The sequence below is a fragment of the Rattus rattus genome, chromosome 1, assembly GCF_011064425.1.
Source record: "Rattus rattus isolate New Zealand chromosome 1, Rrattus_CSIRO_v1, whole genome shotgun sequence".
Taxonomy (NCBI): Eukaryota; Metazoa; Chordata; class Mammalia; order Rodentia; family Muridae; genus Rattus; species Rattus rattus.
Genome location: NC_046154.1, coordinates 157,955,917 through 158,016,156, shown reverse-complemented (window position 1 = coordinate 158,016,156; position 60,240 = coordinate 157,955,917). Strand labels below are relative to the sequence as shown.

General features: G+C 37.4%; 1 protein-coding gene across 1 annotated transcript; it reads right to left on the bottom strand.

Moving 5' to 3' along the window:
- Positions 1–12,467: 12,467 nt before the first annotated feature.
- On the bottom strand, positions 12,468–49,795 carry LOC116889883 (vomeronasal type-2 receptor 116-like). Its single transcript, XM_032890707.1, has 7 exons — positions 49,589–49,795; positions 26,547–26,567; positions 24,754–25,032; positions 23,598–24,404; positions 22,735–22,962; positions 21,236–21,359; positions 12,468–13,396 (listed from the first exon to the last, which is right to left on the bottom strand). Exons 1-7 carry the CDS (start codon positions 49,793–49,795, stop codon positions 12,468–12,470), a joined length of 2,595 nt encoding a protein of 864 aa, XP_032746598.1.
- Positions 49,796–60,240: the final 10,445 nt, after the last annotated feature.

The window sequence follows — 60,240 nt, the reverse complement described above, 5'->3', positions numbered from 1 at the left end:
TTNNANAAAACTTGAAAATCTACAGGAAATGGTCAATTTCCTAGACAGATACCAGGTACCGAAGTTAAATCAGGAACAGATAAACCAGTTAAACAACCCCATACCTCCTAAGGAAATAGAAGCAGTCATTAAAGGTCTCCCAACCAAAAAGAGCCCAGGTCCAGACGGGTTTAGTGCAGAATTCTATCAGACCTTCATAGAAGACCTCGTACCAATATTATTCAAACTATTCCACAAAATTGAAACAGATGGAGCACTACCGAACTCTTTCTATGAAGCCACAATTACTCTTATACCTAAACCACACAAAGACCCAACAAAGAAAGAGAACTTCAGACCAATTTCCCTTATGAACATCGACGCAAAAATACTCAACAAAATTCTGGCAAACCGAATCCAAGAGCACATCAAAACAATCATCCACCATGATCAAGTAGGCTTCATCCCAGGCATGCAGGAATGGTTTAATATACGGAAAACCATCAACGGATCCATTATATAAAACAAACTGAAAGAACAAAACCATGATCATGGGAGAAAGCATTTGACAAAAATTCAACACCCTTCACATGATAAAAAGTCCTGAAAGAATAGGAATCCAAGGCCCATACCTAAACATATAAAAGCCATATATACAGCAAACCAGTACAACATTAAAACTAAAATGGAGAGAAACTTGAAGCAATCCCACTAAAATCAAGGACTAGACAAGGCTGCCCACTCTCTCCCTACTTATTCAATATAGTTCTTGAAGTTCTAGCCAGAGCAATCAGACAACAAAAGGAGGTCAAGGGTATACAGATCGGAAAAGAAGAAGTCAAAATATCACTATTTGCAGATGATATGATAGTATATTTAAGTGATCCCAAAAGTTCCACCAGAGAACTACTAAAGCTGATAAACAACTTCAGCAAAGTGGTTGGGTATAAAATTAACTCAAGAATCAGTAGCCTCTACACAAAAGAGAAACAAGCCAGAAAGAAATTAGGAAACGACACCCTTCATAATAGACCCAAAAATAATATAAAGTACCTCGTGTGACTTAACTAAGCAAGTAAAAGATTTAACAACAACAACTTCAAGACTCTGAAGAAAGAAATTGAAGGAGACCTCAGAAGATGGAAAGATCTCCCATGCTCATGGATTGTCAGGATTAATATAGTAAAAATGGCCATTTTACCAAAAGCAATCTACAGATTCAATGCAATCCCCATCAAAATACTAATCCAATTTTCAAAGAGTTAGACAGAACAATTTGCAAATTCATCTGAATAATAAAAACCCAGGATAGCTAAAACTATCCTCAACAATAAAAGGACTTCAGGGGAATCGCTATCCCTGAACCCAAGCAGTATTACAGAGCAATAGTGATAAAAACTGCATGGTATTGGTACAGAGACAGACAGATAGACCAATGGAATAGAATTGAAGACCCAGAAATGAACCCACACACCTATGGTCACTTGATTTTTGACAAAGGAGCCCAAACCATCCAATGGAAAAAAGATAGCATTTTCAGCAAATGGTGCTGGTTCAACTGGAGGTCAACATGTAGAAGAATGCAGATCGATCCATGCTTATTACCCTCTACAAAGCTTAAGGCCAAGTGGATCAAGGACCTCCACATCAAACCAGACACACTCAAACTAATAGAAGAAAAACTAGGGAAGCATCTGGAACAAATGGGCACTGGAAAAAATTTCCTGAACAAAACACCAATGGCTTATGCTCTAAGATCAAGAATCGACAAATGGGATCTCATAAAACTACAAAGCTTCTGTAAGGCAAAGGACACTGTGGTCAGGACAAAACGGCAACCAACAGATTGGGAAAAGATCTTTTACCAATCCTACAACAGATAGAGGCCTTTATATCCAAAAAATATACAAAGAACTCAAAAAGTTAGACCTGTTAGGGAGACAAATAACCCTATTAAAAAAATGGGGTTCAGAGCAAACAAAAGAATTCACAGCTGAGGAATGCCGAATGGTTGAGAAACACCTAAAGAAAATGTTCAACATCTTTTAGTCATAAGGGAAAATGCAATCAAAACAACCCCTGAGATTTCACCTCACACCAGTGAGAATGGCTAAGATAAAAAATCAGGTGACAGCAAATGCTATGAGGATGCGGAGAAAGAGGAACACCTCCATTGTTGGTGGGGTTGACTGGTACAACCATTCTGGAAATCAGTCTGGAGGTTTTCAGAAAATTGACATTGAACTGCCTGAGGATCCAGCTATACCTCTCTTGGGCATATACCTAAAGATGCCCCAACATATAAAAAAAGACACGGCTCCACTATGTTCATCGTGAGCCTTATTTATAATAGCCAGAAGCTGGAAAGAACCCAGATGCCCTTCAACAGAGGAATGGATACAGAAAATGTGGTACATCTACACAATGGAATATTACTCAGCTTATCAAAAACAACGACTTTATGAAATTCAGAGGCAAATGGTTGGACCTGGAAAATATCATCCTGAGTGAGCTAACCCAATCACAGAAAAGACATACATGGTATGCATCACTGATAAGTGGCTATTAGCCCAAAATGCTTGAATTACTCCTAGCGTTTGCCTAGAACAAATGAAACTCAAGACGATGATCAAAATGAAGGCTTTACCTTTCTTTAAAGGGGAACAAGAATACCCTATAGGGAAGAGAGAGGCAAAGATTAAAACAGAGACTGAAGGAACAACCTATTCAGAGCCTGCCCCACATGTGGCCCATATATAGAGCCACCCAATTAGACAAGATGATGAAGCAAAGAAGTGCAGACCGACGTGCCGGATGTAGATCGATCCTGAGAGACACAGCCAGAATACAGCAAATACAGAGGCGAATGCCAGCAGCAAACCACTGAACTGAGAACGGGACCCCTGCTGAAGGAATCAGAATGAACTGAAGAGCTTGAAGGGGCTTGAGACCCATATGTACAACAATGCCAAGCAACCAGAGCTTCCAGGACTAAGCCACTACCTAAAGACTATACATGGACTGACCTGACTCTGACCTCAGAGGTAGTAAAATGAATATCCTAGTAAGAACACTAGTTGAAGGGGGAAGCCCTGGGTCCTTAAGACTGAACCCCCCATGAACTAGACTGTCGGGGGAGGGCGGCAATGGGGGGAGGTGAGGGGAAACACCCATAAGGAAGGGGGGGGGGGAAGGATGTTTGCCCGGAAACCGGAAAGGGAATAACACTGAAATGTACACAAGAAATACCGTTAATAAAAAAAAAAAAAACAATGAGCGAACACTACGAAAAGAAAATACAAAATATCCAAAAAGTTTCTGAAACAAGGAAAAAAAATCCCCAGGATCAGATGGTTTTAGTGCAGAATTCCATCTATCAGACCTTCAAATAAGACCTAATGCCAATACCTCTCAATCTCATAAAATAGAAACAGAAGAAACTCTACCCAATACATTCAAAGAAGCCACAGTTATACTGATAGCGAAATCACACAACTAAAAAAAAAAAAGTGAAATTCAAACCCATTTTCCTTATGACTATTGACGAAACAGTACTCAATATAATTCTAGTAAAATGAGTCAGAGAATACATCAATATAATCATTTACCATGATTAAGTAGGCTTCATACTTAGGGAGGGAACGCTGGCCCAATATATGTAAATGCTACAATATAATGCACTATATAAATAAACTAAAAAAAAAACAGTTAATCATCTCATTAAGTGCTGCAAAGACTTTGAAAAATATAACACCCCTTCATTCTAAAAGTTTTGAAGAGTGCAGTAATTCAAGTCCCATAAAAAATATAATATTAGCAATATATAGCAATCCAATAACCAACATCAAAAAAATGGAGAAAAACTTTAAGCAATCCCACTAAAATCAGGGACAAGACAAAGCTGCCCACTCTCCACCTTTTATTCAGTATAGTACTAAAATTCTAGCCAGAGCAATTAAAAGAAAGCAGATCAAAATAATACAAATTGGAATGGTGGAAGTCAAGACATTACTATTTGTGGATTATATGATAGTACACATAAGTGACTCACAGCCCCCGGCCACAAAACTCCCTGAGAAAGTTGCTACAGATGAAAACCAACTTCCACCATGTGGCTAGATACAAAATTAACTCAAACAAATCAATAGCCTTTGTCTACTCAAAGAATAAACAGACTGAGAAATACATTAGGAAAATGACACCTTTTCTTTATAATAGTCACAAATACTATGAAATATCTTGATGTGACACTAACCAAATAAGTGAAAGATCTGTAAGATGAGAACTTCAAGTCTCTGAAGAAGCAAATTGAAGGTCTCAAAAAATGGAAAGGTTTACCAGGCTCATGGATTAGCCTGATTAATATGGTAAAAATGTCCATTTTGCCAAAAGCAATGTACAGATTCAATGCAATTCCTATCAAAAATCCAACTCAATTCATCAGAGAGTTAGAAAGAGCAATTTGCAAATTTATTTAGAAGAACAAAAAAAAAAACAGGATAGTGAAAACTATACTCAACAATAAAAGAATTTCTGGGGGAATCACCAGGCATGACCTCAAGCAGAATAACAGCAATAGTGATAAAAAAAACAATATGGTGTTGGTACAGAGACAGGAAAGAAGATCAGTGGAATAAAATTGAAGACCCAGAAATGAATCATACACCTATAGTCATTTGACATATGACAAAGGAGCCAAAACCATCCAATGGAAAAAAATAGAATTTTCAACAAATTGTGCTAGTTCAATTGGAGGTCAGCATGTAGAAGATTGCAAATCCATGTATTCTTATCACTCTGTACAAAGCTTAAGTCCAAGATGGACCTCCACATCAAACCAGGTACACTTAAACAGATAGAAGGAAAAGTAGAGAAGAGTGTCAAACACATAGACACTGGGGAACTTTTCCTGAAAATGATATCAATGGCTTGTGCTCTAAGATCAAGGATTATCAAATGGGACCTCATAAAACTGCAAAGCTTCTGTAAGTCAAAGGACATGGTCATGAGGACAAAAGGGCAACCAATAGATTGGGAATAAAATCTTGCCAATCCTACATATGATAAAGGGCTAATATTCAAAATATACAAAGAACTCAAGATGTTAGACTACAGAGAACCAAATACCCTCATTAAAAATTAGGGTACAGAGCTAAACAAAGAATTATCAACTGAGGATTAATCAATGGCTGAGAAACACCTAAATAAATGTTCAACATCCTTAGTCATCAGGGAAATGCCCACTTATACATGGAAGTTGAAAAGTGCTCTATTCAATGACAATTTGGTCAAGGAAGAAATAAAGAAAGAAATTAAAGACTACTTAGAATTTAATGAGAATGAAGATACTTGTCCAAAATTATGTGACACAATGAAAGCAGAACTAAGAGAAAAACCTATACCTCTGAGTGCCTGCAAAAAGAAACAGGAGCAAGTATACATCAGCAGCTTGACAACGCACCTAAAAGCTCTAGAGCAGTGTTTCTTTCTCCACATCTTTGCCAGCCATCTGCTGTCACCAGAGCGCTTGATCTTAGCCATTCTGATTGTTGTGAGGGGGAATCACAGTGTTGTTTTGATTTGCATTTCCATGGTAACTAAGGATGTTGAAAATTCTTGAGTTGCTTCTCAGTCATTCAGTATCCCTCAGTTGGGAATTCTTAATTTAGCTTTGTGCATATTATTAAATAACATTATTTAATTATCAGTAATCTAACTTCACAAGTTCTTTGTATACTATGGATATTAGCCCTCTATCAGAAGTAGGACTGGTAAAGATCGTTTCTCAATCAGTTGGTTGAAATTTTGTTCTATTGACAGTTTCCTTTGCCTTACAATAGCTCTGAAATTTTATGAGGTCCCATTTGTCAATTCTCCATCTTACAACATAAGCAATTGATGTTCTGTTCAGAAAAGTTTCCCCTGTTGCTATGTGATCAAGGCTCTTCCTCACTTTCTCTTCTTTTGGTTACACTGTATCTGGTTTTATCTGGAGGTCTTTGACCCACTTGGACTTGAGATTGGTACAAGGATATAAGCATGGGTCAATAAGCATTCTTCTACATGCTCTCCTCCAGTTGAACGAACAGCATTTATTGAAAGTGCTGTAATTTTTCCATTGGTAGTTTTAGCTCCTATGTCAAAAATCAAGTAACTATAGGCATGTTGGTTCATTTCTGGGTCTTGAATTCTATTCCTCTGATCTACATGCCTGTCTCTATAAAATACCATGCAGTTTTTATCATGACTGCTTTGAAATGCAGCTTGAGGTTATGGATGGTGATCTCCCAAGAAGTTCTCTTACTGATGACAATACTTTTCACTCTCCTGGAATATTTGTTATTCCGGATGAATTTGCAAAGTGTTTTATTTCTAACTCTGTGAAAGTTTAGCTGGAATGTGATGGGGATTGAATTGAATCTGTAGAATACTTTTGGCAACATGGCCATTTCTACTACATTAATCCTGCCAAACCATGAGCATGGCAGATCTATCTAACTTCTGACATCTTGTTAGATTTCTTTCTTCAGAGACTGGAAGTTCGTGACATACAAATTTTTCACTACACCATGGTATTTTACATTATCTATGACTATTATGAAGAGTATCATTTCCCTAATTTCTTTCTCAGCCTGTTTATTCTTAAAATAGAGGAAGACTACTGATTTGTTTGAGTTCATTTTATATATGGCCACTTTGCTGTGGTTAATTATCAGGTTTAGGAACATGCAAAACAAAACAACCCTGAAATTCTACTTTACATCAGTCAGAATTGGCTAAGATCAAAATTTCAGGTAACAGCAGATGCTGTGAAGGATATGGAGAAAAAGGAACACCCCTTCACTGTTGGTGGGATTGCAAGCTGATACAACTGCCCTGGAAATCAATCTGGTGGTTCCTCAGAAAATTGGACATAGTACTATCTGAGGACCCAGCTACACCACTCCTTGGCATACGACCAAATGATGTTCAAACATATAACAAGGACACATTCTACCAGTCATATTTATAATAACCAGAAGCTAGAAAGAACCAAGATGCCCTCAGAAAATGTGGTGTATTTACACAATGGAGTTCTCCACAGCTATCAAATCAATGACATCATGAAATTCATAGGCAAAGGGATTGAACTAGAAAATATCAACTTGAGTGAGGTAACCCAATCACAAAAAAAAAAGCCAAAGCAAAAAAGTTCTATGCAGTAACTGAACAGTGTATATTTGTCCAAAAGCTCCAGTTACCCAAGACAAAATCCACAGACCACAAGCAGTTCAAGAAGGATGATCAAAGTATGGATGCTTCAGTCATTAAAAGGGGGAACAAAATACTCATAAGAGTAAATGTAGAGACATGATTGGAGGAGAGACTGAAAGAACGACTATTTAAAGCCTACCCCATAGTGTGGTGGGGTTCAGTATATATACAGCCATCAAAATTAGATAAGATTGCTGATGCCAAGAAGTACATGCTGACAGCAAATTGAAATAGCAATCTCCTGAGAGGCTCAGCCAGTTCATGAAAAGTACATTAGTGAATGCTAGCAGCAAATTATTAAACAACAATACCAACCAACCAGAGCTTCCAGGGACTAAACCACTACCCAAAAATTGCACATGGACATACCCATGGCTCAAGCTGCATATGTAGCAGAAGATCGCCTTGTTGGACACCAATGGGAGGTGCAGCTCTTGGTTTTCCCATGGCTAGACCTTCCAGTGTAGGGAAAAGTAAGGGTAAAGAGGCAGGAAGGAGTGTTTGGGGAGGGGAAACACCCTTATAGAATAAGGGAGAAGCAAATATAATAGGGGCTTATGGATGAGATACAGGGAAAGGGAATAACACTTTAAATGTAAATTAAAAATATCCAAATAGGGGAGAACAAAACACAGTTACAAAGAGTGGAGTAGGGGCAGAATTAAAGGTCATCCAGAGACTGTTCCACATGGGGATGTGAACCATCCATTATGCAGCCAACAAACCCCCTCATTATTGTTGATGCCAATAAGTGCTTGCTGACAGTAGCCTGATATGGATATCTCCTAAGAGGCACTGTAAGACCACTACTGATAAAGATGAGGATGCTTGAAGCTATCAATTGGATTGGACATGCAGACCCTAATGGAGAGAAAAGAATGAAGGTGGTGAAAGGATTTTCAACACCATAGGAAGAACAACAATATCACTTAGCCAGAGTCTACCAGAGTTTCTAGTGATGTCAGTCTGACTGGGGCGGTACTATGCTAATGGAAGTTCATGCCGCGCCAATCTCTGGAGGACAAGTAGCTGGGATGACAGTGGGGTGACTCGTGCCCCACCAATCCCTGAAAGAATATTAGCATACTGTTGTGTATATAAGGCGAGCGGTAACATTTGAAGCTGTAACACTTGGAGCTGTAACACTCTTGGAGCTGTAACATTTAGGGCTGGCTGCTGCCGCCGCCGCCTCCCTGTATCAAGAATGAAGGTGTCCTGCAGTAAAGGCTGTTGAGAATAATCCACCCGTGTTGCGTCTTCCTTGCTGGCTGAGGTGGGCGTGACAAGTGGTGGCCCATACGGGGAACCGAGGACATCCTCGTAGATCTCAGAACTCTTCAGCTTCAGGACAAGCGATGTCGGAAAGTTCCCGGATAAGGGAGGTAAGATAAATAAAGTTCTCTGGAGGTAAGCAGAGACAATAAAAGCCTTGGTATAGAGGCGGAAAGGTTTGGGAACTACGGCAATGTTGTTTCCAATTGAGCTTTTGTGGGTAGGGCTTGTAATTTTGTTTCTTTTTTTCCTTGTGTGGGATAGAGAAGCCACAGACAGCAAGCTTAAGCCCGGACCAAAACCTCTCTGGCGAATGGTCCGTGCCTGCTTAGAGGATAAGCGATGTGAGGAAGTCGTTAGAACAGGTCAGAGAATCCTTGCAGAGCAACAAGAAAGTATGCCAGAGGGAGAAAAGGTCTCGAAAGAAAAAAAGAAAAGAAAAGGAGATAAAAGGAACAGAGAGAAGGCAGAGATAAAAAACTGGGTCAGTGCAGCTTTTGTTGTGGCTCAAGTTGAGGCTATTGCTAAGTATGTGATTAGGCTCACAGAGTCATACTGATCAGATTTGATAGAGGTAGACCGCCTGAAAATTTATTCAGGAGAATCAAACAAAAAGATAAACTTGAGTGTGCCTACTTGGATTCCTGGTCTCAAGGAGATTTAGCAAGTGACAAGGTGCTTCTCTTAAAAAAGCAGTTTCAATCGGCCCTTGGAGCCTTGCACCTGTAGCTAAGATATGTGTAGCCACTTCAATTTTGTTTTCTGATTGGTTTTAAATTATGAATATTCTCTACATGCCTTGGTTATGGACTATTGGCTTTTAAGTTATTGGATATGGTTAAAAAATGTAACATGGTAACAGAAAGTTGACATAAAACTGGAAAATTTGGATGGAGTCATTCTAGACAACATGTGGCGTGAGCCAATCTAGGGAAACAGGTCTAAATTGGGATGCCTTTGTTACAATTTTTTACTGAACATCCAGTGATTTTTCCAAAGGTCACTGTCTCAGAGCCTTTGTCTGGAGCGTTAAATATTTATACAGATGGCTCCAAAACAGGTGTAGGTGCCTATATGGTTGATTCTCAAGAATCAGTATTAATTCAATATAGTCCAGGCACCCCCCCCCCAAATTACAGAATGTAAAATTGTATTGGAAGTTTTCAAAAGATTTCATGATTCTTTTAATTTAATTTCTGACTCTGCTTATGTAGTTAATGCTGTGCGCTCACTTGAAATTGCAGGGCCAATTCGGTCGACTAGTACCATATGTTAAATTCTTTTAGAATTACAAAAATTGATTTGGGCCAGAAAAAATAAATATTTTATACAACATATTCGAGCCTATACTAATTTGCCTGGTCCCATGACCAGTAATAACGCCCTGGTGGATGCTAATACTCATAGAGAGTTTATTTTTCATGCCGCTGCGGTTGATCTCGCTAGAGAATTTCATCAAAAGTTTCATGTACCTGCCTTTACTCTTCAACAAAAATTTAAAATCTCTAGAGCTGCAGCTCGTGATGTGGTGTTACGTTGCCAAAATTGTGTTCAATTTCACCACCCTCCTCATGTGGGGATTAACCCTCATGGTCTGATCCCGCTAAAACTTTGGCAGATGGATGTCACACACATATCTCAATTTGGAAATTTGAAATATGCTCATGTTTCTGTTGATACCTGTTCCGGTATTATACACGCTACTCTGATGACTGGTGAAAAGGCTCGTAATGCCACTAGCCACTGCTTAGAGGCATGGGCAGCCTGGGGAAAGCCTGATAGTCTCAAGACAGACAACAGGCCTGCCTACACTGCTAAGTCTTTCCAGGCATTTTGCCAGACAATGCAGGTCAAACATACTACAGGATTGCCATACAATCCCCAAGGTCAAGGAATTATGGAAAGGGTACATCGTACCTTAAAAGAGCTTTTAAAAAAACAAAAAGAGGGAATTGCCAGCGGCCGAACACCAAAAGAACAACTTTCTTTAGCTCTTTTTACTCTAAATTTCTTAATTTTGGATGTGCATGGCTGCTCTTCTGCGGATCGCCATGCTGCTACTACACCTATAACTAATGCAGAAGTAAAGTGGAAGGATATCTTAACTGATGAATGGCGTGGCCCAGATCCCGTGATTTCGAGATCTAGGGGAGCTGTTTGTGTTTTTCCGCAGAATCAAGAAAATCCAATTTGGGTACCTGAGCGCTTGACTCAAAAATTACCTTCTGCTTTTCCTGAAGATGAGACTACAAACCCTACTATTACTACTGGGAATGGTAATGCTGATGCAGATTGCTGTCCTCAACAGCACTAGGCTGGACCCCATCACAATTGAAGACTTTACCTCATGGGTTACCAATGCTTTCACCTTTTTTAAGGAGTGGGCGGGCATGTTTGCCTGGGGAGCTATTGTCCTCCTGGGATGCGGAGTATGTCTCTGGCTTATTGGCCGTTTAAAAAGGGAACATGCCAGACACAAACCGGTTGTTTACCAGGCTATGACCGCTATTGACGATGGTGCTTCTCCCAATATACGGCTGGCCTCTTTGAAAGATTAAGAGTTCGCCCTAGATCATTTTGTCACAGTCATGTGGGGTCATTGTATCCAGGGACGGGCAACTTTCCTCGAACTCGGACCAACCTAAGACACGGGGCCCAGTGGCAATAGGGTGACCCAGCGACGGGTAAGGCCAAGTCATCGTAAGGAACGACCTAAGACAGGAGCAATGACAAGGTTGACGTGACACCCAGATCTAGACCAGTCATTTTATTAAACAAAAAAGGGGGAGATGTAGGGAGCTGTGAGGCGAAGTAAAGATGGCGCCGACAGCCAGCCCCGTCCGAATGTGAATAACTTACCGCGCATGCACAGGCTTGTCCCCTGTCAGGGCAGCTGTATGATAATGAGGTGAATCTGGCGCCCTCCTGTGGTGAACAACAGTACTGCGCATGCGTGGGGTTTTGCACCTGATGTCAGTCTGGCTGGGGTGGTACTATGCTAATGGAAGTTCATGCCGCGCCAATCTCTGGAGGACAAGTAGCTGGGATGACAGTGGGGTGACTCGTGCCCCACCAATCCCTGAAAGAATATTAGCATACTGTTGTGTATATAAGGCGAGCGGCTTTGCCGCTCTGCGCGGTAACATTTGAAGCTGTAACACTTGGAGCTATAACACTCTTGGAGCTGTAACACTTAGGGCTGGCTGCTGCCGCCGCCGCCTCCCTGTATCAAGAATGAAGGTGTCCTGCAGTAAAGGCTGTTGAGAATAATCCACCCGTGTTGCGTCTTCCTTGCCGGCCGAGGTGGGCGTGACATCCTAGGGCCTAAACAACCAACCAATGAGTACACAAGGAGGGACCATGGAGCTCCAGATACATATGTAGTAGAGATTGTCATTGTCCATAAAAAATAGAAGTTAAAAAGCCTTCAGACCTGTGAAACTTCTTTATCCGATATACGGGAATGCTATGGTGTTGTGGTGGGAGTGTAAAGGTGGGATTGGGTGCATCTTCATAAATTCAGGGTGAGGGGAGGGCAAGTATGGGAGAGTAGGGAAATGGGTTAAGATATGAAATGTAAATATATAAAATAACCAAGAAAAATTAAATTTAAAAAATTACGAAAGAATCATGACTCCAAAATGTCATAGATCTCAGCAGAAAAAAATTTATTAAGTGAATAAAACAGTGAAAGTTCATGCAATCATATCCCAAATTATAGTGATTTCAAAAGATTTGTTACACATGTTTATTTATTTTGTGTCCTTGACAAACAATAGTTGAATTCAGAAAGTTGGTTTCTTCACTGTGTGATGCCAGAAGGTCAGGCTCTGAATATAAGATTTGCTAAGACAAACATAACCCAAAAATTCATATTGGGAACACCATATTTTAGTCTTATATTTGACAATTAGAGTGGTAGACAATTAGTAGTATTCAATTTAGTTGGATAATCATGTGACCTATAATTTAAATAAAGTTTTACTTCTATGAAGATTTTTATTCCTAATTGTATGAATTGTGTTTTTCTCTGATCTGAACAAAATAACATAGCATTTTGGAGCAAAGATTAGGCTTAGAATGCTTGCACTGGAAGCTAAGATAGAGAAAATTTCTATAACTACCACAGCCTTCCCTGTGGTGCTGTGATAGACAGGGAGAAAGGTGACCCAGACACAGCAGAACACCAGCATACTGAAAGCCAGGAACTTAGCCTCATTAAATATGTCAGGCAGATTCCTGGACAAAAAAGCCATGAAGTAGCTAGTAATAGCCATGCCACCCAAGTAGGCCAGTGTTCCATGGAAGGCAAGAGTTGAACCCGTGTTGCATAGAATGATGATATATCCATGTTCAGAGTGAGCATCCATTTCAACAAATGGAGGAGCTGTACACAGCCATATACTAGTGAATAGTATTTGTATCAGGTTACAAACTGGAATGATCAGATTTGGGGCCCGTGATATCAGCAACCACCTTGTTTTTCTTCCTGGAGCAGTAATCTGAAAGGCCATGACAACAGTGATGCTTTTGGCCAACACACATGATAAAGCCACTGTGAAGAAAAGTCTAACTAAATTCTCCTGCAGGATACAAGTGGTTGTGTTTGGAAGTCCAATGAAGAGCAAAGGACAGAGGAAACAGTGTATGAGAGTTATGAGCAGGATGTAACTGAGAGATCTATTATTGGCCTTCACAATGGGAGTATCTCTGTACTTTACAAAGACCCCAATAATAAGAGCTGTGAGAGCAGAGAATCCCAGAGACATGATCGCGAGTCCCATCCCCAAAGGATCTTTATAGGACAGAAAGGTTATAGTTTTCTTGAGGCACTGTCTCTTTTCTGCATTTGTATAATGAGTTTCTGGACACTTCATGCACTGTTCCATATCTGGTGATAATAGAATTTAGTCATGAATCCATGGTAAATATTTGCCTTTACCCTGATATATTTTACAGTTACAAGTCATTGGATTGTTATTACAATTATGTTCACTTGTTATTTTAGTTATAAACAACTGAGTATTATAAGGTAAGTAATCCCAAAAGATAAGGGGTATGTCCCCTTTCTAAAACCACATTAGGAAAAGCAAATTATGGAGGAAAGGCTAGTTTTCATCTTACACCTTATAAATATATCACTGAGGAAACCAGGCAGGAAATTAAGAGAGGCAAGTACTACAGGTGAGTCAATAAGGTGAGGTTTTCTATAGCCTCCCAGTAGTGCAATTTCAAACTACGTTATTATGTATCTCAGGACAACCTCCAAGATTGTACCACATATAATGGAATAGACCAGGCCACAGGAATCACTAACCACAAATATGATCAACAGGCTTATAAACAGGCTAGACCTTGAAGCCATTTTTAAACTGTGGTTTCTTTTTGTCACATAAATTGTATCAAATTAAAAATCAAAACATTCAGGACACCACCTTCCAAAAGACCACATTTTTTTGTTGGGTCTTCAATTATTCCATGTTTTTTTCTCTTTTTAGCAAAGTGATTTGTGTATAATTTTGCAATACGATTGACACATTCTTTTCATTCATGAGAATACAAAATTCCCCAGCAATAATTAGTTTAGTCCTTACACCAGTTCCCAAAAAAACTTTTCTTAATTTTAAAAGAAATGTAAGAATTCGATTTGAAGGAATACACTGTTGACTGAATTTTCCTCTAAAATAATGGTGGTTTCAGATGTATGACACATTCATTTTTATTTATGAATTTCTTTTCATTAGAAATTTTCTCATTCTCATGTTGATCTTGATTGGATACCATTAATTGTTTTTTGAAGTTCTTAAATCTTTCCCCAACTCTTTCATTGTTTTTGCAGGAAGATGTCACATATACTAGTATGAGTATGTGGATGTCAGAGTAAAGCTAGCAGGACTTATTTCTCTCATCTACTTCAGTGTTCTGTGATCAAATTCAGGCCAGTGTTCTGGGATGTAAATTTCTTTACATATTAAGTCCACCTCACAGCTATTAAATTACTAAAGCATTAGAAGTCTACAAGATTAAAGTAGTTTTATGAAAACTCCTACTTAATAGTTAATTTAGGTTTTCTTTGTTCTTCTAGTACAAATTTGAAAGACTCTATCTTTGTGAATCAATGTCCATGGTAAGAAAAATATATGTTCTTGGTATTGTTTAATTTCACATATCATGCTGGGTATTATTTTCAATATTTTTGTAAAGGTTTCATTTTTAAAAGTATTTTCTTTTGTTTTATTCAAAAAACATGTAGAGAGTCTGTACATTTACTTTCCTTTTTCTTTTTCTTGGAACTGGGGACTGAACCCAGGGCCTTGTGCTTGCATTTACTTCTTTTTATGAACAAATTTGCTTTTATTTGTCTTGTTTATCCTGTATTACACTCTCTCCTCACAATAGGTAACATTTTCTCAGTATGTCTTATAATGGAAATGTCATATTCTTATTGTATTCTGCTACTTTTTAATTTTATTTTTGTTGTTGTGTGTCATTTTAGTTTCTTATGAGTGTATTTTATAGAGAATGCCAATTCATTCATTAGTGGTATTTGAACTGTAAGACAATCATTTACTTTGTGTAAGAGTAAATATTTGTCTTGAAATACAGGTTTAACATATTCTACTATGTCTTCAGAAATTTATGTTTTTAGTGTTACACGTAATTATATCTGTCTTTTAAAAGAAAATAAAACATGAGATTGGTATAGGTCTTTATAATTATTCTATTCCTTCACTCCAAAATGAACACATCTCTGTAGAGTCTAAATATTACAATATACTGATGAAAGTATTTTGAAGTAATATTTGATATGCTCATTCTATATCCACTTCAAACTCATAAATGTAATTATTAAGTCTTCAGTCTGCAGAGATCAATTATAACAAAGTTAACAGTTTTGTAGGCTTTATGTTCAGTCTCAATATGTCCCACAGAGGAAACATACGTCTACTTTGTTTATTGTGAAATAATGCAAATTAACAAAAAAATAAAATTATCACATCCCTTTCAGAAATGAGATACTTTTAATGATAGGAATAAATAAAATAAAATAAAATAAAATAAAAATTATTTTATTCAAAATTCTGAATGAACAAGCAAATAGCCTTTTTTATATCAATGATAATATTAGGAAATCCTCACTATTTACCTTTTCTTATTCAACATGGTGGGACACAAGACTAATTCTACATCTGAAGACAATAGGATTTTTCTTTTGTTTTTTGAACTAACTGTGACAGGTTCTGAATTTTGCCCAACTTTGCCTGGAACTAAGTATACTGCAATTTAATTAACTGTGATGTTAACCCAGGTGTGTGCAGCTGAGTTTGGCATATTTACTCCAACAATATGGGATGTACCCATCTAATGGTACAACTAAAGGTGGTCATGTGATGGGTTCTCATTTCAAAAGCTATCAGACAACCTTCCCCACATTTATATTTTCTTTCTAATAGTTTAAATGAGGAAGTCCATGCATTTGGCATTTGAAAATTGATAAGTTAATGGTCAATATTACATATTATGAATTTTGACATCATCAATAATGCCATAGTTATATTATTTCAGATCTTATCTAATGATATTTTCACGTGCATTAATAGATGTATAAATATTAAATTATAAAGGATTATTCATGAAAGAATATGTCTAGATTTTAAAAATGCTATACGAAATATGGATTCTATTTTCAGATGCTTCCCATGAGACTCTGAATATCTTGGTCTGGCAAAATGTTCACAATACTTTAAATCTACTGTATAACCCATTGTTTCACAAAAACTCATTGTTCTGAAGATTTGGCAGTACAATCTTGTAACAGACTTAATTTAGAATCTTAATAATTCTGTATAACAAAGATAATACAGAGAAAAATATTCTACTTGGAAAAGGAAATGTACCTTCTTGACACTACATATAAAGTAAGATTATTAGAGATCTATCATAGTAAACTTAAAATATGAATTTTACCAAGTTATAAGAGTGATTGATCCAGAACCATACACAGAAAAAATGACATGACCATGACAGAAAAAATCCTGTCAACATGCCTGCCACATAAGGACCATTAAGGTTTATCCCTTTCCCAATACCTACTACAACAGGAACATATAGAGCAAACCAACCAAATGGATAAATGTCCTCAAAAAACACACACAGACACACACAGACACACACAGACACACACACACACACACACACACACACACACACACACACACACACTCACAAAATCCAGGACAATAAAAAACATATAAAGCACAACTACCCCACAATGACAAGCCCTGCATATCATAACACAATTAAGCACAAAAAAAAATGATCCCAAACCCAATCTTATAATGTTGATTAGAAGTCTTTAAAGAGAAAAAGAAAAAAATCCCGTTGAAAAATAAAGAAAATAAATCAAAGAGGTAAAGGTCTTTAAGAAGAAACAAATAAATTCTTTACAGATACACAGGGAAATACAATAAAAAGAAGAACGAAATAAATAATAGTGTGCAAGATCTAAAAGGGGAAATTGAAGCAATAAAGAAGGTATAAATCCTATAGATTGAAAACCTAGAGAAGAGACCTGAAACAACAAATTCAAGAGACATAAGCAACAGAATACAGGAGATAGAACAGAAAATCTTAGACGTAGAAGATAAACATTTTATAAAGAGTTATATATTACTCAACGAAAAAATTAAATCAAAATAAAGGAACCCCAATGGAAGAGTTATAGAAAAGACTGAAGGAGCTGAAGAGGTCTACAATCCCATAGGAAGAGCAATATCAACCAACCAGACCCCATCAGAGCTCCTAGAACCTGAACCACAAATCAATGAGTACACATGCAAGGACCTATGACTCCAGCCACATATGTAGCAGAAGCATTATCTACTATCATGGAGGAAAAGCCTTTGGTCCTATGAAAGTAAATTTCCCCAATATAGGATAATGCCAGGGCATTGAGGTTAGAGTGGGTGAGTGGGTGTGATAGCATCTTCATAGAAGCAGAAGAGGGGCTATCAGACAGGGGAGAAAGGGGATAACAATTGAAATGTAAAGACAAAAATATTCAATGTTTTAAAAAAATACGGGAAATCTGAAGTACCATAAAAAGACATAACTCAAGAATTATAGAAATAGATGAACTTAAATAGTCCCAGCTCAAAGACCAGAAAAATATTGCTCAATAAAATCATAGACAGTCTTTTCCAATCAAAAGACAAAGAGCCTACAAAAATACCTTGTAACCTCTAAAACCCACAGCTGCTAAGCTAGACTATTTTACATTGCAAAACTCACAATCGCCATAGATGGAAAACACAAGATATTTGAAGACAAATCCAAATTCTAGCTGTATCTCTCCACAAATATAGCCTGACAGAAATACTACAAGAACAACTCCAACCCAAGGGATAACTACACCCAGAAAACAAAGCAAAGAAGTACAAATAATGCACACACACACACACACACACACACACACACACACACACACACACACCACATACACAAGCATGACCAACATCAAAATAAGAGGAATTAATAATCACTACTTAGTAATACCTCTCAATATTACTGGACTCAATTCTCGTCTAAAGAGGCACATCATAAAAGAATGGCTCCAACTCACCTCAGTAAATGACATAGAAATTACCTAGAGAAAAGGGTTAGAAAAAAGTTTTGCAAGCCAGAAGACAAGAGAGACAAACATGTGTAGCCAATATAATACATAATAAAATAGATTTTCCACTGAAGGTAATCAAAATAGGCAGTGTATACTTCATAGTGAAAAGAAGAAAAATCTTCCACTCTAAATATTTCTGACAAAAACAAAATGGCATCCACATCTACAATAGCAACATTGTTAAAGCTTCAGTTGCAATTAACCATACACATTAATAGCGAAAATTTTCAATACCCTCTCTTCGATAGATAGGTCTTCTAGAAAAAAGTTATACAGAAAATAACAGAAGTAGCATATTATGAGTCAACTGGATGTAAAAGACCCTACAGGATATTTTACTCAATACAAAAGCATATATTTTCTTTTAGGTACATCATGGATCCTTTTCCAAAATCGAACATATATTCTGTCACAAAAGAAGCTTCAACACCTACAAAAAAATTGAAATAACACTTTGTAACTTATCACACCAATGTGGATAAAGTTTGGAGTTTAACAACAGAGGAAACACCAGGATATGCACTCATGGAAATTGTACAACTCTCTACAAAATGATTTCTGGGTCAGAGACAGAAATTAAGACTTTCTAGAAATCAATTAAAATGGTGGTACAATATACCGAAATTTAGGGGAAACAGGAAAAGCAGTGCTAAAAAGAGAGTTCCTAGCACTAAGTTTCTTCATAAAGAAATTGTAAAGTTCTCATAAAATCAGTTTAAAAGTATCCTAGATATTTCTAGGACAAAAAGGTATCACATACACCAAAGAAGAATGGAAGTCAGAAAATAAATAAAATAAGGGAAAATTAGTGAGGAACAAACAAAACAAAGAATTAACACAAGAGAGAGCTGGTTCTTATAGAAAATAAGCAAGATAGCTAAAATATTAGCCAAAATAACCAAAAGACAGAGAGACATTATCCAAATAAACAATATCAGAAAGGAAAATGAGGACAGAACAATAGACAATGAGGAAATTAAAAAAATCCATGAATTGGAAAAATTTAAACAAAAATGCATGATTTTCTACTCAGATACCACTTACCAAAGATAAATTCAGATCAGGTAAATTATTTAAAAGTACCATAAACCAAAAATAGAACCAGTTAGCAAAAGTCTCAACCTAAAAGCTCCAGGGTCAAATGGTTTGACTGTGGACTTCTACCAGATATTAAAAGAAGAGCTAATACCAATACTCCTCAAAATTTCCATAAAACAGAAACACAGGGAACACTGAGAAACTCATTATATGAAGCTGCATACAACCTGATACCTAAACCACACAAATGCTTAACAAAGAAAAAAGAAGTTCAGAGTGATTTCTCTCTTAATCATCAATGCAAAAATCACTCTAAAATATAAGTTAACCAATTACATTAACACATAAAATATCTATACTACCCATCATGATCCAGTAGGTTTCATTCTAGAAATGACGGGATGGTTCAATGTTTGAAAATGTACCACATAAAGAAAGCTAGATAAACAACCTGAAAATAAAAACACATGCTCATCTCTTTAGATGCTGAAAAAGCCTTTGATAAATACCAATACTCTTTTAATTTAAAAGAAATAGAGAGAACAGGAATACAATGCACATATCTAAACATAGTCAAAAGAATGTACAGCAAGCCAATAGACAACATCAAATTAAATGAGGAAAAATTTCTACCAATTCCACTAAAATTATGGACATGACAAAGCTGTCCAACTATGTATTAAATATAGTATATAGAGCTCTAGCAAGAGCATTAAGACAATGAGAGGAGTTCAAGTTGATACAAATTTTTAATACAGAAGTTAACATACTGCTATTTGCAGAGTATTCACAACCTCAAATATTCTATCAGAGAAGTCCTAGAGCTGATAAATACATTCAGTCATGTGGCTACATACAAATGTAACGCAAGGAAGTCAGTAACACTCCTCTATTTTAATGATAAATGGGCCATGAAAGAAATTAGAAAAAAAATCACCCCTTAAAATAACCAGCGGTAATTTAAGTTATCTTGTTGTAACTTTAACAAAGCATGGGAAAGATCTGCATGACAAAGAAAAAGAAAAAAGAAATAGAAAAATTTAATTCTGAGAGTTTCTACCCAGTACCAGACTCAGACAGATGCTGATACCCACATTGAAACAGTAGAATCAGTTTGGGGACACTTATGGAAAAATAGCAGGAAGGATTGTGGGACAAAATATATAGAAATTTTACAAAAAATAGAAATAAGTGACTGGGGCCCTTGGATCTCACAAAGACAGAAGCACAAAGCAAAGAGCATACAGGGGATGGACCTAGGCTTCTCAACCCATATTTAGCAAATGTGCAGCCAGCCCTACTTGTGAGTCTATCAGATGTTCAGTTTGGTATAAATATGTATGTATATGCACTTATACATATACATATGTATATATGTATATGCATATATATGTGTGTGTGTATTTATGTGTGTGTATGTGTGTGTGTGTATGTATGTATGTATGTATGTATGTATATGAGATCTCCAAAAACTTGTTGTGTGACATATGTTCTAATTCATTTTGTCTTCCATTTCTGGCTTCAGTAGGAAATGATGTGACAGACCCACAGAAACTTAATGTGTCAGTGTGGTACCTAGAGGAGTAACAGGTGCTGCTTAGAGGAGAAGGACACAGGAATGGTAATAAGGAGTGTGAGAGGGAATGAACAGTGGAGGGTTATTAAGCAAGATGTAAAATGAAGACATAGAATAAATAAATATAGTAACTGAAAATATAGTTTCAAGTATATGAAGAATTAATGCTCAGAATATTGTCAGTTAAATTCTTTGTTGTTGTGCAACATTCTTCTGTGCTGTGAGGAACTGATTTCTTGAGGCAACAATACATACAATGGTCAAAAATGTAAATCATTCATATGTAGTGTTTTAACAGATAATTCACTGGAACAATAAAATTGATAAACTGAAGTAGAGGAATAGCCATTTGGTTCTCTTTCCTAATTTCCTCTTATAGATTAACTTTCTCAGAACACTGTGGAAAGTAAGGAAAATCTTTTGAGTGCCTTGCCATTTACCTGTCTCATTGGAAATCTCATTCTCATGGCAAGGAATGCAAACAAAGCAGCAGTTAATCTTGCCCTTCGGGATGACTTTCCTAAATCCAGGAATGCAGCTCTCATGGCAGACAGACTGTGGGGTCTGAAAAATATTTGATATGAGGTACAAAATATATGCATATTGATCAGTGCAAAAGTTAAGGATTTTTTATAATACAGATCAATTATTAATTAAATTGCATATTTAAAAGTATAGATTTTTGCTGTGTTCCTCCACATTTTCATGTATTATGACATACAAGTACTTCTGTTTTATGTTAGGACTTAAGACTATAAACTCTGTAAGAACTGTTAAGATTTTTGAAGATCTAGTCAAGAAATAGCTAAGGAGGGCATGTTGTGACTCCAGTCTAACTCTGACCCTGAAATTCCTGGCTACACAAATGTGGAGATTCATCTTCCATGTGTCTGTCTGTCAGCATTGTATGAATTAATGCCACCATAAAAACAAATGATGGGGCATTTCTGAGAAGTGTTTATTACATTCCATTAGCTAAGTTTGAAAACCTTTTCAAAATAAGTGCTATCATTTTTGGAATATGAATTGAAATGAAAATCATATTCTGTCAGCAGCAGCCCTTACACACTTATTCTTGATTTTTGAGGAAATCTTCCTGATTTTCTAAAATCAATGATCCCTGTCATAATGGCCTTCATCCTTAATCCTTGATGGTAAACACAAAATCCTTTTCTCACATTAATTTCGTTGCCTACATTTTTATAACAGACAGGTAAGAAAAATGGACTGGCTATGAATTTGCTGATTTGTTTCTCAAGTGCCTAAGTAAAGCCCAACTGTGCATATCAGTTGTGTTAGAGTTTTTATTGTTGTAATAAAACAACACAGCAACAGCAACTTATGAATAGAAATTCTCATTTCATCTTCCACTTCTATGTCACCAATTATCAACAATAAAATTAAGTACAGTTGTAAAGTCAGAAAACTGAGAAAATATTTGAAATGAAGACTATAGAGGATTTCACCAGAGTGGCTTGCTAATTACTAATGTCATTTTCACCTTTCTTTCTCTGAAAACTAAGGACCCTTTGTCACTTCTGTCATTTTAATGTATGTAAATTAAATGAAAATCCTTCTATGTAAATGTTGTATCAATAAAACTCCTGACTGGTTTGGCTTCAGGCCAGGTTTGTAAATATTTTCTCCACTGACATTCCTCTTCCTAGATAAGTCTAATTTATGTCATGTTAATAGTTGTTTGGTACAATGACTTCTTACACAATGAATTCAAATCCTGGCTTTAAATGGCAAAATAATTAGATTATTTGGAAATATTGAGAATCAGATCCACAAGAATGACTGAGCAATCAGTAAAATTCTTTATGTTTATACTTATGGGGGTATTGATGGGGTCTACATAAACAACCGAGGGCCGTGAAGTCCAGAATCATACATAATTTACATGCATTAGAATCTTTTAAATAAGAAATATACCCACTTCTGTAAATACTATGGGCCATTGAATCATTTGTTCATATACTGACATTCGTTGGCCTTGGGAAGATCTTGGAGAAAATTTACCCACATTTACAAATAGTGAAAGACCTGTTGGGAAATTCCAAAGGTTGATAATATCATACTCTGGGTCTGTCTTCTTTTTCCAGTCAAGGACCACATGGTCACCAATAGAATTTATCACTTGAATATTCTTCAGAAGAGGGTGAAGCTAAAAGATATGTGAAATACTATAAAAATATTTACATTTTAGATGTGTAATAAAACTACAAATATGAAGTTTTTTCCTTCTATAATGTATGATGTTAGTACTATTTAAATTATTTTTCTATAAGGTTGAACAAAGGAGATCTTAGTTGAAAATAAGTATAATTTGGTTTCTTAAATATCAGTTTTAGAGAACAATCTAATCTAAGAAGTACTAAATGATCAAGGAATATAGTGAATAAATCTCAACTTCTTTCAATATACCCATCTCCTATTTTCTGAATTTATTTCACAGACTTCATGTAGAATGTGAGTTTATCTGGTTTGATGGGAACTCAGAAATAGTTTAAAGAACATATCTAGTGTTGTATGGGAATATTTAACAGGTTTTGTGAGAATGGGCAGGAAAAGCTGGAATTTCCTACTAAGATATTGCCAAGATCCATATCCCAGTTGGTTTTATTCTCTTAAATGAAAACCTCCACATAGACATGGCAGTACATTCACATCTAAGTACCAAAGCATATATTACCTTTAATAGACTATTAAAAGAAAAATTAGAATCTATGCTTACTAGTTTGGACTTTTAAAAGCATCAGTTAAGTCACCAATGTTACAATACAGTGAAGGGTGTATTACCTGCCAGGGGAAATACGTATTCCTATCTTTGTTTGCCTGTGGTTCAATTTGAAACTTGTGGAGAATCATCTCGTGGAGGCTGTGGGCAATGGCATACACAGCATTATACACATTGTAACTCTCTTCAGACATGACCATATCAAAATTTTTCTTTGGCAACAATTCCAAAGAGGCATTGGGCATACAGTCTTTAAGTATTTTACATTCAGTATGTGAAAATGAACAGTTGAAATTTGAACTCCACAGGAAATGAAGAAAACTATCTTCTGGGTACTTGATAGGTGTAGCCTCTTTAATAAACTTTGTGAAACCAGGAATCTCCCCATGATGGGGTGAAAAAGTGAGAATTCCGTGGGATAAACTTAATATGTTGTATTCTGTATATTTTGAGCCTAGCAATTTTGAGGTTGTGACCCAAACTTTTCCCAGTATGAACTTTCTATAGATATTTTCTGTTTCAAAAAATATAAATTTAATGTCTCCATAAATTATGACCACTTTTGCTGATGACTTCGCATTATTGAAATAAAAACTATTTGACAAACGATATATTGTTTCCCCTATAACTGATATTGCCCATACATAAGCTAGGCAGATGTTATTCTTGTCGAACTCCTTTGTCAAGTGTGATATAAATTGAGTGCCACTGTGGTCATCTCTGGTGACCAGTCCAACCCAGGTCCAGTTGAAATAAAGCATCAAAGAGACAATACCACATAATAGAGATTCTTCTTTTGGGGCCACCTTGTACAGAGAAGGAAACTGCCTTCTGTCATTCAGAATATGATCAAAAGGCCCCAGAGAAAGCTGAAAGAAATATGATATAATACATTAGCAAAGGAATTTTCATTTTTAGAAAAGAAAAAGAGCTTATGTCATAAACAAAAGATTGAAGTGATAGATATGAAATTGCTCAACGCTTCTTAAGACAAACCTCAGTGTTCCAGTGTTTTTAGAAAATTAAGAAAGAGACTCAAGGTTTTACACTACCATCTGTACAGTACCATATTTAAAAAAAAAGATGGAAGTGTATTTTTCTGACTCTGTGGTTGTTCTTTTACACTAAGCAATCCAAATCTCTCCTTTTTATTTTGTACATAGCCACAATCTGAAAAAGGAGACCTGGCAGCCCATCTCTCACATAACTTTCACTCACCTGCGGAAATTTGTAAAGACTCAGCAGTCTCTCAATATTTTCAGATGTTCGCCATGATATTCCTGTAAGTGCTGCAACTGATTTGCTCTGTTGTCTACAGCTGTAATTAGGAATGGAGGTGCTCAAGCCCGTGAGCCAGTGGAATATATTCCTCAGAATATTCCTTTCATAATATGGCAGAGTATAAATCTCAAGTCCCAGAGAGGTGTTTGGTAAAATGTTGGAGTTCGAGTTGATCTCATTGATGACATATAACATGGCCAAAACAAGTTGGTACTTCTGTACATTGCTTCTGCATACAAGTATTATAGCATTTCTATGGGGAACTCAGAATAGTTTAATCTAAAAATATTAGTGCAATACCTTATACAGTTTGAACGTTTAAGTTTTGATAGAGCACACACTTTTATGTCTGCAAATTGATTGTTTCCATTCAAATGGTATGCTATGCTATAACATTTGAAGTTGATGAGATACATAAGTTGCATACTGATTAATTACAGGCCCAGTACACATAACTTTATCTGATATCAAGATGTGGGGATGTAAATTTAATTTTTCCCTTGAATGATGTGGGAATCTTTCACTAAGCATTCTATTCTTCTGAGTTTTCACCCTCAAAAAATATGAAAAAACAATTGTTTCTTCATTAACCCCCAGGTTCCTGAGATCGATTATTATGAAAGTGCCCACTTAATAATTTCAATCTATCTAATTTATGTATGTAACTGTATACTGTGTGTGTTAGGGTATCTATTTCTCGTGTATTTATATATACATGTCTTGGTGTTTGGAATACATCCCAATGATTGTACATGAAATGCAGATGATTACTTCTCTGACCAACTTTGTTTTTTAGCCTCTTCATATTACATGTCTCTGTTATTACCCTTATATGTGCCAAAGGAGCTACTCTGAATTTTTCTGTCTCATCATCCCATGTCCTTTTAAGAATGCATCCAATGTAATAGTATGCTGTTATTATTAGTTTGATATTGGCTCTGTGAATATGAACTCATGTTTCTCACCTATAATGTAACAATTTTATATGATATGGCATCCCCTCACTTTTATAACAATGACATCTAGTGAAGAATATACATCATACTTGGGAAGGTAAGTCTATATACATATGTGGAGGTTAAAAAATAATACTTTCAACATACATTGCTCAAAACTTATGTGTCATTATTCCTAGTTTTTCACATTGGTTCTTGGTTCAATATCCAAATTTTAATTCCTATGAAAATACTTTAATAGATTCATAAAATACCATATTTTTTTCATCTTTTCTAAAACATCTGTTGGCAAATAGATTAATTCACTTAAGTTTATCTGAGAATTAAAAAAGGCCCCAGCATTTCACACTCCAGTATGGTCAAACTGGATCCTCCTCTTTAATCTCCTACAATTTTCAAAGTACGTATAGAGCTTTAAACCAGACATAAATGATTTCTAAAACTATTTGTTTATATCCTAAATAAGTGTAGCTCTTTTAGCTCACAAAAAATTGTATTTCAAGAAATAATTAAATAATCATGGAAGTGGGCAAAGCAGAAGGGGACAACAATGGGCATTCCCAGAAGAACTGAGAAATCTACAGCATATCTCCTGCAATTAACCTTGGGGTATGTTGTTGAAGTTCAGTCAAAAACATAGTAAGAGTCAGGTGACTAAGAGAATATGTCTTATAAGTAAGAGAGAAGATACACACAATACCCCAACAATATAGTTTCAAATAGAACAAACAAACTAGAACAACACCTGTAGACCTGTGTTAACAGGGTTAGAACTCTGAGAGACTCACCCATATACTTTGGACAATAGTCAACGAATTACTGCTGAAAGCATGAGAAATGGTCATTTGGAAAAATGAGCATCAAATTATTTTTCCAATTCCAATTACTCAGTCCCAAACCATATGTAGATATGCCATATTAAATGGGCTCAAAAGGGTATAGGTATATTAGTGTGTTATGAATAAGTATATCAGTAGTAACAATAGAAAATTGTTTCAGAGGGATAAATTGGGTTGTATGAGATAATGTGGAGACTGATAATGGAGATTTTGGAACAGGAAGGTTATAGACAAATGACATAATTATATGATAAGAATATAACATCGTACCAAATATAAATTATTACAAAATTGTAGATTATGTAGGATATTAATTCAGAGCCATATCATGTTTTAAATAACAAATAACATTTTAGCTGATCATGTAAGGTGAAGGACAATGTGAGTACAAAAATCATAGCATGTTGTCGGCTGGCCTGTAGATAGCACTTTCTTCCCCGATACATAACTATTTTCCAAAGACAACCTGCTTGAATAAGAGAAAAACTACCCTATATTCATATTATGAACTCATACGTACTACAGTTATGGTTGTTTTGTGCAGGTAGGAAAACATCTATTTTAGGTCCATCCTAACAATGATCTTTCCTAACCTGGCACTTCCTTCCATCTTCTCACCATTTCTAACATTATATTCGTGTTGAATAATGATAATGTCAACAGAATCTGGCTCATTGGAAGTCACATTAAAACAACATGGAATATAAGATCTTAGTCCAACACCATGATTATTATATTTTTTGACTTCCGGTGCTGCTGTGTACAGAGCTATTTCAGGGGAAAGAGTTTATAAAAATGAAAAGGATCACAGATTGTGCATCCCACAACCTTTCTTATATGAAATATGGAAAGGAAAGTTTTGGTAGTAAAAATGAAGTATATGTGGCACCAGAAATATCAATTCCCCAATCTCAGGCTTTTTTCTCACTTTTGGACAATTATTCAACTATATTTTAGTTGGAAAGACCTCAAGTACGACAATTGGTTGAAGGGGATATAAAGTGATTATGATATGGATATATCTATGTCTCATGGACTATGGTTACAATCATATGACCCAGAGCAAAGTTTATGCACGTATAGAGAATGAAAGTTATGGCTTGAACATGCTTGGCAAACTACTATAACATCTATAGTACATCCTTATTCATTCATTTGTAGTACAACATTAATCAATACTTTAGGTAAATGGAGTAAATCCACATAGAATGATCTCAGATAACAATTACTATAAATTCTACCTAAATCGATCATAAATTCTCATAAGAATAAAAATAAAAATGATATATGAATGTTTAAATCTTTACTATTATTAAATACAAGACAAAAACAATTCAAAAGTAGCTCTAAAAACTATTACACATCCATACTGTCAGAATACATTTAAAAAATTCAATATGATGAAAATGAAAATACATTGCTAGTTTGCAAAGTTAGGAAAATAACAGTTAACATTTTCATACAATGAAATGCCAACACTATGAGAAAAAAAAAAAAAAAATATATATATATATATATATATATATATATATATATATACCCATAAGCAGAAATCTAGAAAATGGAGAAAGTACACAAAAAAGTCAATTACACTCGCTGATCTGGGACCAGAGCTCCCTGCTTTCAAACTCGTAGAGAGAGAGAGAGAGAGAGAGAGAGAGAGAGAGAGAGAGAGAGAGAGAGAGAGAGAACTCATTGCCCAGACTGGTGGGCAATCCTGAGATTGCAGGGCAGGAGAGACTGCAAGTACTGCCCACCCTTGCCCACATCCCTGCCCAAGAGGAAACTGTACAGGGGCTCTTGGAACAGGAAGATAGGAGTACTCAATGCTGCAGTCCAGACACCACCCGTATCTGAAGGTACCTGGTCAAACAGCTCCATGCACCCAAATCCCATGGGAGGGAGAGCTAGACCTTCAGAGGGGAAGACACTCCTGGAAATCCAGAGGAGACTACTCTCTGCCCACATTTCTGACTCTAGAGGAAAACACATAGTGCATTCTGGGCCTCCTATGCACAGGGTCCCGAGAGGAGGCAGGGCAGGCCCTGATGGTGCTGCCCTCACAGAGAGCTGCAACTGGGCTCCATGGAGCACCTTCAGGCCTGTGACCAGGTTTAAGACCAAATTTTCTGCTCCAAATGTCCTGTCTGATGGACTTAGGACACACGCCCACAGGAACACCTGAAGAACAGTAGAAAGAAATGACTACAAGCCCAAAAGCAGAACACTCTGTGCCTATAACTGGCTAAAATAAAACAGGAAAATAGGTCTACAGCACTCCTGACACACAGGTCTATATGACAGTCTAAACACTGGCAGAAATAGCAGAACAAGGTAACACCAGAGACAACGTGATGGCAAGTGGAAAGCACAGGAACCCAAGCAATAGAAACCAAGCGTACGTGGCATCATCGGAGCCCAATTTTCCCACCAAAGCTAACACTGAATATCCAAACACACCAGAAAAGCAAGATCTAGATTTAAATCACATTTGATCATGATTATGGAGGACTTCTAGAAAGACATAAAGAACTCCCTTAGAGAAATTCAGGGAAACATAAATAAACAAGCAGAAGACTATAGACAGGAAAGGCAAAAATCCCTGAAAGAATTACAGGAAAAAACAATCAAACAGGTAAAGGAATTAAAAATAGAAATAGAAGCAATAAAGAAAGAACAAAGGGACACAACCGTGGATATATAAAACCAAAGTAAGAGACAAGGAGCCGTAGATACAACCATCACCAACAGAATGCAAAGGATAGAAGAGAGAATCTCAGGAGCAAAAGATTCCACAGCAATCATCAACACAACTATCAGAGATAACTACAGAGAAAACGCTACTGGCCCAAAACATACAGGAACACCAGGACACAATGAGAAGATCAAACCTAAGGATAATAGGTATAGAAGAAAGTGAAGACTCCCAACTCAAAAGGACCAGTAAATATCTTAAACAAGATCATAGAAGAAAACTTCTCTAACCTAAAAAGAGATGCCCATAAACATACAAGAAGCCTACAGCACTCCAAATAGATTGGACCAGAAAAGGAACTAGAGCCAAGGGACCACAGGTAGGAACAACTTTTCTACTCCAAGTGACCTGCCTGGTGGACTCAGGACACAGTCCCACAGGAACAGCTGAAGAGCAGTAGGCAGGAAAGACTACAAGCCTGAAAGCAGGACACTCTGTTCCCACAACTGGATGAAAGAAAACAAGAAAACAGGTCTACAGCACTCCTGACACACAGGCATATAGGAAGGTCTAGACACTGTCAGAAATAGCAGAACAAGGTAACACCAGAGACAACCTGATTGTGAGAGACAAGCGCAGGAACCTAAGAAACAGGAACCAAGACTACATGGCATCATTGGAGTCCAATTATCCCACCAAGCAAACAATGAATATCAAAACACAGGAGAAAAGCAAGATCTACATTTAAAATCAAACTTTATCATGATGCTAGAGGACTTCAAGAAAGACATGAAGAACTCCTTAGAGAAACACAAGAAAATATATATAAACAAGCAGAAGCCTATAGAGAGGAATCACAAGAATCCCTGAAAGAATTCCAGGAAAACACAATCAAACAGGTGAAGGAGTTAAAAATGGAAATAGAAGCAATAAAGAGAGCACAAAGGGAAACAACCCTGGATATGGAAAAACAAAGGAAGAGATAAGGAGCCACAGATACAAGCATCACCAACAAAATACAAGAGATAGAAGAGAGAATGTCAGGAGCAGAAGATTCCATAGATATCATCGACACAACGGTGAAAGATAATGTAAAACGGAAAAAGCTACTAGTTCAAAACTTAAGGGAAATCCAGGACTCAATGAGAATATCAAACCTAAGGATAATAAGTATAGAAGAGAGTGAAGACTCCCAGGTCAAAGGACCATTAAATATTTTCAACAAAATCATAAAAGAAAACTTCCCTAACCTAAAGAAAGTGATGCCAATAAACATACAAGAAGGCTACAGAACTCCAAATAGATTGGACCAGAAAAGAAACTCCTCCCGTCACATAATAGTCAAAACACCAAATACACAAAATAAAGAAAGAATCTTAAAAGCAGTAAGGGAGAAAGGTCAAGTAACATATAAAGGCAGACCTATCAGAATCACACCAGACTTCTCACCAGAGACTATGAAAGCCAGAAGCTCCTGGAGAGATGTTATACAGACCCTAAGAGAACATAAATGCCAGCCCAGGTATCCTGCAAAACTCTCATTTAACATAGATGGAGAAACCAAGATATTCCATGACAAAACCAAATTTACACAATATCTTTCTACAAATCCAGCGCTACAAAGGATAATAAATGGTAAAGCCCAACATAAGGAGGCAAGCAACACCCTAGAAAAAGCAAGAAACTAATCGTATTGGAAACAAAACAAAGATAAGAAAAGCACACAAATATAATCTCACATCCAAATATGAATATAACAGGAAGTAGTAATCATTATTCCTTAATATCTCTCAATGTCAATGGGCTCAACTTCCCAATGAAAAGACAAAGATTAACAAACTGGATATGCAATGAGGGCCCTGCATTCTGCTGCCTACAGGAAACACACCTCAAAGACAAAGACATACACTACCACACATTGAAAGGCTGGAAAACAACTTTCCAAGCAAATGGTCTGAAGAAGCAAGCTGGAGTAGCCATTCTTTTTTTTTTTTTTAACTTGAATATTTCTTATATACATTTCGAGTGTTATTCCCTTTCCCGGTATCCGGGCAAACATCCCCCTCCCCCCTCCCCTTCCTTATGGGTGTTCCCCTCCCCACCCTCCCCCCATTGCCACCCTCCCCCCAACTGTCTAGTTCACTGGGGGTTCAGTCTTAGTAGGACCCAGGGCTTCCTCTTCCACTGGTGCTCTTACTAGGATATTCATTGCTACCTATGAGGTCAGAGTCCAGGGTCAGTCCATGTATAGTCTTTAGGTAGTGGCTTAGTCCCTGGAAGCTCTGGTTGCTTGGCATTGTTGTACATATGGGGTCTTGAGCCCCTTCAAGCTCTTCCAGCTCTTTCTCTGATTCCTTCAACGAGGGTCCTATTCTCAGTTCAGTGGTTTGCTGCTGGCATTTGCCTCTGTATTTGCTGTATTCTGGCTGTGTCTCTCAGGAGCAATCTACACTTCTGCACTTCTTTGCTTCATCCATCTTGTCTAATTGGGTGGATGTATATATATGGGCCACATGTGGGGCAGGCTCTGAATGGGTGTCCTTCAGTCTCTGTTTTAATCTTTGCTCTCTCTTCCTGCCAAAGGGTATTCTTGTTCCCCTTTTAAAGAAGGGAGGAACATTCACATTTTGATCATCCGTCTTGAGTTTCATTTGTTCTAGGCATCTAGGGTAATTCAAGCATTTGGGCTAATAGCCACTTATCAGTGAGTGCATACCATGTATGTCTTTCTGTGATTGGGTTAGCTCACTCAGGATGATATTTCCAGTTACAATCATTTGCCTACAAATTTCATAAAGTCATTGTTTTTGATAGCTGAGTAATATTCCATTGTGTAGATGTACCACATTTTCTGTATCCATTCCTCTGTGGAGGGGCATCTGGGTTCTTTCCAGCTTCTGGCTATTATAAATAAGGCTACGATGAACATAGTGGAGCACGTGTCTTTTTTTATATGTTGGGGCATCTTTTGGGTATATGCCCAAGAGAGTATAGCTGGATCCTCAGGCAGTTCAATGTCCAATTTTCTGAGGAACCTCCAGACTGATTTCCAGAATGGTTGTACCAGTCTGCAATCCCACCAACAATGGAGGAGTGTTCTCTTTCCGAGATCCTATCCTCATAGCATTTGCTGTCACCTGAGTTTTTGATCTTAGCCATTCTCACTGGTGTGAGGTGAAATCTCAGGGTTGTTTTGATTTGCATTTCCCTTTTATGACTAAAGATGTTGAACATTTCTTTAGGTGTTTTCAGCCATTGGCATTCCTCAGCTGTGAATTCTTTTGTTTAGCTCTGAACCCCATTTTTAATAGGGTTATTTGTCCCCTGCGGTCTAACGTTTTGAGTTCTTTGTATATTTTGGATATAAGGCCTCTATCTGTTGTAGGATTGGTAAAGATCTTTTGCCAATCTGTTGGTTGCCGTTTTGTCCTAACCACAGTGTCCTTTGCCTTACAGAAGCTTTGCAGTTTTATGAGATCCCATTTGTCGATTCTTGATCTTAGAGCATAAGCCATTGGTGTTTTGTTCAGGAAATTTTTTCCAGTGCCCATGTGTTCCAGATGCTTCCCTAGTTTTTCTTCTATTAGTTTGAGTGTGTCTGGTTTGATGTGGAGGTCCTTGATCCACTTGGACTTAAGCTTTGTACAGGGTGATAAGCATGGATCGATCTGCATTCTTCTACATGTTGACCTCCAGTTGAACCAGCACCATTTGCTGAAAATGCTATCTTTTTTCCATTGGATGGATTTGGCTCCTTTGTCAAAAATCAAGTGACCATAGGTGTGTGGGTTCATTTCTGGGTCTTCAATTCTGTTCCATTGGTCTATCTGTCTGTCTCTGTACCAATACCATGCAGTTTTTATCACTATTGCTCTGTAATACTGCTTGAGTTCAGGGATAGTGATTCCCCCTGAAGTCCTTTTATTGTTGAGGATAGTTTTAGCTATCCTGGGTTTTTTGTTATTCCAGATGAATTTGCAAATTGTTCTGTCTAACTCTTTGAAGAATTGGATTGGTATTTTGATGGGGATTGCATTGAATCTGTAGATCGCTTTTGGTAAAATGGCCATTTTTACTATATTAATCCTGCCAATCCATGAGCATGGGAGATCTTTCCACCTTCTGAGGTCTTCTTCAATTTCTTTCTTCAGTGTCTTGAAGTTCTTATTGTACAGATCTTTTTACTTGTTTGTTAAGTCACACGAGGTACTTTTTATTTTATTTGGGTCTATTATGAAGGGTGTCGTTTCCCTAATTTCTTTCTCGGCTTGTTTCTCTTTTTTGTGTAGAGAAGGCTACTGATTTATTTGAGTTAATTTTATACCCAGCCACTTTGCTGAAGTTGTTTATCAGCTTTAGTAGTTCTCTGGTGGAACTTTAGGATCACTTAAATATACTATCATATCATCTGCAAATAGTGATATTTTTGACTTCTTCTTTTTCCGATCTCTATCCCTTGACCTCCTTTTGTTGTCTGATTGCTCTGGCTAGAACTTCAAGAACTATATTGAATAAGTAGGGAGAGAGTGGGCAGCCTTGTCTAGTCCCTGATTTTAGTGGGATTGCTTCAAGTTTCTCTCCATTTAGTTTAATGTTAGCCACTGGTTTGCTGTATATGGCTTTTACTATGTTTAGGTATGGGCCTTGAATTCCTATTCTTTCCAGGACTTTTTATCATGAAGGGTGTTGAATTTTGTCAAATGCTTTCTCAGCATCTAATGAAATGATCATGTGGTTTTGTTCTTTCAGTTTGTTTAGATAATGGATCACGTTGATGGTTTTCCGTATATTAAACCATCCCTGCATGCCTGGGATGAAGCCTACTTGATCATGGTGGATGATTGTTTTGATGTGCTCTTGGATTCGGTTTGCCAGAATTTTGTTGAGTATTTTTGCGTCGATGTTCATAAGGGAAATTGGTCTGAAGTTCTCTTTCTTTGTTGGGTCTTTGTGTGGTTTAGGTATAAGAGTAATTGTGGCTTCATAGAAGGAATTCGGTAGTGCTCCATCTGTTTCAATTTTGTGGAATAGTTTGGATAATATTGGTATGAGGTCTTCTATGAAGGTCTGATAGAATTCTGCACTAAACCCGTCTGGACCTGGGCTCTTTTTGGTTGGGAGACCTTTAATGACTGCTTCTATTTCCTTAGGAGTTATGGGGTTGTTTATCTGGTTTATCTGTTCCTGATTTAACTTCGGTACCTGGTATCTGTCTAGGAAATTGTCCATTTCCTGTAGATTTTCAAGTTTTGTTGAATATAGGCTTTTATACTAAGATCTGATGATTTTTTGAATTTCCTCTGAATCTGTAGTTATGTCTCCCTTTTCATTTCTGATTTTGTTAATTTGGACACACTCTCTGTGTCCTCTCGTTAGTCTGGCTAGGGGTTTATCTATCTTGTTGATTTTCTCAAAGAACCAACTTTTGGTTCTGTTGATTCTTTCTATGGTCCTTTTTGTTTCTACTTGGTTGATTTTAGCTCTGAGTTTGATTATTTCCTGCCTTCTACTCCTCCTGGGTGTATTTGCTTCTTTTTGTTCTAGAGCTTTTAGGTGTGCTGTCAAGCTGCTGACATATGCTCTTTCCTGTTTCTTTCTGCAGGCACTCAGCACTATGAGTTTTCCTCTTAGTACAGCTTTCATTGTGTCCCATAAGTTTGGGTATGTTGTACCTTCATTTTCGTTAAATTCTAAAAAGTTTTTAATTTCTTTCTTTATTTCTTCCTTGACCAGGTTATCATTGAGTAGAGCATTGTTCAATTTCCACGTATATGTGAGCATTCTTCCCTTATTGTTATTGAAGACCAGCTTTAGGCCATGGTGGTCCGATAGAACGCATGGGATTATTTCTATCTTTCTGTACCTGTTGAGGCCCGTTTTTTGACCAATTATATGGTCAATTTTGGAGAAAGTACCATGAGGAGCTGAGAAGAAGGTATATCCTTTTGCTTTAGGGTAGAATGTTCTATAAATATCTGTGAAGTCCATTTGGCTCATGACTTCTCTTAGTCTGTCTACGTCTCTGTTTAATTTCTGTTTCCATGATCTGTCCATTGATGAGAGTGGGGTGTTGAAGTCTCCTACTATTATTGTGTGAGGTGCAATGTGTGTTTTGAGCTTTAGTAAGGTTTCTTTTACCTATGTAGGTGCCCTTGTATTTGGGGCATAGATATTTAGGATTGAGAGTTCATCTTGGTGGATTTTTTCTTTGATGAATATAAAGTGTCCTTCCTTATCTTTTTTGATGACTTTTGGTTGAAAATTAATTTTATTTGATATTAGAATGGCTACTCCAGCTTGCTTCTTCTGACCATATGCTTGGAAAGTTGTTTCCCAGCCTTTCACTCTTAGGTAGTGTCTGTCTTTGTCTCTGAGGTGTGTTTCCTGTAGGCAGCAGAATGCAGGGTCCTCGTTATGTATCCAGTTTGTTAATCTATGTCTTTTTATTGGGGAGTTGAGGCCATTGATGTTGAGAGATATTAAGGAATAGTGATTATTGCTTCCTGTTATATTCATATTTGGATGTGAGGTTATGTTTGTGTGCTTTTCTTCTCTTTGTTTTGTTGCCAAGACGATTAGTTTCTTGCCTCTTCTAGGGTATAGCTTGCCTCCTTATGTTGGGCTTTACCATTTATTATCCTTTGTAGTGCTGGATTTGTAGAAAGATATTGTGTAAATTTTGTTTTGTCATGGAATATCTTGGTTTCTCCATCTATTTTAATTGAGAGTTTTGCAGGATACAGTAGCCTGGCTGGCATTTGTGTTCTCTTAGGGTCTGTATGACATCAGTCCAGGATCTTCTGGCCTTCATAGTTTCTGGCAAAAAGTCTGGTGTGATTCTGATAGGTCTGCCTTTATATGTTACTTGACCTTTTTCCCTTACTGCTTTTAATATTCTTTCTTTATTTTGTGCACTTGGTGTTTTGACTATTATGTGACGGGAGGTGTTTCTTTTCTGGTCCAATCTATTTGGAGTTCTGTAGGCTTCTTGTATGCCTATGGGTATCTCTTTTTTTAGGTTAGGGAAGTTTTCTTCTATGATTTTGTTGAAGATATTTACTGGTCCTTTGAGCTGGGAGTCTTCACTCTCTTCTATACTTATTATCCTTAGGTTTGATCTTCTCATTGAGTCCTGGATTTCCTGTATGTTTTGGACCATAGCTTTTTCCGCTTTACATTATCTTTGACAGTTGAGTCAATGATTTCTATGGAATCTTCTGCTCCTGAGATTCTCTCTTCCATCTCTTGTATTCTGTTGGTGAAGCTTGTATCTACAGCTCCTTGTCTCTTCTTTTGGTTTTCTATATCCAGGGTTATTTCCATGTGTTCTTTCTTGATTGCTTCTATTTCCATTTTTAATTCCTTCAACTGTTTGATTGTGTTTTCCTGGAATTCTTTCAGGGATTTTTGCGATTCCTCTCTGTAGGCTTCTACTTGTTTATTAATGTTTTCCTCTGTTTCTCTAAGGGAGTTCTTCAAGTCTTTCTTGAAGTCCTCCAGCATCATGATCAAATATGATTTTGAAACTAGATCTTGCTTTTCTGGTGTGTTTGGATATTCCATGTTTGTTTTGGTGGGAGAATTGGGCTCCGATGATGTCATGTAGTCTTGGTTTCTGTTGCTTGGGTTCCTGTGCTTGCCTCTCGCCATCAGATTATCTCTAGTGTTACTTTGTTCTGCTATTTCTGACAGTGGCTAGACTGTCCTATAAGCCTGTGTGTCAGGAGTGCTGTAGACCTGTTTTACTGTTTTCTTTCAGCCAGTTATGGGGACAGAGTGTTCTGCTTTCGTGCGTGTAGTTTTTCCCCTCTACAGGTCTTCAGCTGTTTCTGTGGGCCTGTGTCTTGAGTTCACCAGGCAGGTCACTTGCAGCAGAAAAGTTTGTCTTACCTGTGGTCCCGAGGCTCAAGTTCGCTCGCGGGTGCTGCCCACGGGCTCTCTGCGGTGGCAGCAACCAGGAAGATCTGCGCCGCCTCTTCCGGGGGCCTCCGTGCACCAGGGTTCCAGATGGCCTCCGGTGTTTTCCTCTGGAATCAGTAATGTGTGCAGAGAGCAGTCTCTTCTGGTTTCGCAGGCGTGTCTGCCTCTCTGAAGGTTTAGCTCTCCCTTCCACGGGATTTGGGTGCAGAGAACTGTTTATCCGGTCTGTTTCCTTCAGGTTCCGGCGGTGTCTCAGGCAGGGGTCCTGCCGCTCCTGGGCCCTCTCCCACGGGAGCCCAGAGGCCTTATACAGTTTCCTCTTGGGCCAGGGATGTGGGCAGGGGTGGGCAGTGTTGGTGGTCTCTTCCGCTCTGCAGCCTCAGGAGTGCCCACCTGACCAGGCGGTGAGGTCTCTCTCCCACCTGGAGTAGCCATTCTAATATCGAATAAAATCGACTTTCAACTAAAAGTCATCAAAAAAGATATGGAAGGGCACTTCATATTAATCAAAGGAAAAATCCACCAAGATGAACTCTCAATCCTAAATAACTCTGCTCCAAATACAAGGGTACCTACATACATAAAAGAAAACTTACTAAAAATCAAAGAATACATTGCACCTCACAGAAAAATATTAGGAGATTTCAACACCCCACTCTCATCAATGGACAGATCATGGAAACAGAAATTAAACAGAGATATAGGCAGACTAAGAGAAGTCATGAACTGAATGGACTTAACAGATATTTATAGATCATTCTATCCTAAAACAAAAGGATATACCTTCTTCTCACCACCATATGGTAATTTCTCCAACATTGACCATATAATTGGTCATAAAACAGACCTCAACAGATACAGAAAGATAGAAATAATCCCATGTATCCTATAAGACCACCATAAGCTAAAGCTGGTCTTCAATAACAATAAGGGAAGAACGGCCACATAAACATGGAAGTTGAGCAATGCGCTATTCAATGATAACCTGGTCAAGGAAGAAATAAAGAAAGAAATTAAACATTTCTTAAAAATTCATGAAAGTGAAGGTACAACATACCCAAACTTATGGGACACAATGTAAGCTGTACTAAGTGGAATGCCCATAGCTCTGAATGCCTGCAGAAAGAAACAGGAGAGAGCATATATCAGCAGCTTGACCGCACACCTAAAAGCTCTAGAACAAAAAGAAGCAAATACACGCAGCAGGAGTAGAAGGCAGAAAATAATCAAACTCAGAGCTAAAATCAACCAAGTAGAAAAAAAAAGGACCATACAAAGAATCAATAGATCCAAAAGTTGGCTCTTTGAGAAAATCAACAATATAGCTAAAGACTTAGCCAGACTAACGAGGGGAAACAGAGAATGTGTCCAAATTAACAAAATCAGAAATGAAAAGGGAGACATATTACAGAATCATAGGAAACTCAAAAAAAATCATCAGATCCTACTATAAAAGCCTATATTCAACAAAACTTGAAAATCTGCAGGAAATGTACAATTTCCTAGACAGATACCAGGTACCGAAGTTAAATCAGGAACAGATAAACCAGTTAAACAACCCCATAACTCCTAATGAAATAGAAGCAGTCATTAAAGGTCTCCCAACCAAAGAGAGCCCAGGTCCAGATGGGTTTAGTGCAGAATTCTATCAGACCTTAATAGAAGACCTCATACCAATACTAACCAAACTATTTCACAAAATTAAAACAGATGGAGCGCTGTCAAATTCCTTCTATGAAGCCAAAATTCCTCTTATACCTAAACCACACAAAGTCCCAACAAAGAAAGAGATCTTCAGACCAATTTCTCTCATGAATATCGACAGAAAGATACTCAAAAACATTCTTGCAAACCGAATCCAAGAGCACATCAAAACAATCATCCATCATGATCAAGTAGGATGATCATTCAAGGGATGCAGGGATGGTTTAATATATGGAAAACCATCAACATAATCCACTATATAAACAAACTGAAAGATAAAAACTACATGACCATTTCATTAGCTGCTGAGAAAACATTTGACAAAATTCAGCACCCCTTCATTAAAAAAGTCCTGGAAAGAACAGGATTTCAAGGTCTATACCTAAACACAGTAAAAGCCATATACAGCAAACCTGTAGCTAACTTTCAACTTAATGGAGAGAAACTTGAAACAATCCAACTAAAATCAGAGACTAGACAAGGCTGCCCACTCTCTGCCTACTTATTCAATATTGTTCTCAAAGTCCTAGCCAACAAAAGGAAATCAAAGGTATAGAGATTAGAAAGAAACAAGTCCAAATATCACTATTTGCAGATGCTATGATTGTATATTTAAGTGATCCCAAAAGTTCCACCAGAGAACTACTAAACATGAAAAAAAAAACTTGACCAAAATGGCTGGGTATAAAATTAACTGAAATAAATCAGTAACCTTCCTCTACACAAAAGAAAACAAGCTGAGAAAGAAATTAGGGTAATGACACCCTTCATAATAGCCCCAAATAATATAAAATACCTCAGTGTGACTCTAACCAAGCTAGTGATAGTTTTTTATGAAAAGAACTTCAAGCCTCTGAAGATTCAATGCAATCCCCATCAAAATTCCATCCCAATTCATTAAAGAATTAGACAGAACAATTTGCAACTTTATCTGGAATAACAAAAAACCCAAGAGAGCTAAAACTATCCTCAATGCTAAATGACTTCCTGGAGAATCACTATCCCAGAATTCAAGCAGTATTACAGAGCAAGAGTGATAAAACCTGTGTGGTATTGGTACAGGAACAGGAAAATAGAGCAGTGGAATAGAATTGAAGACCCAGAAATGAACCCACACACCTATGGTCACTTGATTTTTGACAAAGGAGCCAAAACCATCCGATGGAAAAAAGATAGCATATTCAGCAAATGGTGCTGGTTCAACTGGAGTTCAGCATGTAGAAGAATGCAGATCGATCCATGCTTATCACCCTGTACAAAGCTTAAGTCCAAGTGGATCAAGGACCTGCACATCAAACCAGATACACTCAAACTAATAGAAGAAAAACTAGGGAAGCATCTGGAACACATGGTTACTGGAAAAAATTTCCTGAACAAAACACCAATGGCTCATGCTCTAAGATCAAAAATCGACAATGGGATCTCATAAAACTACAAAGCTTCTCTAAGGTAAAGAATGCTGTGGTTAGGACAAAACGGCAACAAACAGATTGGGAAAAGATGTTTACCAATCCTACAACTGATAGAGGGCTCATATCAAAAATATACAAGGAACTCAGGAAGTTAGACTGCAAGAAGACAAATAACCCTATTAGAAAATGGGGTTCAGAGAATTCACAGCTGAGAAATGCCAAATGGCTGAGAAGCACCTAAAGAAATGTTCAACATCTTTAGTCAAAAGGGAAATGCAAAGCAAAACAACCCTGAGATTCCACCTCACACCAGTCAGAATGGCTAAGATCAAAAACTCAAGCGACAGCAAATGCTGGCGAGGATGTGGAGAACACTTCTCCATTTTTGGTGGGATTGCAGACTGGTACAACCATTCTGGAAATCAGTCTGGAGGTTCCTCAGAAAATTGGATCTTGAACTACCTGAGGACCCAGCTATACCTCTCTTGGGCATATACCCAGAAGATGCCCCATCATTTAACAAAGACACATGCTCCATTATGTTCATAGCACCCTTATTTATACTAGCCAGAAACTGGAAAGAACTCAGATGCCCTTCAACAGTGGAATGGATACAGAAAATGTGGTACAACTACACAATGGAATACTACTCAGCAATCAAAAACAATGACTTTATGAAATTCATAGGCAAATGGATGGAACTGTAAAATATCATCCTGCGTGAGGTAACCCAATCACAGAAAAACACACATGGTATGCACTCATTGGTAAGTGGATATTAGCCGAAATGCTCAAATTACCCTAAATGCACAGAACATATGAAACTCTAGAATGATGACCAAAACACGAGTGCTTCCTTCCTTCTTTAAAAGGGGAACAAGAATACCTTGAGAGGGAATAGGGAGGCATAGTTTAGAACAGAGTTTGAAGGAACGCCCATTCAGAGCCTGATCCACATGTGGCCCATACTTAGATAGCCACCAAACTAGATAACATGGTTGAAGCAAAGAAGTGAAGGCTGATAGGAACCGGATGTAGATCTATCCTGAGAGACACAGCCAGAATACAGCAAATACATAGGCAAATGCCAGCAGCAAACCGCGGATCTGAGAATGGGACCCCATTTGAAGGATTCTGAAAAAGGACTGAAAGAGATTGAAGGGGCTTGAGACCCCATCTGAACAACAATGTCAGCCAACCAGAGCTTCCTGCAACTAAGCTACTACCCAAAGACTATACATGGACTGACCCTGTGCTCCAACTATATAGGTATCAATGAATAGCCTAATAAGAGCACCAGTGGAAAGAGAAGTCTTTGGTCCAGCCAAAACTGAACCCCCAATGAAAGACATTGTTCGGGGTAGGGCAGTAATGGGGGGAGGATGCGGAGGGGCACACCCATATAGAAATGGAGGGTGAGGGGTTAGGGAGATGTTGGCCTGGAATCTGAGAAAGGGAATAACAATTGAAATGTAAATAAGGAATACCCAGTTTAATAAAGATGGAGGAAAAAAAAGAAAAAATTGTCAATTACATTTCCTACAGAAATTGAAATCTAACAGTTGAGTTCTTCTGAAAAAAATTGCTTAGAATTAGTAGTATCTCTCTAGGAAGTATTACGATGTTTGAAGGCATGTCTTAGTGTATGAGATTGGGGATTATTAAACTGGCAGACAGCAAAGTGTAAGTTTGGGCAATATTGATATTGATATTTCTCTTTCCCATCACAGTTCTTATATTTTGTGAACATTTGTTCTACCTCATTTATTTATTGTATATAACAAAGATCTGAAATGTAATAACTGAGCACAAAGTAGACTGAAGAAATTCTGGGAAAGATAAGGATGCTGGGAAGAAAAAAGGCAAAACAGAATGTTTGCCAGCAGGAAACACAGATGAAAGGATGGATGTGAAGAGGAGAAGATAGAGACAGCTAGAACTGACCACATTCAGGACATAGTCACATGATTTGCCACATTAAGCTAGTTTGTAATCACCCTAGATAAGCAGAGTTTGAAGGAAAGACCATCCAGAGACTGCCCTATCTATGGACCCATCCCATACAAGGACAACAATCCTAGACACTATTGGTGATGCCAAGAATTGTTTGCAAAAAGAGCATTTTATAGCTGTCTCCTGAGAGGCTCTACCAGAGCATGACAAATACAGAGGCAGATGCTCACAGCTAATTATTGGAATGAGTATGAGGATGCCAACAGAGGAGTTAGAAAAAGGACTGAAGGAGTTGAAGGTTTTTGCAACTCAATAGGAAGAACAATACCAACCAACTGGACACCCTAAAGCTCCTAGGGACTAAACCATCATCCAAAGAGTACACATGAAGTGACCCGTGGCTTTAGGTGCACAAGTACCAGAGTATGGCATTGTCAGGTATCAATGGGAGGGGAGGTCCTTAGTCCTGTGTAGACTAGATTATACAGTAAAAGTTAATACTAGGCTGTGAGTTGGGAGTGAGTGGGTGGGAAGGAGAGCAGGGGAAGGGTAGATGGGATAGAGTGCCTCTAGAGGGGAAACCCAGAAAATGGTTAACATTTGAAATGAAAATACATAAAATATCCTGTACAAAATGTATAAATACAATTTTTAAATTTTAAAATATTAAAAAGCAAAAGTGTATTATTATTCTGAGAGTGCAACTATATCTCTACAGTCTTCACCTTTACAATGTAAAAGCAGGTAAACCTGTGAATTCCAAACCAGACCACATCATGGGTGACAGACAAGCCCTTGATATACAATAACCCTAATCTAAATGAAAATGAAAAATTTTGAAAAAAGAACACTTTGAAGACACATTATTATTAAAAGTAACTAAATTTGAAGCACACCAGTGAGAGCATCTAGAAGGCAGGGTAAAGAAATGGTAGTTAAAATAACAGGACTACACTATTAAATAAGACAGCCAGGTCTGTAGGTCAAAATAAACTATGAACACTTAGCCCAATATATTTAAAATATAGGACTCTTTATGGGAAAAGAGAGCCATACTCTGGAGGGACCACCATTTCAATGAAACACTGGAATATAAAAAAGTTCATAAATGTAAGACTGAAAGTTTTGAAATTTTTCTCATTCTTTGGAAAACCATTGCACTTATTGATATTGTGCAAACTTCATAGACATGTGAGGAGGATTGTTCAACCTCAAGAACCAGTAATCTACATCATACAAAGGACACTTGCTCAACGATATTTTTAGCAGCTTAATAGATAAAATCCAGATTCAGAAACAATATAGATCCCCCTCAATATTACATAATGTTAGTCAGCAATTTAAAAAATGATATCATGGACTTTGGATCTAGAAAAAAATCATCCTGTGTGAGGTTACCCAGATACGGAATAAACACATGGCTCACACTCATATTAGCTGTTAACTAATGATAATTTCACTACAATCTACGAAATTTGAGCATCTAGGTAACACAGACAGCTTTGGGGATGAAGCAATGATTTTTAAAATGTAGCATACAACAATGCTATGTTTTATAAATAGCTTATTGGCAGATTTGAGTGCCTGCTACAACAAATTACAAAGCCTGTCTGTCTCCCAGGAAATCTGCCCAAATCAGGGACAATGGTGAGACACCCCACCCTAATATTTGCACCAGCTGGGACCCACACACATCTCAGCAGATATGGGAACTATCCTGCTTTGTAAGAGTCCAAAAGTGCTTCCAGTGTGTACTTTCACCTGGATCCATGGGAGATCACTATAGGTTCCCACAGATTTGTCTGCATTCCAAGGGTCTGCCTTAAGAATGAACACAGAAAGGCTGCTCTAAACAGAGACACAGGATATCCATCTGACCAGGAATATAGGAAGCTGGCCCTAACCTAAGACAACACTGCATGACTCAAGGAGGTCTGTTCTAACTTGTAACAAACAGCTCTATCTGTCTCCAAAAATCCATGCTCCATTCTGGGACACCCAGGTCAGTTAACACCAGAGATAACAAGATGGTGAAAGGCAAGCACAAAAATCTAACCAACAGAAGCCAATAGCACTGTAATCAGTAGATCCCATTTCTCCTACCACAGCAAGCCCTAACATATCTGAAAAATCAAGATTCTAACCTAAAATCCTATCATATAAAGATGATACAGGACTTTAAGGAGGATAAAAGTAATTCCCTTAGATAAATACAGGAAAATAGACAAACTACAGCATTTAAAGAGAAAACAAATAACTCGATTTAGGAAATGCAGGAGAATACAATCAAACAAAAAAAAAGGAATTGAACAAGATCATCCAAGTTCTAAACACTGAAATATGAACAATCAAGAAATCACAAATATAGGTAACATTGGAGTTGGAAACCCCAGAAATAAGAACAAGAATTAAATACATGAGCATCACCAACAGGAAACAAGAGATGGGAGAGGTCATCTCAGTTGTAGAACACAACATAAGAGATATTAATATATTGTTCAAAGGAAATGGAAAATGGAAAATAAAAAACGTTCCTAACACCAACATCCATAAAATTAGGAGCACAAGGAATAGACAAAATTTTAGGAATGGAACAGGAATAGAAGAGGGTAAAGATAAACAATTCATAGACCTAGAGAACATTTTAAATGAATTCCTGGAAAAAAAAACTTACCTAATTTAAACAGATGACCATGAATGTATAGGAAACTTACAGAACACTAAATGTATTGAACCAAATGGGAAACTCCTCCCACAACATAATAATCAAAACACTAAATACACAGAACAAGGGAAGTATATTAAAAGCTGTATGGAAAAATACCAAGTAACATATAAAGCAGACTTGTCAGAATTACATCACACTTCTCAACACAGACTCACAAAGTCAAAAGGTCTTGGACAGATGTTACGCATGCATAAGCAAACAGGCTAATATATGCAGTAAAACTCTCAATCATAATAAATGGAAACACCAAGATATTTCATATCAAAACCAAATTGAAACAATTATCTTTTCTACTAATCTAGACATAGAGAGGATACAAAAATGAAAGTTTCAATACAAGGCATATAACCATACATAAGAAAAAACAAGTAATTAATTATCTCAAAGCAAACCAAAAGAACATCACATACACACAAACACATACAAACACACACACACACACACACACACACACACACACACTTATGTAATACAATTTCCAACAACAAAAGTAACAGGAACTGACAATCATTGGTCTTTAATATCTCTCAAAATCAAAGAACTCAATTCTTCAATAAAAAGGACACAGGCTAATATACTGGATATGTACTTAGGATGCATCATTTGGCTGCGCCCCCAAAAAACCCTCCCTTCCAGAAATAAAACATACTACCTTAGAGTAAAGGTCTGGGAAACAGTTTTCCAAACAAATGTTTCCAAGAAGAAACCAATAGTAGCCATCTGTACTACAGATCGATAGTGATAAAAGTCGCATAACATTGGTATAGAGAAAGAGTGGTTGAACACTGGAATAAAATCAGAGACTCAGAAATAAACCCACACACCTATGGACAGTTCTTGATCTTTGACAAAGAAATCAAAACAATACAATGGAAAATAAAAAGCATATGTAGCAAATGCTGATTGTCTAACTAGGAGTCTGAATTCAAAAGAATGCATATTGTTTCTATTTATAACCCTGCACAAAGCTAAAATCCAAGTTGATAAAAGAGTGCAACATAAAGCCATATACCCTGAATATAATAGAAAAAAAAGTGAGAAGTTACTATAGATGTGTGGGCACAGGAAAGTTTTCCTGAACCAAACACCTATGACTTGATCTCAAAGAAAAACAATTGATTAGTGGAACCTCTTGAAACTGAAAACCTTCTGTAAGGCAAATGACACCGTCAACAGGACAAATCAGCAACCCACAAAATGGGAAAAGATCTATACTAACACTACATTTCATAGAGGACAAAAATCCAAAATGCATTAAGAACTTAAAAAGTTAAAATTCACAAAACAAAATAACCCAAATTTAAAAATGCGGTACACATAGATGTACCACAGATGTACAGAGTATTGTCAACAGAGGAATCTCAAATGCCCCAGATTCACTTAAAGAAATGTTTACTGTCTTTAGTCATCATGGAAATGCAAAGCAAAACAACCCATAAATTCTACCTTATACCAATCAGAATGGCTAATATAAAAAACTCTAGTGATAGAACATGTTAGCAAATAGAGAAAGAGGAACGCTCTCCTATTCCTGGTAGGATTGGAAACTGGTACAACCACTCTGAAAATCAATACAGAGGGTTCTAAGAACATTGGAGATAGATATATGTGAAGACAGGAGCCTGACAAATACAGATGCAAATACACAGCCAAACATTGAACAGAGCATGGGGAAAACAATGGAAAAATTAGGGCAAAGACTGTAAAAGCTAAAGAGGTTTGCAACAATATTAACCAACTAGACTCCCCCACAAAGCCCTTAGGGACTAAACCACCAATCATAGAGTAGACACAAGGCCCCATGCCTTTATTTGGATATGTAGCAGAGGATTGCCTTATTGGGCATTACTGGCAGGGGAGACCCTAGGTCCTATGGAGGCTCAATTACCCAGGGTAAAGGAATGCTACCATTCTAAGACAGGATTGGGTGGACAGGTGGGTGAGCACTCTGATAGGAGTGGGAAGTGGGAGGAAATAGAGTGTTTGTTCAAAGGAAACTGTACAAGGCCATTTGAAATATAATTGAATAAAATAACCTCCACAAAGCCACTGGCATGTGTTCCTTATGGTCTCAATCTGGACCCAGTGCAGGCCTGGGGTGCTGGCTCTCCATCAACTGTTACACTTGGGCATATACCCACAAGATTCCCTACCATACCACAGTGACACGCATACCACTATGTTTATCGCTGCCTTATTTGTAATAACTAGATGGTTGAAACAACCCAGATGTCCCACAATAGTAGAATGGATACAGAAAATGGGGTTCAATTACACAATGGAATACTATTCAGCTATTTAAAACAAGGATGTCATAATTTTCTTAGGCAAATGGATGGAACTAGAAAATATACTCCTGAGTGAGGTAACCCAGCCCAAAGGTGCACCCATGCTACAAAGTCACTCACGCCAAAATGTAGATAATATCTGTGATACAACCAATTGGCCATTAGAATTTTAACAAGGAGGAATGCTGAAGTAAACATGCTTCCATTCAATTTAGAAGCAGAAAGATAATCAAGGCAAAGGGAGGGAGGCACCCGTGTAGGAGAGTTGAGTGGGAAGAAAATGAGGGGGTTGGGGGTTGGGAAAATTAGGTATAGAGAGAGACAAAAGAAATGAATGGAAATATACAACTGCCACGAGTGCATGTGGGGGAACCTATAGATTATCACAGAGTCATGGGATGTAAGAGCTGCCCAAGATTCAGTGTGGGTGACCTTAGCCAAAATGTCTAACATGGAACAGATGGAACCTGAAGAGACAGGCTCCAGTACATTGAAAGGACCCCAGTGGAGAGGTGAGGTTAACAACCTACCTTCAAATGTTTTGATCAAGAATTATTACTGTCTATAAGAAATGTAGGGGCAAAAATCCAGCAGAGAATGAAGGAAATACCCTCTGGTGAAAAGCTGGAATCTATCCCAGTTGCAGGCACCAAACCCTAAGACTATTACTGTTGCTTTGTTGAGCTTACAGACAGGAGCCTGGTGTAACTGTCCTATGAGAGATTTTACCAGGAGCTGACTGAGACAAATACAGACACTTATATCCAACCATTGGACAGAGGTTGCTGACCCCTGTGGAAGACAATGAAAAGACTGGAGGAACTGAAGGGGACAGCAACCCCATAGAATGACAAATAGTGTAAAGTAACCCATTACCTGCAACCCTATGTAAGAGCAATCATTTGCTAATGCTCTCCAGACTGGTACTGATATACTGTCTGTAGAGACATGGCAGAGTATGCAGTGTAGACTAAGGAGGGGATACTGCAAGGCAGAGGAAAATCAGAAACATGTGCAGCCTTATTCCTTGAAAACCTAAAAATCAAATCAAAACAACAACGACAAACACACACACACAAACACACACACATGCATACACACACCTCTGTGACTTGTAGAGTTACACATGAAATATTTCACCTAGTTTGAAAATTGGACTACTCTGATCATGTTTTCTATTTCAAATATGAAAAGATGTCCGCACAATCTAATCACATTTTACTTCTGTGCTATTTCCCCTATCCACTGACCTTATCAGATAATTGTCAGCATACTACAATCTTAGCAAAATGTTCCATTGTCAATTTCCCCAGAATCCTTCCTGTTTTAGAAATTTTCTGTCAATTGACCATGAGCTGGACATTCATTGTTTATTTTTATTTCCCCACATTGACTTCAGTGTTGGATACATGTTTTGTTTCTCCATTTCTAATATTTAATTTTAGTATTTCCTACAGGTATAGAAATACCTGTATGTTATGAAATACATTTTATTTCATTTGAAATAATTGACTATTGAATTTTATTAATATGTTCACCAATGTAACTGGAAAAAACTGTCCATTCAGATGTGTTATCCCTATATATTTAAGATGATCTAAGGATAAACATGCAGTGAACATATCTCATAGAAAATGTCTATATGAATAATCCATAAAATCAAGTAAATGAATAATGTAATCATGGATTGAGTGGGTGGAACTTGGTTTAAAATATATGATAAAAAAGAGGTGAAAATATTTGCATTCAATTTTCCAAAATGTTAAGGATACAAAATAGAAGTGAAGTTGCATACAGTTGTAGTTCTTACCTTACTGCACCCAAAACAGAGGTGGCTGAAACAAACAACAATTATTAAACTGGAACCTGAGGAGGAAATCCAAAGTCACAGATTTCAAAGATATTACCTGCTCCAACAGACTCATGACTGATATTTTTCAATTTCGTGGACTGGTGTGCCTCAGCAACCATTCTACTATAGAGAAGTCATTGTATGTGCTCAGAATGCAAGGAATTAGAGAGAGCAGAGGGGAAGGTAGAAAAATTCTACCTATCTAATCAAACCATAAAACTCTGAAACCAAATCTTTTTCTTCCCTTCCCACTTGAAAGATCAAGAGCATTCAACAAAAAAAAAAAATTAAAGAGAGCATCGTGGAAGAGATGATACAGAGGCTCGTGATGGAAAATGTATACAATAGTGTTAATTTCCACACTTAACCTGAAACACTTGAATATTTAAAAAGAGGGTATCAATTAAAAACACTTACCTTAATACATGTTCTACATCAAAATGTAATATTTTCCAATTCACTGTTTCTTTCACTGGGCATAATTGAAAAATAGGTAAAAATGCACCAATTATTACAGTCCCATCTTGATATAAATAGTGTTTTGTATCACTAAAGCAGGAAGGGAATGCAATGATGCAGATGAGAGTTGGCATCTGTAAAAACCAGGAAATAAAAAGCCAAGAGAATAGCATATTAATAGATATTTCAGCTGTGATCTAAGTCTTGAAGTATTAAGTCCCTTTGTGTAGCATATATATGCTAGAGTGTATGTGTGTGTGTGTGCATCTGTCTCTTTCTCTTTCTTTCTCCAATTGTGTGTGTGTGTGTGTGTGTGTGTGCATATCCTTATGATGTTTATCACTTGATGACTGAATATGTAACTCTAATCAGCTTAAGAAATTTACCAGAACCATTTCCACAATCCTTGGAGAGTTCCAATGCACATTATTCTTCAGTCCCATACACAGTTAAAAAAACAGGTCATTATATAAAAGAACATAATCCTCCCCTCCAGGCAGAATTAAAATTATTTCCTCTAAGACTGCAAGATCCCAGATTTGGACTCTCTTGTGTTTCTTCACACAACAGTTTACCAAGAAAGTGATCATATGGGAGCCCTGGAAAGTAATATACACATATTACTTTGGAGGAACTCATTACTGGAAAAAGATAAACCAGGCAAGGAAAGACTCATGTCAGCCATCAATAACCTAGTTGAGTGAAACACCAGGCTTCATAAAACTTAATACAATAACTGTAATGTTTACCCGCTACTTGCTTTCCTATGGATCTCCTCATTCAGAGATCGCTCTATGATACATAAACATCTACACACAAAATTTTGCCCATTTCAGACACTTTTTTTTATCTCATTCCTGGGTAACCAACTGTCAAGGTGAATTTATCACTTGAGATCCATATCTTAACTTCATTGTAGAAATCAGGTTACTACTTTTATCTTAATTATGATTGCATTTGCTACTGCTTTCTGTTTATCCATGATTGAAAATTGAATTAATATATCTGCAGTATGCTCCTTGCAGATAAGCGTCACACATTTACTTTTTCTGACATGAGTTTATATATAGAAATTATCTAAACAACTTAATATCTGCTGAGAATCTCTATGTTAATCGTATGAAGTTACTGAACAAATATATTACAAGCAGGGATTATTTTCTACCCCATAAGACAGTTTTACTGTGGGTAAATACTTTGTGCTATAGTGTAGACAATATTTTATTTTCATGTTAATTTGCTTACTATGAATACTGTACAACATATTTTACATAACCTGCAAATCATTGTTTATGCAATGAATTTGTTATGATATTGATCAAGAAATTTTATGTACATTATTGTGTCTCATTCCACTGAAATGCAAGGTGACAACACAGGGAACATAATAATCATAGTTTTGAACATGGGGACCCCAATGAACGATTTAGAGAAAAGACTGAAGGAACTGAAAGGGTTTGCAACCCCATAGGCATAACAACAATATCAACCAACCAGACCCTTCCAGAGCTCCCAGGGTCTAAACCACCAACCAATGAGTACCCAGGGCTCCAGCCACATATGTCATAGAGGATGTAATTGTCCAACATCAATAGAGAAAAAAGACCTTAGTCCTATGAACTCTCATTTCCTCAATGTAGGGGAATGACAGAGCATTGAGGTGGGAGTGAGTGGGTGGGAGTGGAAGCAGGGGGAGGGGCATTGGGTATGGAAGAAGGGGAAGGGGATAACATTAGAAATACAAATACATAAAGTATCCAAGAAAAATAAAATTAAAAAAATAAATAATAAAAGAAGAGTTAAAAAAGGATTATGGTTTTGATTACATGGACACATTACTGACAGCAGTGCTGTCTCTTCACATTTTCCTTAATTCTCATTCTAACATAAGAATATCCCGGTTCTATTTTAGAGTCCACTTCATTCTCATTATGAATGCACAAATACCAGGTGAGTAGCAGATAACTAAAATGTATCTCTTTAAAAATAAAAATGTGTAAGTCAAAACATACTACATTAGTCACAAGTTTTCATTTTTTACGTTACGTGTTTTTCTGGTGTGAGTGTGTGTGTGTGTGTGTGTGTGTGTGTGTGTGTGTGTGTGTGTCTGTGTGCCTGGCTGGCTGGCTGGCTGTGTGTGTGTGTGTGTATGTCTGAAAGTGTCTGTGTATATGAATGAATATATATTTACCAAAATCAAACACAAATCTGAATGGCAGAAGATCATTATTTCTTGGGGTAACTCTTGAGATGGCTCAAAGATAACTTATGTATCTGCTGGAAAAAGCTAATTAGGTTGTCTGCATCAGCAGAGTGAACACTTTAATGGTCACTTATCTTTTCAGTGCCAGACCGAAAGATTTATTGCTTGTGTTTAAATAACCCCTAAAATTTGAACCAAATTACTGGCTGGAGAAAATCTTCATTATGACAAATCTGGTTGATATCACAATGTGGAAGGAGTAAATCTCAGAACACCCATACTTAAATGAATCAATATAGGCAACTAAGGTCTGCTGAAAAACGGTAAGTTCCCTCTTTATTACACTTCTTCCACACATCATTTTCAGTAATGTAATCAATTGGCAAATGTAAGATGATATCTTAGTGATACCTTGATGACAAAAAATGACACAGAATAACTTAGGAAGGTATGAGATGCTATCCTCTTGTTTATTTTGAATTATGATTCATTGATGAAAGCCAAGGCAAAGGCTCAATCAAATGTTATGTCAATTGAGAAGTTTCTTCCAAGAGCTATAGGGCCAATGATGTCAATAAAAGTTGTAGGGCATTTTCTTAACTAATGTTAGATAGGGAGGGCCCAACTAATGTTATATAAGAATGCAGGCTTAGGACTCTCAGTGAAGGAAGATTATAAGAAACACTTCTTCATGGCCTCTACATTAGTGCTTGCCTCCATCTTTCTACTGAACCTGAATCCTTCTCTTCATTTTTCAGAAAGAACTATGATATGAAAAAATAAGTGACATACCAACTTCCCACTCAATCTTGTTTTTGAAATTGACTCTAATCTAGTAATACTAACCCAAACTAGGACAAAATTTGGTTCAAGATTTGTTCCATATTCCTGTGACTGAAGTAGCCACATTTTCTGGGGAACTATTCAATAAATACTTTGTAATAATTGCTGGAAAATCTATTGTGTGTTGAGAAGCCAATTGGCTCTTATTATATTCCAAAGCAGAGCTTGGAATACAAGGAAAAATGATATGCAGGTGATGAAGGCATTATGGGTTATGTTTAGATGGAAGTTTAAAGACTAAAGAAAAAGATCCTAGTCAACCTCAGTGTACTCTGTCCAGTCACTATCATCAAAGCTCCTTTTGGGTCTTCCAGGCTGTTTGGTATCTCCTTCTGTCCTATTATCATGTTTTCCTGTCTCAGGAATTCATAGGTTCCCTCTGATGCCTCTTTTCAGTGACTCCTTCTCTGGAATATGTCCATGGTCCGATCTTTCAGAAAAGCTCCACTGGGTCAATACCCTGTCCCATTGCTCTCAGCATTACAAGCCTGCATTGAGACAAACAGGGGCAGTAATAAACTGTGAAGAAGGCCTGAGCTTTTTCCACATGTTTGGTAGCAGTTTCAGTTAAGTAACTGTCAACCTGGCATGCAACCTTGTTTGTTCTACCCTTGTTTATGTATCTGCTAGGTCTCAGGCATAGGCTCAGTGATTACTGGCTCTTTGTGTAATTCAGTATGATCTTGTAATGCAGGAAATACCAACTACCTGGCCCCCTTCCCAATGTATTTAGTTTGGAGAAGAAATCTATGAACTGGCAAGGACTCTTGAAACCATTGGACAGTCCTTTTCCTTAATTTTTCTGTGTCCCAGTGGAGGAGAGGAAGAGGAGAATTAGACAAGAAGGAGGACAAAGATGACAAAACATGGAGGCTAAGGAGAAGGATGTAATCTGTAATTAAAACAACAACAACAACAAAGCAAACAAAAACATCAAGTTCTCACCTTTGACCAAGAATGAGGCCTATGCTCTGGTCCCTCCCTGCTTAGCTTTGAAATTGGCTGCTGCCAGACCCATTCCTGGCTTTACCAGGAGCTCTTTTTCCCCATTGGCTCAACCATAGCTTCTCCTTTCTACATACAGCCTGCAATTAGAAAGAACCATTTACTGAAGGTGCTTTTATTTTCCATTGTATGATTTTAGCTTCTTTGTCAATGAGGAAGTGTCCATATGTGTGTGGGCTTATTTCTGGATCTTTAGTTTTATTCCATTGATCAACCTGTCTCTATATTGGTACATTGCATATTTTTGTTTGTCTTTTTGTTTCTTTTTCTCTTGTTACCACTACTACTCTGTAGAACAGCTTGAGGTGAGGAATGGTGAGTCTCAAGAAGATCTTTCATTGTTAAGATTTGTTTTTGTTATCCTTGTTGTATTGTGGTTTTGTATTGCTTTAACATAAGAAATTGAGAATTGCTCTTTGCATGTGTATGAAGAACTATGTTGGAATCATTATGAGATTGCATTGAATTTGTAGATTACTTTTGGTAGGCTCACCATTTTTTTGCTATTTTAATCGCACTAATCCGGGATCCTGGGAGATCTTTCCATCTTCCAAGGTCTTCTTTGAATTCTTTCTTGAGGGATTTGAAGTTTTTGTCATATAGATCTTTCACTTAACTAGTAAGAGTTGCATTGAGATATTTTTAAGTATTTATTGCTATACTGAAGGGTACTGTTCACCTAATTTCTTTCTCAGTCTGTTTATCATTTGTATATAAAAGTAAGGCTATTGATTTCTTTGAGATATCATTATATGCAACCACATTGCTGAAGGTGTTATCACCTGCCCAAGTTCTCTGGTAGAATCCATGTGTCTATATGTATATTATCATATCACCCGCATGTAGTGAAAGGGATACATTGATTTCTTCTTTTTCAACTTGAGTCCCCTTGATTTCCTTTGGTTGTCCAATTGCTCTAGCTAGAACTTTGAGTGCTCTAGTGAATATGTAGAGTGTAGGCAACCTTGCCTTGTCCCTAAATTTGGGGGTATTGCTTCAAGTATCACTGCATTTAATTTAACATTGGCTGATGGATGGTTGTATAGTCCTTTTATCATATTTACATGGGGGCTTTGAATTCCTGATCTCTTCAGTACTGTTAACATAAACGGTGTTTGTTTTGTCAAATGCTTTTTCATTATCTAATGAGATGACCCTGTGGTTTTTTCTTTAAGTTCGTTTACATAGAGGATTATGTTAATGGATTTTCATATATTGAATCCATCCTGCATCCTTGGGATGGAGCCTATTAATCATTGTGAATGATGGTTTTGATATGTTCTAGGACAGGATTTACCAGAATTCTATTGAGTATTTTTGTGTCAATATTTACTATTATACTTGGTTCGAAGTTCACTGTGTTTGTTGAATCTTGTGTGGTTTACATATCAGAGTCACTGTGGTTTCATAGAATGAAATAGGTAGTATTCCTTCTGTTTCTATTGTATGGAATATTTTGAAGAGCATTGGTCTTAGCACTTCTTTGAAGTTCTGGTATAATTTTGGACTAAAGTCGTCTGGCTCTGGGGTTTTGTTTGGGAGATTTCTAATACCAACTATTTCTTTCATTTATATGGGACTGGTTAGTTTACCTGCTCTTGACTAGACTTTGATATGTCATATCTGTATTAAAAGTCATTCAATTCATCTTGTTCTTTTTCAGTTTTGTCATGTATAGGCTTTTCTAATAGGATATGATGATTTTTTAATTTCTTCAATTTCTGTTATTATATCTCTTTTTTGTTTCTGATTTAATTATTTTCTTATTATCTTTGTGTCAATTACCTATTTAGGCTACCTATTTATCTATCTTGTTGAGTATCTCAAAGAACCACTTCTGGGTTTTCTTGATACTTTGTACCACTCTGCTTCCAACTGGTTGGTTTCTGTCTTCAGTTTCATTATTTCCTCTTGTCTATTCCTCTTGAATGTGTTTTCTGTTTATTCTAGGCCTTTCAAGTGTGCTGTTAAGTTGCTAGAGTAGAATCTTTCCAGGTTATTTATAAAGGAAATTAACTCTTATGAATTTTCATTTTAGCAATGCTCTTATTGTGTCACATAAGATTTGGTATGCTGTGTCTCTTTTTTTTTTATCTTTATTAACTTGAGTATTTCTTATTTATATTTCGATTGTTATTCCCCTTCCCGGTTTCCCGGCCAACATTCCCCTAACCCCTCCGCCTCGCCCTCTGTACGGGTGTTCCCCTTCCCAGCCTCCCCCAATACCGCTCTCACCCAACAATGACGTTAACTGGGGGTTCAGTCTTGGCAGGAACAATGGCTTCGCCTTCCGCTGGTGCTCTTGTTAGGCTATTCATTACTACCTATGCAGGTGGAGCCTAGGGTGAGTCCATGTATACTCTTTGGGTAATGGTTTAGTCCCTGAAAGCTCTGGTTGGTTGGCATTGATGTTCATACGGGGTCTCGAGCCCCTTCAAGCTCTTCCAGTCCTTTCTCTGATTCCTACAACAGGGGTCCTGCTCTCAGTTCAGTGGTTTGCTGCTGGCATTTGCTTATATATATTTGCAGTATTCTGGCTGTGTTTCTTGGGAGAGATCTACATCTGGTTGCTGTCAGCCTGCACGTCTTTGCTTCATCCATCTTGTCTAATTGGGTGGCTGCATATGTATGGGCCACATGTGGGGCAGGCTCTGAATGGGTACTCCTTCTGCCTCTGTTCTAAACTTTGCCTCCCTATTCCCTGCCAATGGTATTCTTGTTCCGCTTTTAAAGAGGGAGTGAAGCATTCACATGTTGGTCATCCCTCTTAATGTTCATGTGCTCTGTGCATCTAGGGTAATTTGAGCATTTGGGCTAATAGCCACTTATCAATGAGTGCATACCATGTGTGTTTTTCTGTGTTTGGGTTACCTCATTCAGGATGATATTTTCCAGTTCCATCCATTTGCCTATGAATTTCATAAAGTCATTGTTTTTAATAGCTGAGTAATATACCATTATGTAGATGTACCACATTTTCTGTATAAATTCCTCTGTTGAAGGGTATCTGAGTTCTTTCCAGCTTCTGGCTATTATAAATAAGGATGCTATGAACATAATGGAGCATGTGACTTTGTTATATGTTGGGGTATCTTTTGCTTATATGCCCAAGAGAGGTATAGCTGGGTCCTGAGGGAGTTTAATATCCAATTTTCTGAGGAACCTTCAGACTGATTTCCAGAATGGTTGTAGCAGTCTGCAATCCCACCAGCAATGGAGGACTGTTCCTCTTTCTCCACATCCTCACCAGCATTTACTGTCACATGAGTTTTTGATCTTAGCCATTCTCACTGGTTTGAGGTGAAATCTCAGGGTTGTTTTGATTTGCATTTCCCTTATGACTAAAGATGTGGAACATTTCTTTAGGTGTTTCTCAGCCATTTGGAATTACTCAGCTATGAATTATTTGTTTAGCTCTGAACCCCATTTTTTTAATACCTTGAGTATTTCTTATTTACATTTTGAATGTTATTCCCTTTCCCGGATTCCGGGCCATCATCCTCCTAACCCCTCCCACTCCCCTTCTTTATGGGAGTTCCCCTCCCCATCCTCTCCCCAATTACCGCCCTGCCCCCAACAACCATGTTCGCTGGGGGTTCAGTCTTAGCAGGACCAAGGGCTTCCCCTTACACTGGTGCTCTTACTAGGATATTCATTGCTACATATGAGGTCACAGTCCAGGGTCAGTCCATGCATAGCCTTTGGGCAGTGGCTTAGTCCCTGGAGGCTCTGTTTGCTTGTCATTGTTGTTCATATAGGGACTCGAGCCCCTTCAAGCTCTTCCAGTCCTTTCTCTGATACCTTCAACGGGGATCCTGTTCTCAGTTCAGTGGTTTGCTACTGGCATTTGCCTCTGTATTTGCTGTATTCTGGCTGTGTCTCTCAGGAGAGATCTACATCTGGCTCCTGTCAGCCTGCACTTCTTTGCTTCATCCATCTTGTATAATTGGGTGGCTGTATATATATGGGCCACATGTGGGGCAGGCTCTGAATGGGTGTTTCTTCTGCCTCTATTTTAATCTTTGCCTCTCTATTACCTGCCAATGATATTCTTGTTTCCCTTTTAAAGAAGGAGTGAAGCATTCACATTTTGATCATCCTTCTTGAGTTCATGTGTTCTGTGCATCTAGGGTAATTCAAACATTTGGGCTAATATCCACTTATCATTGAGTGCATACCATGTGTGTTTTTCTGTGATTGCATTACCTCACTCAGGATGATATTTTCCAGTTCCAACCATTTGCCTATGAATTTCACAGTCATTGTTTTTGATAGCTGAGTAATATTCCATTGTGCAGATGTACCATATTTTCTGTATCCCTTCCTCTCTTGAAGGGTATCTGGGTTCTTTCCAGCTTCTGGATATTATAAATAAGGCTGCTATGAACATCGTGGAGCACGTGTCTTTTTTATATGTTGGGGCACCTTTTCGGTATATGCCCAAGAGAGGTATAGCTGCTGAACCCCATTTTTAATAGAGTTATTTGTCTCCCTGTGGTCTAATTTCTTGAGTCCTTTGTATATTTCGGATATAAGCCCTCTGTCTGTTGTAGGATTGGTAAAGATCTTTTCCCAATCTGTTGGTTGCCATTTTGTCCTAACTACAGTGTCCTTTGCCTTACAGAAGCTTTGCTGTTTTATGAGATCCCATTTGTCGATTCTTGATCTTGGAACATAGGCCATTGGTGTTTTGTTCAGGAAGTTTTCTCCAGTTCCCATGTGTTCGAGGTGCTTTGCCACATTTTCTTCTATTAGTTTGAATGTATCTGGTTTGATGTGAAGTTCCTTGATCCACTTGAACTTAAGCTTTGTAAAGGTAGATAAGCATGAATTGATCTGCATTCTTCTACATGATGACCTCCACTTGAACCAGCACAATTTGCTTTAAATGCTACCTTTTTTCCATTGGATGGTTTTGGCACCTTCGTCAAAAATCAAGTGACCATAGGTGTGTGGGTTCATTTCTGGGTTTTCCATTCTCTTCCACTGGTCTATCTATCTGTCTCTGTACCAATACCATGCAGTTTTTATCTCTATTGCTCTGTAATACTGCTTGAGTTCAGGGATAGTGATTCTCCCTGAAGTCCTTTTATTGTTGAGGATAGTTTAAGCTATCCTGGGTTTTTTGTTATTCCAGATGAATTTGCAAATTGTTCTGTCTAACTCTTTGAAGAAATTGATTGGCACTTTGATTGGGATTGCATTCAATCTGTAGATCACTTGAGGTAAAATGGCCATTTTTACTATATTAATCCTGCCAATCCATGAGCATCGTAGATCTTTCCATTTCTAAGGTCTTCTTCAATTTCTCTCTTCAGAGGCTTGAAGTTCTTCTTGTACAGATATTTTACTTGGTTGGTTAAAGTCACACTGAGGTATTTTATGTTATTTGGGACTATTATGAAGGGTGTCGTTTCCCTAATTTCTTTCTCGGCTTGTTTCTCTTTTGTGTAGAGGAAGGCTACTGAGTTATTTGAGTTAATTTTATACCCAGCCACTTTGCTGAAGCTGTTTATCAGCTTTAGTAGTTCTCTGGTGGAACTTTTGGGATCACTTACATATACTATCCTATCATCTGCAAATAGTGATATTTTGACTTCTTCTTTTCAAATCTGTATCCCCTTGATCTCCTTTTGTTGTCTGATTTCTCTGGCAAGAACTTCAAGAACTATATTGAATAAGTAGGGAGAGAGTGGGCAGCTTTGTCTAGTCTCTGATTTTAGTGGGATTGCTTCAAGTTTCTCTCCATTTAGTTTAATGTTAGCAACTGGTTTGCTGTATATGGCTTTTACTATGTTTAGGTATGGGCCTTGAATTCCTATTCTTTCCAGGACTTTTATCATGAAGGGGTGTTGAATTTTGTCAAATGCTTTCTCAGCATCTAATGGAATGATCATGTGGTTTTTTTCTTTCAGTTTGTTTATATAATGGATTACATTGATGGATTTCCATATATTAAACCATCCGAGCACGCCTGGGATGAAGCCTACTTGATCATGGTGGATGATTGTTTTGATGTGCTCTTGCATTCGGTTTGCCAGAATTTTATTGAGTATTTTTGCATTCGATATTCATAATTCATCTGAAATTGGTCAGAAGTTCTCATTCTTTGTTGGGTTTTTGTGTGGTTTAGGTATAAGAGGAATTGTGGCTTCATAGAAGGAATTCGGTAGTGCTCCATCTGTTTCAATTTTGTGGAATAGTTTGGATAGTATTGGTATGAGGTCTTCTATGAAGGTCTGATAGAATTCTACACTAAACCCATCTCGACATGGGCTCTTTTTGGTTGATAGACCTTTAATGACTGCTTCTATTTCGATAAGAGTTATGGGGTTGTTTAAATGGTTTATCTGTTCCTGATTTAATTTGCGTAACTGGAGTCTGTCTAGGAAATTGGCCATTTCCTGCAGATTTTCACGTTTTGTTGAATATAGGTTTTGTAGTAGGATCTGATGATTTTTGAATTTCCTCTGAATCTGTAGTTATGTCTCCTTTTTCATTTCTGATTTTGTTAATTTGGACACACTCTCTGTGTCCTCTAGTTAGTCTGGCAAAGGGTTTATCTAT

Excerpts from the sequence above, each read along its gene's own strand:
- LOC116889883 (XM_032890707.1), bottom strand. The coding sequence starts at position 49,795 with ATGCTATTCTCTTGGCTTTTTATTTCCTGGTTTTTACAGATGCCAACT. Across the intron at positions 26,568-49,588 it reads TACATTTTGATGTAGAACAT|TATATGGGTGAGTCTCTCAG; the intron begins GTATTAAGGTAA and ends TATTGTCCAAAG. Across the intron at positions 21,360-22,734 it reads GGCCCATAGTATTTACAGAA|ACCCCACAGTCTGTCTGCCA; the intron begins GTGGGTATATTT and ends AATATTTTTCAG.